We start from the raw sequence: 72,089 nt of genomic DNA on the forward strand, positions 1-72,089 counted from the left end.
CCTTTTAGTAGCTAAAAGGGCGTGCATTTAAATTATGTTAAGAAGGCGTTTTCTGAATCACTATAAAAATATTAAGGTCCATTAGACCAAATGGAGGCTATCAAGACCCATGTCCATCTCAGCGTCTTCTTCTCCTCTCATTCTTTGACATTTAGATGACTAGAAAGAGTGCTTTAAGAGAAGCAAAGATCTCTATGGGCAACTATATTTTGCATCTCTGTTAAGGTTCCTGTCAGCATGCAGGGCATTCTAATAATAAGATGATAGTCCTGATAGACTTTTAAGATTTCATGTCATTATTCTATTTATGAACAATAATGATTATTATGATCTATTCCTCTGTATAGACATTTTAAAGACTGGTTTAACAACTGAGAATTAATTTATTAGTAATGAACATTTTCGACTTCATTAGATACTCAGAAGCCTACTACATTATCATTATCTGGATGCTAAATTTTAATTGCATGCTGCCTGGTCCCTCAATAATTAACACATTGTATATCCCACCTAATTCACAAACTAATTGTCATTTCTTAGATCTTAATATTACTTGCTAATTTTGCCAAGGATAAAAAAAAATCTGACTGTCAAAACTCCAGAGAAAATGACATTATACAGGCACAATAGTGACAAAACAAGTTAATTTATTGCAAAGTCACCGAGAGAAGGAGTTTTTAATTGCATATTTGTTACCTTCATAAAGGATATAAACGGCTTTTTAGTTACATATTTGCTTATTTCTTACATATTAAAAAAGTGTTAACAAGCCTGATTAAAATTAATTGCAAGGTCCAAGATCTGAGTGGAGATACTAACATTAGCAAACTTCTAATTGAAGCTGAAAGAAGACGACGAAAGGAGATGTTGGGTGGAATGGGAATTAGAACAGATGTTTGACTGTAGAGATAGAAAATAATTAAATGACCTACCAAGAAAAAGAGAATTTAGAGAGAACATCAAACTTGATAATAAAGAGGAAAATTTTTTTCTAACAATATTAACAGCTGGTAATAGAGATTGGCTTCTAAAGATAGGAGATGGAATAAAAACCAATATTGTTAAACAGCTTTAGTACGAACTTTAGTATGAAAAACTATAATAATGGACATGTTTCTCATATCACAGACTTGATTGGTAACTTTCCTAGTCAATATTGACTCCATGTCTATTTAGTAAGTTCTCTATACACATTCATTGGTGAAACATGGCATCTTTAATGAGTTGGGGCTACTCTACCATTTAGACACTGGCAGATGGGAAATTCTCAAACCTTGCATGCTTATGATCCATGGATACTAACAACAATTCGATGTAGCATTTCCTTGACACTGCTTATACTTATTCTGGCAGGGAAGATGTCCACGAGCGTGTTTGAAGATTGTCTCCAAAAATGAGAAGCAGCTTTCCTAACTCCAGACAATGGAGCATGGCTTCTCCAACAGGCTTTCCCCAGAAAAAGGATTTTGTGTCAGGAGAAAAATAGCCATTTCCACCATATGTAGAAGGATAGTAGGACATGCACCTGTAATCAGGACTCACTTTTGGCATTTGAACCAATGTGACTTTTTTGTTTCTTCAGGAACAGATGAAAAAAAGTGATTCATAATGTTTACAAAGACTTTTTCCCCTACAAGGTTATCCATTAATTGGAATTCCTCTTATCCAATGCAATTAAAAATGTTCATCAGTTAATCAAAAAAGTTGGCTAAAGCAAGGAACTCTAAAAGACGACAAAAGACTATGCTAGAAATGCTTTATTTTTACTTACAGCATACACATACGTGTGCATTAATTCACTGACATTTTGCTATGAGGCTAAGGTCTTTTCTGTGAATGTGAACTTGATTGGATTTCTATTGTTATTTTATGTACCACAAATCAATGAGGCATTGCCTATAGTTTTCTGAGTTAGTTTCTTTAAACCGGGACTTACAAAGTAATCGAACAGAGTGAATTAAGTGCAAATTCATTCTAGATTTATTTTTTTGTCCCTCTTTTAGAATTTTCTCTTCCAAAATTGGGCATTTTTATTAAATACCCCACCCTTATTTGGCTTATGAGCTGTTCCATGTGCCTGGGGCATTTGCTGATTGCTATAGAGTCTGGTAACAGGCCTCCTGCTTTACTTACTTATGTAACACTGCACATGATCTAGGGGAATAGGCTCACCCCTCAGACATTCATCACCAAGACACGCCCACCATCAAAGCACCCAAGGGCCTTTGCCCTAGGTCATTGAGTCCCCTCCCTCCTTATCTCCACCCTATCCTCTCCCTCTAGCAGGCTCAATTCTGCAATCATATTTCTAGGGTTTGTTTTGCTTCAGTTTTGTCAGTTTCCTTTGTTTGTTTCCTCTATATTCCACATGAGTGGAATCATCCAGTATTTGTCTTTCCCCTTCTGAGTTATTTCACTTAGTATAATCCCCTCCAGTTCTATCCAAGTTGTCTCAATGGCAAGAGTTCATACTTTTTTTAATAGTATGAACTACTTTAATAGATGTATTTGGAAATATTTTTGAAGATTAGGGTTTGAATTTTTATAAAGGTATATCTAGGTGTCAGAATATTATAAAGGCATCAATGACATTATTGTAACATATTCAATAACTGGAAAACCAGTTCATGATATGTTAAATGAAAAAGCAGGTGACAACTCAGCAAGCATAATATCATCTCGTGTTTACTGAATAAGAATATGCATATGCACAGAAGGTTGGCGATTAAGTTACCAAAATAAAATAAATATTAACAGAGTTCATCTCAGAATGGTGGAGTTCAAGGTGTTATTTATTTCTTTGTGCTTCTCTGTAATTTCAGAATGTGTCTATAGCGAGAAGCATCATATCTGTATTATTATATAGGCATATGTTTTTAGCTCTAAGTTATACTGCAGATTAGAGTCATTTATGGTCAGTGTCCCTAGAGACTAGACCCAAGGCATCCTGCTGCTCTGTGGCACCTACCAAAAACATGATCAGAGGAGGTGTAGACCTGCGAGGGGAAGTGGGGTTTCTGAGCAAAGAAGTTGACCCCTTAGAAGCTGAATTCCTACAGAGTGTATCTGACCCTTCTCTCTTGGTCCAAAGACAGGCATTGGGTGATGGACTTGCAAGATCTTCTGTTCTGGGACAGTCTGTGGTTCAATAAACACTCCCAGCTTTCAAGGCAGAGAACTAGGAGGTGGCACTTGAGAAATCTTTGCCTTCCGAGAAGGATTTTGAGGATCCATCTCATGTCATTCAAGGCCCCGAAGAAACAGATTCTGTTAAATTTAACTGTGGTAGTGTCTCTACTCATTTGAATTTTGGAGTAACAGATTGTCAGAACTCATGGTTCTTTGGAAATTCCTGTTTTGACTAGAAAGTTTCAGTGGATTTACTCTGCCTGTGGATCTACCCAAATGTCCCTCCTGTTTGCAAAGGGTGTTCTGAAAAGGACATTCCCACCTACTGCTCTCCAGTGAAAGCTGATAATTTCTTCCTGGAGGAACATTTGAGGATGTGTGTCAAAGGCCGAAAGTGTTTGTTTTGACTTGGAAATTCAACTCCTATAGGATATAGCTTATGAAAATAATCAGGACAGTATAGAAAGACTTAAGGACAAGAATGTGGACTGCAGAGAGATTTACATCAATGGTAAATGAAAGATTAGCTAAATGCTCAACAGCAGAGGTTTTTGTTGAATAAATGACATTCATTTGTGGAAATGAACAGTTATTTTTTTATGATCAGCCAAACTTCAGAAGAGCACTGAATAACGTTGGAAAAACTCAATATATGGTGTTATAAAATATTCAGCGATCCCAATTTTGTAAAAGAGAAAAAGTCTATAGAAAAGTGTTGGACGTATATTCTAATGTTAACAGGCTAATCTTTGGGGAGATTATAAGTAATTCCTAAAAGACTTAATTCAATTTAACATTTTAAAATAACATTCAAATGTAATAAAAGGTATTTAGTAAAAAGCTAAGGCTCCCTCCCACCCCTACCTGCCACCCCATCAACCCCCCCTCTCCAGATCAAGCCAGTACAGTTTCCTTCCAGAGACATTCTGCACACAGTAGGATGGATTTTTATTTTCATATTTTTATGTATTTTTCAAAAAAATGAAACAAATATTTCAAAGGTATGTCTCATTTTCTTTGTTCTCAATCCCCATCAATAATTTCCACTAGATCTTGAATTACCATTATATTAAATAAATGAAGAAATGCAATAGAAGTTACTCAACATTTCTCTTAATTTCCATTTATATTGAAGACTGAAAAACAACTTCTCGCAATTTTACTTAAATAACCAATTTTGATACTGTTCTATTAGTCTTCTAATAGCATGAAGGCCCAGAAATTAAATTGTTCCACTTCCTTATCCATAATTATGTGCAATTAAAATGGCTACAGACCCGAAAGTTTTCTCCCAAGCTCCAGACCCTTCAACTGTCATTCTTTATTATCTTGAAGCCCAACACTTTTTAGTAACACTTTGTATACAGTGAGTTAAGTGAAAGAGGAAGTATTATATATAACTGATGTGGTTGTTCTTTAATTAATCTGAATTAGCTTTTTTGATATGGATACTAATTGTTTTCTTTGAAAAAAAATCACCATAGACGTGTGATTCTTCTATGCCTGTTGCTCTTCAAGAAAATAGTTAATTGCAGAAAACAGGAATGTTACCTTTTTCAAATAAATAATCAGCATCTCATCAGAAGTGCTGTTCCTCATCTAACTTTCTGACTTGCGTGAACAGGAGACCTGCCGTGTTTGTGATCAGTGGAATTCCTCTGACTTTTGATGTTCTCTTTACATTTGTTCATAAGGTAGGAGGAATAATTACAACATGAAGTTGGGATTACAAGGGTATCACTTGTTTATTCTGAGCCCCTTCTAACAGCTCTCCCTGGAAATATCGAAAACTCAGTATGAGGGAGTTAGGTAAGAAATAAGTGGTCCTCTGGAACTAGAGAGAACTAAGCAAAATGATCATTTTTTAAGATTACTGGATTCAACTTATTACCAACATGTAAATAGCTTGTACTAAATCGATGGATTTAACTACAATTACCACACTCCACCCTCATTAAGACACCCCTTTCAAGATCTAAGTGTTTTGAGCATTTATACAGAAGTGTTATCCTAACAAGAGTGTTAATGAGTTAAGTGCGCTTGGGAGCCAAGGTGCAGTTGAATAACTAAACTTTAAAGGGATCATTAAACTAATAGTCTCCTTTTTAAATCTGTTCACAGTCTTTTCAGATCACTTTTTAATGACTGTTAAATCTTATATAGGAAAACCTTCAAAAAATAAAAAAAACACCTTTAGAAAACAGTGATTAAAACTTGGTAATCCATGATACCCTCTCTCTATTTACTTGGTATTTTTTCCATTAGGAAACAGGATAACATCTTTGAATCTAGTCAACTGTAGCATGTGCCACTGTATTATCTATACTTTCCATCCAGGTAAGCAAGGCTCTCAGTAGAATAAACAGCCATGTGGAACACTGGTGAATTATGCATGCTTCCTCCCTAAACAGTTCATCGATTTTACTCGTTAGAGCTCAAAATATCTTCTTGTGCTTGACTTCATCATTCCGGACTTTGGCTTATACCTCTCCTACAGACTGCAGAATTATTCATTCACACATGGTGAGCAGAGGTAAAATACCCTGGGTGGGGGCTGGGGGAACCACAATGTTTAAGTGATAAAAGCACACCATAAGCCATTTCCACTAGAAAACATGAATAATGATTTTCCAGATGACTCAGTATCACATGAACTTTATTTCAGTCCCAAATCTTCTTTGAGCATCACTGGGTAGTTTCATCACCCACGGGATTGAAACTTTTAGTTTCCACATATTGACTAGGGCCCTGCCTGCTATTGTTAGAAAAATGATTGATAGGCATGGTGCTGGAGCCAGATGTAGGGCCATAGGAGAGCCACTGCTGGGGGCTTCAGAGGAGCTGGAGACCCGGTGGCACAGTGAGCACTTTGGGTATGATTTGAACTGAGCCTTGGAGAATGGAGACAACTATGAAATAAGAAGGAGCAGGAAGGGTCTTTAGGGGAAGGATTAGGAGTGAACAGAAGCCCCAAGGAAGGATCAGTCTACGAATAGAACACCAGCTTGACCTCAAGAGAAGGACTCTGTCTCAGATATGGCAGCAATGTTACTGAAACTGTTGGAAGATGATGACTTTGGGGTTGGTTTTCAAATCGTGCTGTGGATTTGCCTGTCTGCTCTGGCTGATGGGGCTCTCTAGGACCCCTACCTGGGGCCCAGCTGTGTGGCCCCACATGCCCAACCGGCTCTCTCCTGGCTACCCACTGGATGCCTCATTCTCTGCAAGGGGAGGACCCTGGGGCGGCCCTGTCAGCTTTGTGCCCTTGCCGCAAGCCTGTGGCTGTCACTCCTTGGTCTCTAAGTTTAAGTTTTTTTCCAGTTCAATTTTACAAATTTGTATTTTCACAGTGTTATAATTGAGTCCGTTCATTTTTTCCTAGATTTCCAACTTGCTGGTTTTTCTCCAGGCAAGGCCAGTGTGTGGACTTCAAGGCCAGAGAGCCGTGGGCTTGGGCGTGCTTGGCACTTGGCCTGGTGTGGCTCTGATGGTAAGGATGGCAGTGGTACAGACATAATCACTGCTCCGAGCCAGGCGCTGCTCTCAGAAGTCTATGTCTATGAACTCATTTAATGTCCATGAAGCACCTGCCACTGTCTCCATGATGGTGCGAATGAGGCCCATGGGGTTCAGTCCCTGGCCCAGAGACACCAGCTGGCACATTGTCCAGCAAATGCTGAACTATTTCAGGGAATTGTCCACAAAAAGCAGATTAGCAGCCAGAACCCAAGTTGACAGAAATAAAGGAGCCGCCACGAGGTGAGCTCATGGGCTTGGAAAAGGCCATGAAGAGTCCAGTGCTCTGAACGGAGGCCCAGCAGGCCTGGGAGGTGACCACTATACAGAGGCTCCTGCTCATCCATAACCACCCTGGGCTTTGCTTGCGTGGTGTAGACCAGCTTGGAAATAGTGTGTTCCTTCCCCCCCTAAAATTGGGTATTAATATAACAGTGATAATGACAGAATGAAAAATTCAGGGATGGGATCACCTGGGTCGCACCCCGCTTCTACCACGTGATGTCGTGTGGCCTCTAGCACAGCACTCAGCTCTCCATGGCTTGGTCTTCACATGTGGAAAGGAGAAAATGGTGATGGACAAATGGTATTTGGCATAAGGTTCCTCTGAGCATGCGATAAGCACCTACTAAGTGTCAGCTCACATTGTTCACTGAGCGCTGTGTGGGCCCAGCATTACGACGGGTACCAGCCTCAGGTTCAAAATTCCTATTGCAAACTCAGGAGGGAAGCAGAGGGAGGATCAGAGAGGGAAGTAGGCTGGCCAAGGTCACACAGTGAGCAAGTCCCTAGACCGAGGTCTTTTTTCTCCTATTTCACCCCTACCAGGCCAGGTATCCAAGCAAGGATTTGCTATAAACGCTTGGGAACCTGTTAATGATTCAAATAGAAAACTCAATGGAAGCTTTAAGAAATCTCTTCTGCATTATTCACATCTCATTTTTGGTGGCAAGAACGTAGTCCGTAGTCTTAAAGATACTTGCAAGCATCAGTAAAAACGTGTTCATTGTCATTTGTAGATTGTTTTATTTTTAGCTTAATGAAGATCCAAATTAAACCATCGGAGTGCAATCATCCTGATAGTTCTTATCACGTTTTGCTCATTATCACTTCATTTATATTTATGATGAAGAACAGATGGTACCAATGTCATATTTCAATGTGTATCATATCCAGCTAAGAGGAAATATCTCATATTAGCTGCACTTATCAAAATATTTGTACTTTTCAACAACAGAAATCTGAGCTTATGTACTATCTTGTCACCATGTCATAGCTACCATTTAGAAAAGACCATTTAAATTAGATATGCGAGAGAAAGAATGCATCTTGTGTTATTATTGAATGAATGCACTGAACTCTGAACGGTAATTATGGGTTAGTTGTAAGGAGAGAATCATTAAGCTGGAATGAAAAACAGCAATTAGAGCTTGTTGTCTCGGCGGCACGCTCAGATTTTTAAATCTAAACTGCTGCGGAGAGCTGGGAAGGAAAGGGAACAATTGCTGAGGGTGGAACAGGAGGAGTTAGTGACAGACAATGAGCTTGTCATCAGATTTACGAGCCTGCTTCCTTTCTAAAGGGTCGCGTCAAGGAGAGAAGGCCCAGAAATAACAGCTTTCAGAGGTGAATTGTAAAGCCTTTTAAAATATTGCTCTGTGGCTTCCTTCCTGTTCCAGACAATCCCAACGAGGTGAGGAAAGGTAGGAATCCTGTGTTCCCCCAAATAGCAGCACAAGGCTTATTTGTGGTCCCTTTCATGAAATCAATGGTCAGTCGTCATGGCCTGTGCACCCCCTACGTCTCAGTACATGGGAGCTACAGAGAGGCGCCATCCCCCCTCCCTGCCCCAGGGCAAGTTGAGTCCCACCTGCAAGGAAGACACAGTGGCAGATAACACCAGTGACCAAGGGGGGAAAGTCTGTGGCAATCCCAGTGTCGCCTGAAGGGATGCACGGCCTCATCTGTGGGAGTCAGGAAGGGTTTCATCAAGCTGATTCTGGACCAGGGTTCTGAAGGTTGAAGAGAAGCTCATTGGCTTGATGGGGGAGTTGAAGAAAGTTCTGTCAGGAAGCACTTTGTTGCATCGGTTAAGTTTGTGATGTGGCAGATGGGCTTTGGGTTTTTTTTCTAACTGCTCACTGGCCAGAGAAACTCTGTGCCTCAGTTTCCTCACTCTATAAAATTAGGCTAGTAGCAGCAGCTAATTTATAAGGGTGCAGGGACACATTCAGAACAGCCTCTGGCGCAAGGTGTGTTCAGCTACTGTCAATTCTCAGCATTCCAGGGATGGGTTGGCTGAGCCAAAACCCAGGGCCACGGAACCCCTGTGTGGCGTCTTGTACGTTCCCATAGCCTGGGCCTCTAGCGCTTGCTTATAATTATGTGACCAGAAAGGTTCAGAAAAGCTGAAAAGGTCAAAAACATCCCAACACTGCTGATGTCTTAAAATGACTTTAGCTTACTGCACTTGATAATGCAATTTATAAGCGTTTTGCTTAGAAAACAAAAAGAATAGGAATTGTGTTTAACCTGAGTGGGGCTTGGGAATTTTCACAAGGGGAAAGATCTCTTGCCAGAGGGAAGCTGCTGCACCACCTGAAGAACAGGAGTTTGGAGAACCAGGACCCGATACTGCACCCCAAGAAGCCACCTGCCAAACAGCTTTCTGAATCCTAGGCATTTCTGGTTCCTTGTTGACCGACAAGTGCCCCCACACTGGGCTGACCCCTCTCGGAGTGGGGCTGATGGTTGGCAGGCAAGGTCCACATGTAACAAGAATTTTGCAAAAAGTTATGGTTTGAGAAAAAAACACCTGTGACATAAGCACCACATCTGATGCAAAGATGCATGGAAATGGGGGTGGTGGTGATTTGGTGGTCAGTTGGGGTACAGTCTGCTCTCGACTGGGGCAGAGACTCATGGTCTGCTCGCCTCGCTGGTGGCTGTGCTGGGACCCTAAAGTCGCAAAGCCACCCGGGAAGCTGGACGGGCGCCATCTTGGGCCCTCACCCACTTATGCAGACGTTAATGGAAAGCTCCTCTTGCTTTCCTTTGCTCTTTGACTGACGCGCCCTCGGCCTTGAAGTGAGCACGAGTGGCCCAGGGCTGGGGGAAGCAAGGCGCCGAGCCCCGCAGCACTGCCTCAGATTTCCCTCTCCCTCCAGTGAGTCCTTTTCCAGCAGGCTCCTGGTCCCTCCGGCAAACAGACTCCGGCCGGCCTGCCTGCCTCCCAGGCCTCCCAGACGCCTGGACTTGCCCGAATCCTACAGAGAGCCTGGCTCCAGCTGACAAATCAGGACTCCTGCTACACAGTGGCGCCAAACACTCCAAAAATAATAACTTGACATGATGGGGAAAATCGACAGAGCACAGAGGTGGCAAAACCTCAGTGACTCACGCCCTTAGCACATCACCACTTGCTCCCAGCCCACAGACTCATTTCTGGAGCTTTTAATTTAGCACCGGGGCTCGTTCCCACAAGGAAACAGCATCACAGCCCCTCCCGGAAGGATGGAACAGGCTCCTCCGCTCAAAGCACAGACCCCACGAAATGGCAGTGAACACAAAATGGCAGCGAATCTCAGTTCCTGAACTCAGCTAAGCCACGTCTCCATGAGATGAGAGTCATTCCAGGTGATCAACATAAGCAGAGCCAGGACTTAGCAAGATTCTGACCACAGGCTTGGGGTTCCGACCACACTGGGCTGGCCCCCGTGCGGTCACCCCCAGGTTATGACCCACTTGCCCTCTGTCTCAGTTTCCTCATCCATGTAAGGGTAAGACGGTGTGTATTATGGGGCTTAGGCTTCATTATTTGAGATGATGAGGGTGAAAACGCTGGTCTGAGGTCGGGTACCTGGGAGCCTCTCAGGATCAGAGCTGTGACTGGAAGCTTCTGAGAGGAGAGCAGCCTCCAGGCCTGGACAGCAGACGTGAGGAGTCGGGAAAGCAGGGTGGGAGGAAGAGGGACTAAAAGTGCTCCCCACAGAGGCGACAGCAGAGCAGAGACCTGGGTAAATGCGAGGTATTAGGTGCATGGGGGGTAGAAGACCCTTTCAAGGAATTTTCTAGATCTCCAGTAGGGGTCTGGGTTCAGAAGATTTTGTTTGCTCCCCAGCCTCTGTGCAGCTCCTGATGAGATCAGACCTGGCTGGAGTGTGGGAGAGGCAGATCTGGACCCACCTGTGCATTTCCTCCAGGGCTACACTCATCTCATTGCTGTGCTGTCCATGATAACACGCCCACCTTGATCCCTGGATTTATTTCATTGCAAATCACCAACGAAGCTGAAAAGTAAATAAGAGGCTAACATTCAACTCAGTCATACTATTCAGCATCAACTACATGCTTAGCATGGTGCCTACAATGGACAGACTGAATTTATTTGTGCCTCAGTTTACTCATCTACTAAATCAAGCTTAGACTAAGTAGTCTCTGAGGTTTGCCCCCTAGTTCTGAAGGAAGTCCTCAAAGAGCTCAGAATTTTGTTGCGGGCATAATTTTGTTTCCACCATGAGAAAATGTTATCAAGCAAAGCAAGCCAAGTGGGTGTGTGAAACTCACAATCAGCTTAATTCTGAGTTCACAATGCTAGCTGTAGGGTGAGGGTCAGGTTCTGGCCACGGCACACACCAGAGTCTCTGGTGTGGGGAGAGGCTTTCAATTTGGGCTGCAGAGAACGAAGCCCCAAATCAACCTCAAACCACACACAGGTTTGAACTGAACATTCAGATGCCACCTCCCCTCCGAGAGTCTGCACCAGCCTTCGCGCTGCAGGGAATGATTAAAGGTGAGCATTTTCTATTTTGGGTCTGGAGGAAGGGTTCTATGTTTGGTGACTGTAATCACAGATGGGTTGGGACGACTCATTCCTATTCAGCTGCTTATGAACAAGCACAATTAGAAGTTGACAGCAAACACGCTTCACAAAAATTATCACATTTAGTGTGATTCCCATAATAAAAACAGGAGCAGGCACTGGAGTCTTTTCAATTTACACACAGAGCCCTGGGGTCTCTCCACAGTCACTGCCGATCCAATGTTTCTGAGTAAACTTTATTAGGAAAACAGATTGAAAACTCCTGAGGTTTCGTTAAACCTTGGTTTAACACACACACACACACACACACACACACACAGATGTGCCTGCCCTCACATCTTTTTCTTTTCACCAGAACGTTCATCTACATATGACACAGATATTGTAAAGGCGGGGAGAGGCTGGTCTGTGGCCACCACACTGCACAGCTGGGCCATGTCCTGCTGGGGTCCCCAGACACAGCTGTTGCTATTAGCAACACCCAATTGGGTATTATTTTACTTGAAGAGCCTTTTATATATGCTATCTGATTGAATCTCATAACAATCCTGAGTGATATATTTAGATAGAGGAGATATAGATATTTTCCACGTTCTTTTTCAGGGAAAAACATGTTCAGAAGGAGGGTGGCTGGAGATAGTGGATTCAAAATCACTCTGCTTAGCTACTGGAGCAAGTTTGAATCCTGCGTGGACCTTGCCTCAGTTTTCATAGCTGGTGTCTTTATACCAGGGAGGCAAGAAATGGAACATAAATAACTATCCATTCTGAAAATATTATTGAACACGCAAATTGTGATTGTTCCCTGCGAAGCGTCAGATACTAATGAATGCTGTTTATTACGACTTCTTGTCTCCTTAGCTTTCTTTGGGAAACGACCCCTGTTCTATGATATTCCTGTTCCCTCTGCTTGATTTGGTCAAGGCTGAATCCGCCCTCCTGCCACGAGGGTGGTCTCTGTCCCTGACCAGCCACTTAGAACACACTCCACACCCACGGTCATTGTGATTGGTTCATTCGTGAGCATGTGTGTTCAAATGGGCCATTCGCCATAGGACTTTTCACCAGGGAGTTCAGCAAAAGGATTTCCTTCTTTCTCTGGAACTGCTAGAAGCCATAGTTGCCTCCTTCATGGGGAGAAAAAGCATCTGAGGAAAGAGCAAAGAAATAGCAAATGGGGCTGAGAGATGCAGAGGGCAGGAGCACCGATGGCTTCTCCTGAGCTCTGGATCCTTAATGTCTGGACTTCCCCAGCCTCTGCGATAACACAGTCCCTGTTCCAAGATGTCATATACTTGGAGTGATTCAGGAGGCAAACAAGAGTGAGCTCTTCTATTGAAAAGATAATAAATCAGTAAAAGAATATATATAATACATGACATAACAGAACACAAATGTATCATTTCAAGCTTTGATATGCATTAGGAAGGTCAAAAGGTTTGAGTGAGACAAAAATGCTATGGTCAGAAGAAGGAGTTTCGGGGTGGTCTAGGAAGGGCAGGGATGATCTGTTGAGGAGGTGCCACTTATGTTGGATGTGAATAATAACTCTCCTCTCCTTCCCCATCTACATCTTAATAACATTAACAACTTCAATAATTGCAACAGCCTATGTTTATTGTCTTTTTGTTATATTATTTTTATCGAGGTAACAATGGTTTACAGCACTTGGGGGTGTAGGTTCTTCAGATATATGTTACCACGCCACACGCACCACCCACGCACCCACACTCCTCCACCACAGCCCGTTGGGTCCTCTCCCCTCCCCCACCGTGCTCCCCACCTGCATCCTCTCCTTCTGTTACACTCCATTCCACAGTTGGATTTCTAGGGTTTTGGGTTTTTTGGTTTAATTTTTCTGTTCCTTTGTTTCTTATTATGTATTCCCTGTGAATGAAATCATCGGTATTTACCTTTCTCTTTGTGATTTATTGCGCTTAGCATAACACCCTCCAGTTCCATCCATGCTGTTTCAAATGATAGTCAATCCTCCTAGTATATAGTAAATGCTATTTTAAAATGATAAGTTCCACAAACTCTACAAGGTACAAGTGATCATCTCTGTGTTTTACCGATGAGGAAATGAGGATGAGGTCAATGAAGTAACTTGCCCAGGGGCCATTGCTGGTGAGCTGCACAGCCTGGCTTGAACCAAAGACTGGCTCTGAAACCCTCGCTCTTTCATTTCTAGGATGTGTTGCCAGCAAAGAGGGGAGTCATGCTCCAGATGGGAAGTGCAACCCAGAAATTTTCCATACGAGGCAGAAAAAGGGCACTCTGGGTGTGTCCTGGGGCTTATGTCAATACTGTACTTAAATAACTTCGTATACATCTGGTGATACAAAGCATTTATTGACGCCTGGCACATGCCTGGCATGGAAGGCACACTGCACAGACTCAGCACTTGCCCACAGGACCTCACCCCTCGCCATCTGGAGATAACGCAAACAGTTCAACCCACATGCAACTCTCGGCTGAATGTACATTGAATTTTCCATGGCTCCTTGTTCAGTCTCTCTCTCCTCCCTCCTCTTCATCATCCCTTATTTCTCATTTTTTACATCTTAGCTCTCTTCTTGACTTGAGCTAAGCTGGAAATGGAGCCTTTAGCGGTGGACAATTAGACAGTAAATCCACTTGGCTTACGTGCCACTTGATCCGTCACCTGCTATTTTGCTTTCTGTGAGTTACTACGTGTGAATTACATATGAGCTGGATGTGAAAATCCAGGCCTATCAAATGCAGACCTTTCCCTGTTCCCGTCCCTCACCCCTTTCACTCCATGGCTCTTACTCGTTGCCCTTCCTCCCCCTCCGCCCCAAGCTTGACAAAAGCAGATTCTTCAAAATTGTCCTTCTGGGAATGTCTATTTCATTTTGAACTTGACACAAAATCACTATTTTTGACAGTTGAACTTTTCAGCAAGCTTGATACAAATATTTTAATATCCTGTTACCTGAGCTGAGGGAGAGATAAAATTTTACACCAGACACCTACAGCGGCCAGGGAATTCGTTTGCTGGTGACTGATTTAAAGGTACAGTAACAGCCAAATGGTTAACGAGCTAACCATGCTCGGCAGGGCAGAGGTCAACGGGGAAAGCAAACCTGGTAACTTCGTTGGAGCTGGAGGACCCACACGGGAAAAAAAGCTGCCTGTCAGACAGTGCAACAGCTTCACCCAAAGTTCATTCCCAAGAGGCTAGAAAGGAAAAAGATCAAGGGACATCAAGAAGGTCTCGTGAGGAGTGGACAAAGGCAAGAGTGGCCTGGGACAGGAAAGGCAGGCTCCTGAGTGCTGGCGTGTTGGGTGTGAGGGAAAGGCAGCCGCTGTCACTGAGGAAGTGTAGTGTGGTGTGTCCTCGGGGTAGCAGGGCAGATGTCAAAACACTGGCTGTTACCTCAAGTTCACGCGCTCAGCCAACCAGGAAAAGATGGAGTGTCAGGCAGAAAGGGTGGTAGAGGTGCCTCTTATAAACCACAGCTGACCCCAGCAGCCCCAGGAAGCCCTCTAGCAGCACTGGTCCCACAGAACTTTCTGGAGTGATGGAAATTTTCTCTTCTATGCGAATGTGGTGGCCATTAGACACCTGTGGAAGGACCGTGGCTAGCTTATCTGAGGAACTGAGTTTTATTTTTAATTTTTTTTAAGATTTATTTATCTATGCATACAGGAGTGGGGGTACAGGCCAGAGATGCAGGGGGTGAGAGGATTCACAAGAGACAGAGTGGGGAGCAGAACAGATAGATTGACCGAAATACACCGCTGGGGGGAGTAGCGGGCGAGTCAGGAGAGGTCTGCCTCGCTGTGTGGGTTGCTCCCTGGCCAGCCTGGGAACAAACTTGTGCTGCAGAGGCTGCAGATTGCTTCGTAGTGCGGTGCTTAACCCCTTGTGCCACCAGAGAGGCCCCAGGAACTGCGTTTTAAATGTTATTTGATTTCCACTAACTTACCTTTAAATTTAATTGCCACATGGGGCTGGTGGTTACCATATCCGACAGCACAGCTCTGGAATGTGGGCACCTCAGCGGAAGTCCTCAGGTGCTGGTGCAAGTGCTTCTCCACTAATGGAACTCGGCTGCTCACAACTGTCCTTCGTTTCTCCTCTTGCCACATCTCTCCCTCTAATCTTTGCTTTCTGATCTGTGGTCCTCTTTTTCACCTCAAATCTCTGCTTACCTCTAGTGTCTGCCTTTTGTGATTCTAACTTGCCCGGGCCATCTTCTCTGTATCTGCAGAATTAATTTTCATTTCCTGCATAAATAAGCCATTTAAGTCAATGGCTTAAAATAGCACATGTCCATTTCCACACGTGAGGTTTAGTGATGGTCTCTGCTTTAGGGCCTTGCAAACCTGCAGCCGAGGTGTTGGCTGTGGTGGTTGTCTCATCCGAGTCTTGAACGGGGAAGGGTTTGTTTCCAAACTCATGCTTGTTGAGTTTGTTTCCAAACTCATGCATGTTCGTTCCTTGCAGGTGGCTGGGCTGAGAGCCTCAGTTTCTCGCTTGCTGTTGGCTGAAGCAGGATGTTGTGGACCTTTCCAAAGGGCCGCTTACTCCTTCAAAGCTGATCAAAGCCTTTGTTGTCTTCAGTGGGTTAGAAGAAGGTCAAGATCTGCCCAGGCTCTAGGGGAGAGGCCGCAAAAGACATGCACCCCATGCAGGAGGTGGGGTGAAGGGGTTGTCCTAGGTCGGCCTTCCACAGCCACATTTCCAGCCTAAGATTTTTTTGGTTTGGCTCACTTTTCTGTATTTCTGTGTTCAAGTTCCAGGAGGAGAACTATGAGCCCAGCTTGTTCCTCTGAGCCCGGCCACCTCATCCAGACCTGCCATGGCTGGGTGGCCACCTGTCTGGGTTTGGCCTTGTCCTGGGGGAGAGCATAAGCGGAGCATCACAGGGCAGAGACTGGCTCCCTCGAACACAGAGTCAAACGGGGCCAGGCCCGCAACAAGGCTGCGGTGGGGTCATGCCTCGCACACGTAAAAGGGCAGGAAATTCTACTCCTGAAGCCTGGAAGAGGCAAAGAGGTTTCCTTTATTCTCCTTCTTTGCTTACAGCCTTTATCTCAGTTCCAGAGAGAAGAGGAGAGCTGGAGGGAAGGGACCCTTTGAAATGGGATCTAGTTACATTTTAGACAAATTAAAGGAAATGTTACTTTACAGAGCAGAAAAGAACCTTCATTCCAAAAGCCAAGAGGGCTAGGAATATAAATGGATTAAAAGATATAAATGACATAGTCATAAATTATGTCTATGAAAATAATCCACACATGATTAGCAATATGGGAATGGTTAAACAAATTATGGTAAATTAACATCATTGAACGTTACACCGCTTTTAAGGATGATTATATGAAAATGAAAACAATGTACAGAGGTATTTTTGATCCAGAGCTGTAAGAAAAAGCCCAGAATTACAAAATTTAAATATGAAAAGATAACTTTGTAAAACTTTATATGCTTGGAAAGGAGAGTGGAAAATGTGTGATTATATATATTTTTAAAATATCCTTTATTGTTGTTATAAAACTTGTCATGCAAAGAAAAGCTTAGAAAAAAATGACTAAGAATAATAGGCTAATGTTATTTGACCTGACCCTCTGCTAATTACTTTCCATGCCTTTAGCAGGGTGGTCCTGGCTGTTATTTTTAATTTGCAGATGAGGAAACTGAGGCTTCATGAGGTCAAATACCTTGCTCAATCACATAGGGGGATTTGATCCAGGCTGTCGGCTCTTGAACTATGGCTGTTCAAGTGCACTTTAGGTACTGTGGGAAAGCACGTGGAAATTTACGAGATCGTCTATGACTGGTGGAAAATTTGAAACCTAAAATAACAAAACCAAGCAATGCATTCAGTCCAAATTCAAACTCAACTTAGTCACTGTAGGATGAAATATCCATAGACTGTGAAGCGAAGGTGTCACAACCATCAGGCTTCTCTTGCAAGAATTCCTGATGGCCCGTGGTGATTGTTGCACAATGATTAGCCAATTATAAATCAAATGAATTACTTTTGGCTAAATAATTTCACCTGTAACACTAGAAAAAGCATTCCAAATTTTTTTGCAGTTAGTATAGGATGGGGGTAAAATTAAAAACTATTTGATATGTGTGAGACCTCAAGTCTCTAAAATCTTAGTCTTGTCCAGAGCCTGTGATTTCTACCTCTTCCCAGCACCTCCCAGGCTTCGAGGCACCCCAGCAGGTGACAGCCTGTCGGGGCGATGGGAGAAGGGGAGGAAGGAGACAATAGGGAAGAGGTGGGAGTGGGGCACGTAGAGGAGGGAAGGGCATGTGGAGTCAAGGACTGTGGATTTTGCAGCATAAAACTGGCCCTGTATAGTATGATCCCTGAGTTCTTATTCCTCATCTTTTGTGAGGGCACGAGCATGTGTGTGCGTGAACACGAGCTCCCACACATGCTTATGTGGCACGTGAGTGTTGCCTGGGGTCTGGGTCCATAGGAGAAACACTCGAGCTGGGCTCCCCCTACATTTATTTGCAATTACAACTTTATGGGTTCACATTTTTCAGCAGGTTGCAAATCCAAACTGTAGCAATCTGCAGAAGCAACCCTATGCTTTAGGGGAAACTGAACCGTGGAATGTCTTTAAATATGAGGCAGCAGCTGTTATAGTCACTGTCCGCTTGCCTGAGAAAGTGCTTGGTAATTTACCGGCGCTTGCTGTATACTTCGCACTCATGTCAAAGCAAATTTTAACCTGGGCTTTGCTCTATATGGAAGTCACACTCAGGGGATTTTAAGGGCCCATCCCACCAAGACCCACAGTTTTGGGGACACCCTTAAGGGCAATAATGCTCTTTCCCGAAACAATTGAGTGAGAGAACTTTGAATGTTGAGTTGCTTGAAATTTGATCAATAGATTTTTCTCCTTTATCCTCCCTACCCCCAACCCTCTCAGACCTCTTCTCTACTAAAATACCATTCTCAATTTACAGGTGGCTTTTAAATATAACTTTTCATTAAGTTACTCAAAATGAGTTTATGAGAGGAGGTCTCTATGTACCGACTGTGAGGGATTTACGAGACAGGAGTCCAAGATAATAGCCCGGGACGGAGACCGCTTACATTTCCAGCCTTGCAAACTCATTTTTGATGACACCCTTTAAATAACATGCATGGCCATTTCCCCCCATTCTAACCAAGCGCTGGGATCTTGTTGCGATAACCATGGAGCCGTATGTTACTTGATCAGGGTAATGCAGGGTAATTACTGGCCCATCGCACTTCATTACACCACTGTAATCGGTGGCGGCTCAGTGTTTCAGCTACAGCTGCTCTGAAAATTGAGCTGATATGGATACATGCTAGGAGTGATGGCAGGGGCCCCACGCAAATGGCAGAAATTAGCATCCGGTCAATAGGTTCTGAAACGCAATATGCCACTCAGCCCAGGACACCAGCTTTGGGTCTCTCACTTTCTCTCGGCTACAGAATGATGATCATGGAAGAAATGAGTCCTTCAACTTGTGTGATGCCTCATAAAAGGTCATTAAAATGTCAGAGAATGTTAAATGCCACAGAATAACATTTCTTAACACATCATCTAGTTGTTTCACTGGTGCAGTGGACACTTGCTTTAGCCTGGACCATGTCTGGGAATGGCCTTTTAACATTTACTTGTTACAAACAACAATAAATGATCCAGATGTGTAAAGGGCTGTGGGGACACTTTAGAGAGTAAAAGGGAGAAACACTAGTTATTATTACACTGGTTCCTGGAATGGTGAGACATGGCAGCCCTGCACACGGCACAGCTGTGATCCTTGGTCTCCATCCTTGACCTTAGAGTTAAAGCTGGTGCCATCTGGATGACAAGTCCATGAGCGTGGTCCTTTTCTCCCTGGGTGGGGCAAAACGCATTGTCTGGCCACAGCAAGGGGATGCTAACATAGGCTTGGGTTTTCTGGGAGAAGTGTAGACACCAACACATGGGTCTCATCTCTGAGCATGGATATGGAGTAGATGCTCATGGAAAGCTCCACTTTGGAAGACATCATCACCAAAGTTACATACAGAACAGACAGAAGCAGGATAAAGAGTTCTAGAGAAGGGAGGGAAGCAAGGGAGACAGCACCATGGGAAATGGAAGGAGTGACAGGCATTCATTGGATTTGGCATTGGGAAGATGTGGCCGCCATTTCCAAGATGGCTTCCAACAGTCCTGCCCCTGAGATCAAGCCTTGTGTGGTTCCTCTCACGTCAGTAGGGACAGCCTGGCCCTTGGAACCAGCAGGATACTGTTGAAATGATAGAGCATGGCTTTTAAAGGTCTTGGAAGACACTGATTTCCATCATGCTCTCTTCTAGCCACAAACTCTGGGGGAAGATGGCAGCCATGCCACCAAGATAGCTCCCTGTGCCGAGGAACTGAGGCTGCCCACCGAGAACCACGTGAGTGTCCCATCTTGGAAATAATATGGTTACAAAGAATGTGTTCCTTTCAGGCTTCCTGCAAGCACTAGCTTCTTTTCAAGGAAAACGATACTACAACATGAGATGGAAAATAAGATTTAAGACACTGTGTGCAAAAATCTGCCTTATTACTTTATAGTCATAAGTCCAGTTTTTCTGAGGAAATAGTTTGAGTCTCCTTTTAACTTTTCATCCCCCAGCATTTTTCTATAGATAAAGTTTTATGGCACAGGATAACCCATATAAAATGGATCGACCATAATTCTTCTAAGTGGGTCAACTTACGGCACAGGCCACCTGGAATTACTGGAGGTTGTCCAAACGGCATAAACACTTTCTGAAAGACAACTAAAGTGTCATGGCATGATCTGAATCTATTTGATTGAAAAAAAACAAAAAAACAAAAATGGAGTCATGGCTGCATAGCCCTGCTGGAGTTAACGGACATTCTCTTCCTTTGAAGAACAGAGACTATCTGTGGCATTTGCAGGGCGAGCTGAGTTTTCTGTTAGCTTCATCCAGACCCAAACCCTCCCTTTGCCCTGTGTTTCCTTAGCTGCATCACATCTCTTGATCCGGTCTAAGTCATGAATTAGTAAAGAACCAACCAACGGCCCTATCTGGAGCAGTCTGTTTAATCTTTCATGGCTGGCTCCAGGAAGGATGGCTTTTGAATGGCTTTTTCTTTCCTATTTCCCCCGGCCCTCCAGCATTGACCAAGACGAAGGCTGTCATGTTTGTTTCTGGCCATTTTTATTTTTTTTTAAAACCCTTGTTCACAAAACTGGAAAAGGAGAAAGGAAAGGGCACCTTTCGGGTAGTTTTGGGCAGAAGTGTAGACTGAGGAGTCCACATCGCATGCAGCAAGGAACCCCGTGGCGGAGGGATGTGGTCTGCTTCCCCACAGTGTGCCCTGGCCTGGGCACCCCAGTGGGAGGAGCGCACACAGAGGCCCCAGCTCGGCTAACCCTGGGCCCGCCAACCTTCCTTCTTTCTTCCTTTGTCTTTTTTTCTTCGCCTTAGCAAAGGAAAAAAAAAAAAAACCCGCAAAAAAATACCCCAAGTTAAGCACCGCGCTGTGAAGCAATCTGCAGCCTCTGCAGCACGAGTTTGATCCCCCGCCAGCAAGGAAAACCACATGGCGCAGCAGACCTCTCCTGACTCGCCCACTGCTCCCCTCAGCAGTATATTTCAGTGGGTCTGCCTGTTCTGCTCCCCACTCTGTCTCTGGTGAATCCTCTCAATGCCCCCCCAGCCCCACCCACATCTCTGGCCTGTACCCCAGCTCTTGTATGCATAAATAAATCAATCTTCAAAAAAAGCATCATGCATTAAAAAAAAAAAATCCAAAACCCCAAACAAAAAACAAGCCTATATGAAGTCTTTGTGATTGTTTTTCTTCCCGAGGAAAGGTTAATTCTTGTAGCCGTAATTCATTTATAGGAAATTAGACACAGGAGCGGTTGGATGCCTGAGATAATTTGAAAATTCCCTTTGAAGATCTTTTCCCTTCAGGTTTGTTTGAGGGCCTTTCCCCACCCTGTATTCTTGATGGGGTCTCGAGGCATCACCCAGTGAGTTCCCTGTGGTGAGACTATACCCCTGGAAGGGTTGACAGAGGCAGGACCCCTGGGGACAAAGGGCTTGGTCCATCTTTGTCATGTGTGGTGCCAGCCCAGCTCGCACCTGCACAGAATCACTGCTTCCAGCTCATTGCAGCTCATCTGTCACCAGCAGGCCAGACAGCCACAGGTCATTCAAGTACTGACCGAAGAAAGTTGTCATCTCCTGTCCCTTCTAAATTTTCCAGGCAGAGCTGGCCCAAATCCTGGGAAAGACAGACTTCCTTTCCTGCTGGTCTGTTCTCAGCTCCTGGCATGGCATGTCATGGCCTAATTTAGAAAGGTTGTTTTTTTTCACTGTTTTCACGACATTCTTTTCTTCTCCCAATGGCAGCTTATGAAGAACGGTCAGGAGTCAGTTTCCAGTTCTGTTAGTAGAGCTGGGGGACCCTCGGCCGAGTCTTCCATCGCTGAGACTCTGTTTGGCTTTGCAAGATGGTGACGATGCTGGGCCTACTGGGTAGGTAGGTGGGAAGTTAGAGGGAGACCATGAGGTCAAGAGCCCACCAGCCAGGAGGCGCTCCCTGGACATGAGGCATTACTTTCACTGTGTGACCACGGTGTGTTACGCAAGGTGGTGGTGGGGGAACAGTTAGAATGTTCAAGGCACTTGCCCAGGAACCTGCACAGTCTTTGGTCATTTTACCCAAATAACCCCTAGACCTAGATTCCTTCCAAACAGGATTCTCCATCTGCAGGAGGTGGACGTTTAGCCGTGGAACTCTCCAAAGCCAACCACAGGTCTGCTGAGAAGAACTGAGGCTGAACCATGCCACAGCTGTGCAGAAGGAACTTGTCCTGACCTGCGGATATGTGCTTCCTGGCCCAGGACATGTGACCTGACCCCTTTGTGCCCCACTTTCGGCACATGTGAACATGTGGGCTGCACGAGACGACCTCAAAGTTGCCGTGAGTCAAAGCCAATTATTTATTTGCTGTAACAATTATCAACAGAGGGCTCTCTTCACTCGCTCTCCAGTCTCTTGCCTACAAGAACCCCTAGAAGCCTCCTGTCATGTCCACCGCCTGGTGGGACCCCAACTGCAGGCCCCTCTGACATCATATATTGGATTTCTGGACCTCTGAGAGGCGGCCGTACAGGGGATTCACTCCATTTACCTACAACCCCCAGCTTCTCTCTCTCTCCTGGGGTCGTGTTGATCGGCCCTCAACCTTCCCGCACACTCTCTACCCAGAGAGAGGCCATTCACTCCATCAGTTGCTGTATTTCTGATCTGCCCATATTGGGCAGAATACTAATGACAAGCCAGATCTTTCCTTAAACACTGTTAAGACCTCGAGTGCACAATGAAACATATATTAACACTTTCTTTTGAACTCTTTCTTGTGGCATTTCTTTGGAGAGGAAAAGCTATTTTGCAATTGCCCATTAACCATTAATGTTTTGAGTCACAGTAGGAGAAGGGAGAAAAGATAAAGGGATAATGTCTGCGAGAGAATCAACCCAAAAGGTTCACCATAACGTGAACAATTTCAAACATGTTCGATCTGTTTCTATAATTTTGTTATTCATGAGACATAAAGACAGGGAGAGAGCAAAGTAAACACAGCCACTTAGGAGATGGATGGAGCGCACAAAGAGAAACTAAGCCGTAAAATAGAGCAAAGGAGCAGAGCATTATAAGCAGAAAAATTACATCTGGATTATTCTACTTAAATAGAAGAAACATAAATCACACCGAAGGCTTGTAGCAATGTGTACTGGAGCGATAATGAACAGACCAGCCCAGACCGCCCTCTCTCCTCGCTGAGTTGAATCCTGTGTCTCCTGTGTGATCCAGCACAATTCCTGGGAGCCCGTCATGACCCCAGTTCTCCTGCCCAGTCCTGCCCAGTCCTGTCCAGTCTGGCCTGGTCCACTGTGGTCTTGCCCTGCTGCTGGCACTGGTTCGCTTGGAGTGTGCCTTTGTCTTGGCTTCCCTTGCAGACTGCAGACCTCTAGAAGGTCTTTGCATCTCTGTACCTTTCATTGTCACGGGACTTGGGGCTAAAATCCCTCGGTGTAGTAGTTACACGATGCATGTGTAGACTCATATATTTGTGATGAAATTCTCTCTGTCGTTAGAACTGTCAGCAGAAGAAATTCTGCACAAATGCACTTGGAGGCAGATTGTTTGTTAACCACTGAGCCACCCAATATAGTACCCAATTTAGACAAACATGTCTATTCATAGCTGTTGTTCTCAACTTTCAATAGGTCGAGAAAAACAAGGCTATACTTTTGAAGATTTTCAGTGGTAAATATTTTTGAGTAGATTTGTTCAATTAAGTATATTTGGAGTCACTGAGACTTGAGCGCCGAGGTCTTATACTTGCTAGGACATCTCAAAATCAGCCATCAGTTTACTCAGAGACTCTTTTAAAATGTCTCAATTGCCTCTGGATCAGAAATAATAGAAAAGATGAAGTTTCTCTCTTGGTTTTTTTTACATCATTGTAAATCAGAAATACACAATTCTCCTGGGCCTGTAAATGTTGAGACTGTATTCATCCAGTTTTCAACCTGGAGAGTCAGTGTGATTTAGGGAGAAATGGCCCCTAGTGTTTTTTAAACTCTAGAAACGAATCACTCATTGTATTCACTGCTCATGAATGAAACAGTGAGAGCAGAATTTCCTGTGCCTGCATTTCCTCATCTATCCATGAGGATAATAGAACTGACATTGAAGTGTGGTTATAAAGATTAAATTAGCTAATATGTGGACTAGGTGGCTGTAGGTTAATGACAAACACGCACATGGCAAGGGCTATATAAGTGTTGAAGAAATAAAAATAAAATAAATTTAATTCTCATAGCAATGCTTTGCGATAAGTGCTTTCAAAAGCCCTCCTGCCAAAAATAGTTAAAAACCAGCTGATCATTTGTTTTCTATCCTTAGATTTACAAACAGTGGATATCACCAAGCAATCTTCTCTAACCCTGGGAGGCAATTATTTGTACAGCCTAGCAGTCTCAACTTTATTTGTTTTGAATAAATAAATATAATTATAGCCATTCTCAAGGCCCCTAGGAAACATTTTCCTAACACCAAGAGTGAAAAGATACACCTCCATCTTTTTTGTAATTGACTGAGTCAGTTCACACTCAGCAAAGGAGAAGCTTAGCAGAATAGGAACATGTCTTAAAATATTAATTATGTATATCCGAGTTTCATAAATTTTTTAATTTTCTGAAAGGCGCTAATAACAAGAACCTGTAATGACTCCAGGGAAACAATGACACATTCGCATCTTATTAGTTAAAATAAGTACAGTAATACTTTAGTTATCTGATTGTCACTGGAAATGGACCATTTAATGCACGTCCATTTCCAAACAAGTAAAGCTTGGGTCTATGATGGCAACATCTTTGATCATTTGACTTACTTTTAAATGATGGGAATATGGAACCACTCCTCTTTTATTGTCCAGATCATACTGGAGAATTAAAAAAGTGCTGACCTTTGGGTTGATTTTTTTTAAAGATTTATTTATTTATTTTATGCAAGAACCAGGGTACAGGCCAGAAATGTGGGGGGGTGAGAGGATCCACCAGAGACAGAGCGGGGAACAGAACAGGCAGACTGACAAAATACACTGCTGAGGGGAGCAGTGGGGGAGACAGGAGAGGTCTGCTGCGCCATGTGGGACCCTCGCCGGCAGGCTTGGATCGAACCGGCACTGCAGAGGCTGCGGACAGCTTCACAGTGCCGTGCTCAACTGCCTGTGCCACTAGGGGAGGCCCTGGGTTGATTTTTTTTTATAGGAAGCAAGGGTCAGCATTTCCTTTACTAAATACTATTATAGTAACAAGTTCAGAGAGTTTGAGGCAGGAGACCACACTCTGCCCTTGCATTGAAAGGCTCCATGACTAATGGTGTTTTGTTGGGATTGCATGTTCTTATCAGTTCACAGAGCATGGGGAGCTGTTGTGTTCTACTTGTGAGGCTCTGGTGATTGAAAATAATTAGGATTAGTTTGGGGGCATTAAAAACAAGAAAAAGTAGATCAAGTGGGAGTTATAATGGAATATACCTATACCCATCTACTCAACAAGGGGGTGGTGTTGGTGATGATTAAAAGAAGAGAGAAGAGAGCAAATAGCATCCGGGAACTTTTCTCCCCCACTTGAGTCTGAGGTTAAGCAGAGGTTGAGCCTGCCCTGGAGCTGGGAGGTGGGATGGATACCTCCACAGAAAGAAACCAGTTATGGGGTCTGGGGACACTGGAGCCAGAGTGGGTGGTTGGGGGGCGTGGGTGGCTGGGCCTGGGGGGTACAGCACACACTCAGCTTCAGAGAACACGTTCTGGCTGCCGATGGGTGCATATATGGGGGGCCTTCCCTGGTGATTCTTGTTCCTTCATCTGGAGGGGAACCCGAGTTATCTTAAGTGTGAGATGTTTTCACCAAAAAAATTAGTCTTGCTCAGAAATGTCCAGTTTTGCCAACTCTTACAACAGGGTAGCTCTCAAAAGCTATTTACTGATCAGGCTGAATTTTAAAAGTTAAGGGCAGCAATGCCTTTGAGTTAGAGAAGAAACAAAAATTAGAAATAAATGGCAAATGGCCCTAAACAGTATAAGAAAAATTCTGAGCAATTAAGCTGGCTGTGTCATATTCAGAGGGCTTAGTTGGCAGTGCCAAGCTGATAAGGTTTGAGCACTGTTCTGGGGGCTTGGCTATGCTTTTTCCAGTTCTCATGACAGATCTTGCCAGGTGGGGAGCACATGGACATTACCGGTACCCCCCAAGAATGTTTTACATTGAATAACAATTGTAGAGAAACAAATAAAATTGAGTTGATGTTGACATTCATTTTTAATGGTATTGCGATTATTATGAAGATGACTTGAGCTTATGTCTGATCTATTAATAGAACTTCCCTCAGCCCTCCCTGAGGGTTAATCACTTAGCTTGGGGCCACTGCGTGGGCTGGAATCAGCTAAAAGTCTTCTCAAGCCTTTCCTCCTGTCCCTTCAAGGAGAAGTCGGCTGGACATTTGCATAAGAGCAGATTTTACAAGATCTACTCCAGGCATCTGCTTCAGTGACCACGTCAGAGCTTTATAACAAAGAAATCTTGCTACGTACAGGAATCCAATTAACTGTTAAAGTGATGCTAACAGCTCACACGTGCCGAACGTTGACATGGTCACAGGTGCTGGTTTGTGCAGCGGGTGTGTATTAATTCACTGAATTCCCCAACAACTCTGAGGGGCTAGTGTTTTCCAGTCCCCGAAGAGGACGATGTCTATTAGGAGGTGACGTGTCTCAAAATTCAACCGGTCCCAGCAGAGGCGAGATCCCAACAGTAAGTTAAAATCTCCTGGGGCCACATACAGGGTGCATTAAGCTTTAAGGACTTTACTCCAGTCTGTGGGATCTTCCTGGGGTGGAAGCTGGTGCTTTGCTTGAGTGAGGCATGCTAGACAAGGTGGATTTGGGAATTACCCACCAGGGGAGGGATTCTGCATAAAGCAACGTGTAAGTGAAAGAAGCCAGTCACAGAGGACCTCATAATGTGTGATTCCAATTTTATGAAATGTCCAGAACAGGCAAATCCAGGGAGACAGGAAGTACATTAGTGGTTGCCAGGCGGCGGGAGGGGAGGGATGGGGTGAAATGGGAGTGATTGTGGAGAGGGGGGGTACGAGTTTCTTTTTGGGGTGATGAAAATGCTCTAAAATTGATTGTGGTGATGGTTGCACAATTCTGTGAGTAGACTAAAAGGCATTGAAGTGTATGCTTTAAATGGGTGCATTGTATGGAATGGGAATTATATTTAATAAAGGAGTTGTTAATAATAATAAAAAAAAAAAACCTGAAGTGTTGAGTCTGGTCCCAAGTGTCTGCAGGCAAGCGCAGAGGCCGCGCAGGAGGCTCAGACACACGTGGGTTTCATAAAAGTCACTTAGTAGAGGGAGAAATGGCTGATTAATTAAATTTATATAAATCGTTTATGTCGGTCATTAAACAATTAAATGCACCCATAATCTTGACATGTAGAAATAATCATTGTTAGCATTTTCAGGTTTATCCTTGAGAGTTTTTTTCCTATGCATAAGGAACTCAGGGACTCTGGATCCCTTTGGTAATTTGCTTTCCTCACTAAGTTGTGATCTATCACAGTGGCTTTCCAGACGGACCCAGGGCATCAGTGCCAGCTTTTCCTGAGCACTTCTTACAAATGCAAATTCTCTGGGCCCATCCCAGCCTCAGGGTGAGAAGCTCTGGGGGTGGTGTCACCTCCTGATGCACACTCAGACCCTGGATGAGTGTGCATTAAAGGCAGATGGTTTCTGCCCTAATTTTTAAAGATTAACACTCCAGTTGCTGCAGAGAGCATCCTTGTGCTGTCCTTGTGCTCTCGTTCAGTTATTTCCTCGGATAGAGTCTCAGAAGTGTATTTGCTTGGCTCAAAGTCTAGCCTTTGGCTACATCCCAGCTAACCACCCCCCCTACAAAAAAACCTGAACTTACCTTCCTACCTACAATATGTGACAGTGAGTGTATGTTTTTGACAATTCTGCCCATTCTTTAAAAGAAAATCTATGGTAATACAATAAGTAAAAAGGGCTCACTCTTGTATTTTAGGTTATATAACTTTGATTGCTGATAATATATGTGGTTATTAACTATATTCCTTCATTTGTGAATACTTTGTTTATGTCCTTTACCCAAACTTTTACTGGATTTTTTTGGTATATATATTTCTGGTGGAATTTGATATATTCTTTAAGTAACAAACATACTTATCCCTTGAATATCATATATATTGAAAATTTGTTCTGGTTTGTCATTTAACTTTATTGGGTTATCGTTTGTCAGCAAAACAAGTTTTGAATTTTGATATCATAAAACTTTGTTTTGGTGTGGTCCTTTGAGAGGCATTTACCTTAAAATATTTACGTATCTTTTTGCTTGTACTTCTACATTAGACATTGCAAATCCACTTGGTTGGTGTAAATTGCCCCACAACCCCCACCCCAAGGTTATCCTCAGAGACCTCATGGAAGCTGCCCAGGTGATACTGTGAGAACCACTAGGTAACAGTAATACCAGTTAAGGTATGGAGCCACCTACCCTCTGGGGGTCCCTGCAAGGTAGGGACTTTCAGCAGCTGATAACCCCTGTCCTGCAGAGGCAGCCCTGGAGCCAGAGAGGCTGAATGGGCTGCCCCAGGCTCAGCAGGGAGCCTGTGGCTGAGTCTTGGTTTCCACCTGGCTCTGAAGAGAGGCCTTAAGCACCCAGTTTAACCACCCTCCATGCATGGCATCATGCTGAAAAGCCCGTGAGGTCTCATTTTAAAGGATGGGCAAGGGATGATACTGCTGTAGGACCAGGGTTTTGGGGTGGCAGGGAAGATGACGTAGTTCACCCAGCAAGGCGTCCTTAGTGTGGAGAAGAGGGGGGGCCGTAGATTTTGTAGAAAGTTCCCCTTTTGGGGATGGGGTACTCCAGATAAGGCACCCTTGTTTTCGTTCCCACAGACCAGATGCCTTTATTCAGGCCCTTTGCAGTGACCGCACTTTATCCGCTGAACGTCCGGCGTGAGCTGGGGCTTTGTATGGCGCGGGGTCTTACTGGGGATTATCGGGAGGCAAGAATAATGGTGATATTGTTTGCAGAGCCAAGGTGGAAAATCAGACCCGGGTGGAGGATTTATTTTTCTGCCATAAAGCTGATGGGGGTGGGTTGGGGAGGGGGGCGCTTCCAAAGTTCACTGACTATGGCGCTAAGGCTCCGTTTGGAAACACTCCTGGATGACAGGGGCAGATTCGCAGCTAATACCGTGCACACCCTCTATCACCAGGCATCCAATTCCCAGCGAATTTTGCAATATAGTGACAGTAATGGAAAGCAAAATGATCTCTAAATAATGGTTTAAGATGGCTACTTGATAAAGGGCCCTGCAATAATTATGATCAATGGAGCATGGACTCAATATATATTGCCCATTTAGATGCACCCGATTAGCTTAACAGCTTTCTTTAATGTTCTGAGTATTCTGCGTGTGCGTGCATCTGTGTGTGCATGTGGCGTGTGTGTAAGAGGGAAGAAGGAGCAAGAGAAGAGAGGAGGGGCGGGCACGGGAGGCCCTGGGCAGCGAGGAGCACTGCTGGGCTTCCTATTGCTCAGAGCAGGGGCGGTGGGACTCAGTGCCCTGCGGCGGGGAGGAAATTGAGATTCAGAAGTTGCATGATCGGTACAAGAGAAAGCACTCAAGTGTCTTGTGTTCGGGCAGGCCTGTGTGGCAGGAGGTGGGGGTGGGAGCGGGGCAAGCTTGGGGATGGGACACCTGATATGGGTTTAGTTTAGTCATTTCGCAGAGGGTGCTTTCTGGGTGATGATTTGGGGTAATCACAGAAATTAGGCCTGCGGGCAGCCGGCCAGAAGACTCTCTCAACCTCAAGGGGCTGGGGCTGGGGGTGGGGTGGGGGTGGGAGTTAGTGCCATCCGCTAAGTGAGCCGACAGAACTGGCTTTGGAGAGCTGAGTAGCCATGGAAATGCATTTACCAGGGAGGAGGAGGGATGATTTACTTGACATTGGTCCTAATCCTCCCCTTGCCAGCCCCCCGCCCCACCCCGGAAGGAAATTTTGTGTGTGACAGCCTGTTTAAAAATCTGGGTCGGTTCCCTACTTTTTATGTTTCTGGGTTGATCCCAGGTAACATGCAGGGTCTGTGATCAGCATGTAATGACGAGGGCAGCGTGCCATCTGGGCTGACATTCCTTGGGGTAATGAGGATAAAGTGATTTCAGTCTTAGTCCTGACTTGCTTTGATTTGTCAGTTAAAATAAAGGCCCTTCTCCAACCTTCTATGAAAGGATGTCAGTGGGAATTGTCACAGCTCACACGAGAAGCCAGTCCCCTCCCTGGATAATCTCTCTGATGTTCCTGCTGATTATGAGTGGGTGAGGGGTCATTCGACTCAGTGACCATCGGGCTATAGTCCGTGGCTGAGAGGGGCGGCTGCTGTCCACTGAGCATTTACCACATGCTGGCTGCTGTTATGGCCAAATTGCAGCGTGTGCGTGAGTCACCCCAGGAGACCATTAAAATGCAGATTTGAGGGTGCACAGTTCTAGCAGTATGGGTGGGGGGCAATGCTACCAGCAGCAAAGGTCCAGGGGCAGACCTTATTTGATTCAGACATGAACCCCATGAGGTGGCGCTCTCCAGCATGAATGCCATTTGATGGAGGAAGAGCCCACACTTTCAGGGGCCACGTGTCTTACAGAACATTTCCCAGTTCTTTTTTTTTTTAAAAGATTTATTTATTTATGCATACAAGAACTGGGGTACAGGCCAGAGTTGCGGAGGGTGAGAGAATTCACTGGAGACAGAATGGGGAGCAGAGCAGGCAGACTGACTAAAATACGCTGCTGAGGGGAGCAGCGGGCGAGTCAAGAGAGGTCTGCTGTGCATGTGGGTCAGCATCCTGGCTCAGGATCGAAGTTGGGCTGCAGAAGCTGCGGACAGCTTCCTAGTGCTGTGCTTAACTCCTTGTGCCACCAGGGAGGCCCTATTTCCTGGTTCTTAAATGACAGGGCTGAGACTCAAACGAGGCCATCTGTCCATCCATCCATCCATCCTTCCACCCTTCCACTTATCCATCCTTCTGTCTGTCCGTCCATCCATCCTTCTTGCCCTTCTCCTCTGAGCAGTGTGGGGATGTCAGAGCAAGATGCATGGTAGAGGGGGTGATGGGGCAGCCGAGACACCTAGTGATTGGAGGAGCATCACCCAGATGATACACAGGAGAAGCTTAATTGTGTGAAGTCACTGAGATCGGGAGATGGTCGGGTGTATTTCCCTGATGAACTCGTCACCACTCCCAGAGCTCAGGTTCTGTGCCCTTCACAGTTCCTGTCTGCCCCTGGTCGTCAGGCCTTCAGATTTGTCGGAAGCATCTGATTCTGAACCAGCAGTCTTAATAGGACCGTGATGAGAAGATATAAGGGCCCCCCCCTCCAGGAGTCTGGGGAGGGTGGGGTGTCTGTCACATCTGAGCCTTCAGGGCACGGAGCTGGGCCTTCCGGCCTCACTCCAGCTCATCAACACCTCACACCAATTTCCAAATGCTCCAGGCTTGATTAAACCCAAGGCAAGGTTTGCTGAGTGCTTCCTCCCCCACCTTAATTGTTTAGATTGTGTAGAATTTGAGTCAAATTTAATCCAGATGTTTCTGATTCGTTTAAGTTTAAATCACCAGAAAATGCTCTTAAGTTGCTATTTGATGTTGAAGAGGTTTTTCAAGCATTTTCCCCCTTAATAGGAGAGGTCTCGTGTGTGTGTGGGGGAGCAGTCCCCTGCACTGAGATGTTTTATCTGATTTGATTTGAAAATCTGTTTTCATGAAATCTGAGTCAGAACTCAACTTTCCTCTGACCTCCTTCTGCAAATCCACACCACGACCATCTCAAAGGCGAGCTGAAGGAATCGGCATGCAGGTGGTATCAGGATAGTTGTTTGAAAAAATAATCTCTCTGGCCCTGGCCTTCTCCAGCCTGGGGCCTGACTGGTGCAGGCAGACAGCCACGCCCTTCTTCAGCTACTGGAGAGGCTTCTTGGGCCGGGCAAGTAGGCTGATTTCATTTTCTGTTGCTGCCTGGGCATTTGCTAAGCTGAAGTCAGTGAGACCTGCACCAAGGATCTGAGAGCTGATGGGTCTCAGACCCTCAGGCAAGGTCTTGATCCACAGTCAAGGGCAGTGGGTCTCCAAGTGGGGTCCCCAATCAGCAGTATCAGCATCACCTGGGAACCTGTTATAATGTGACTCTGAGCTCTGTCTTGGACTTCGTGTATCAGGGAATCCAGAGAGGGGCTCGGTGCTTGTATTCTTGGAAGCCTTCCCAGGGATTCTGATGCACCCCGAAATTTGAGACCCACAGGTTGTAGAGTAAGGTAAAAAGTATCAGGCTTTTCTGCCCTCCTGCCATTAGGATAGATGAGGGAAACCTGCGGTCCTGAATGCATGCCTGATGGCGGGCACCCGAAGTGGGTACACCTGGGCTGAGAGACTGAGTTTATAAGGGCGGTGTCATGGGGACGCCAGCAGAAGCCAAGAACGAACGGAAGCAGGAGAGCAGAGAAGCAGAGAGAACACGAGAGAACGCCGGAGAACCCAGATAGAGTGAAGACCTGCTGGGGGGCCAGGAGGCCTGCCAGCCCCCCAGCACCCCTGCCTGCCATGTGCCTGGTAAATCTAAACAAAAAACCTGCAAAAGCCACTGAGGGCTCCAGGACTCTCTCTCCTCCTTTACCCCATCTGCTGGATCAGAAAACCTGTACTGTGGTCTTCCTGCCTCTACACAATTCCAGGCCCTTGGGTAATACTTGTCATCTTATTCACAGGACTTTGTGGGGTTTTTAGAGAGATAAGAGTAACACTGTCACTCAGCCACATTCTGTTCTCGCAGGGCTGCAAGAGAGACCTTCCTGATTGAGCTGAAAGGCCGAAAAATCAACAAGCCACCTGCATTGTTTCTTTTTCCTCTTCTGAATTAGTTGTGTGTGTTTTGCAGTGTTTGCTCGGAACTGTGGGTGAGGGACCATGTCAAGACAGCTGAAAGGCCTAGAAGTGAAAATTCTTCTGGGAGCCACTGTCAATTTCTGGGGCTTGAGCAATGCACTTTCCTCAATATCAAGCTTTTATGAAGCACTTAGCGGGATCACTGGAGTTGGCAGATTGATACGATGGGGTGCTCCTCCCTCCTGCGTCCAGTCATCGGCTTCACATTTGTCAAACGTTAATGGAGCTTCTGCTACATTCTGGTGCTGATTTAGGAGTTCTGAGGGATTCCTGCCGGAGGCCGAGTTCTTAATCATGTGCTTAACCAAAAAGTTCCCAGACTAGGGGTTGGCCAGAATAAGTAAATACATGGTCAGTAAAACAAAGTTTTACAGTGAACATCAGGCAAGAGAGGGAGTGGAGAGGCAGGGGCCAGGTTTCCCTGAGTAGGGGATACCGGGGGTCTCAGAGAAAACTGCTGCCTCTGGTAGAGGTGGGTGTGGGGAAGCTTGGAAGTGGGGCCAGGAATGCAGCTGTTTCTGAATGTGGGGAGGGGTAAGAGGGGGAGCAGAGGGAGGAGACAATGCTGCGGACCATGGCAGGTGCACGAAGCATCAACCAAGACCACCTACATCCCTCCTATCCTTGGAATTCTGTTTAAACCTGTTTTTGAAAGGGGCACCCCAAGGTGTGTATCACCTGTCTCATCTCTGGCTCTTCAGCACCCCTGGTGCTTGAGGAAGTGTGGGGTGGTGAAGATCTAGACATGAGAAGGGTCCACGAAACATTTCAGACACTTAAAGGCGAAGCCCTGGCAAGAGCTGGGCACCTGGGTGCTGCCCGAGCTCCCCACACCTGGCCTGGCACGTGGCAGACACGACTCAAAGAAAGGGGTGCTCTAAATACTGGAAGACAGTGCAGAGCGAGTGGCTGACGCATCCTAGTTGCTCTGGGCCTGCCTCAGCCTCTCTGCATTTCTCTCAAACTGCACCCAAGGCAGCAGGTGCCGACTTTAAAATAGAGCTCAGCAAACAAACAAAAAATAAAAAACCCACAAAATTATACCAATGGCTCAGTTTTCTCATGGAAAATAAACCACTAATCACTGAGCAGCATTAACTGTATTAACCTTAAACCATCAAGGATTTGGGGGGAGGGTACTGGAGGGAGGAGTCTGGTGTGTGTATTTCCAGAAGGTAAATATGATCACAGCACAGCCCTGCCTAAAAAAAACGTCAAGGTGGCTGCATTGCACTCAGGGTGAAGTTCAAACTCCCCACGACTTCGAGTCTCGCCCAGCCCAGCTTCCCCTTCCACCGCCTGCCCTCCGGGTCCAGACTCCTGGGCCCTCCCCATGGCACCTGCAGGCAAATCTTCTCCAGGACTCCCAGGTTCTGAGGCTCCTGAGTGTCCTGGTTCGCTCTTCCTCCTCCCACTGGAGCATCTGTATCTCCTCCTGCCCTCCCGTTCTGCATGCTCCTGAGGGCCGGGACCATCTCTGGTTCATGACGGGGAGGCTGGAGGCTGTCCATTTGGGCTCCAGGAATGAACGGACACTTTGGTCAATGAAATAAAGTTACCTGCCTTGCGGGGGGCAGGGTGCTGGGAAAGTAAGCCTGGTGAGAAGGCCCCGCTGGAACCCTCTGTGGGCCTTGGGCTCTCCAGCCATTTGAGCCAATAATGAAAACATCTTTTGCTGAGGGGCCCAGCAAACCCTCTTAAATGACTCCGTTTCTAGGCCTTTACTGACATATGTTTGTAAGACTGAGAACCTGTCAGGACAATTTCACGTTTCAAGGTGCAGAAACAATGTGACCAGGTTGAAACTTTCTGCCCTTTGCCAGGTTGTCCAGTTGTATCTGGGGGTGCATGTCTCCCCAGCCAGCTTTTCTCGGCCTGATAGTGAGTGGAAGGTCACGATGGAAATGCTGCCACCTGGTGCCATCCCTGTCCCGAGACAGCCGGTGATAGAGACCCGTGGCCACCAAGTGACTCCTGACTGGAGGGGAAAAGAAATTTTGAGGGGCTGAAGAAGAGGCGCTGAGGGCTGTGTTTTCCCCCTGCAGAACAGTTGAAGAATTATAACGAAGCAGGAGCACGATCACCATTTCTTTCCAAGTGACTAAATATTCCTGATCAGCATCTGAACTTTAAATGGCACCGAGAAGGGGGCTTTCTGTTGTGGTTGTGAATGGTGGCAAAAGCACATGCAGATAAAATCCCAAAGACTGTGTCTCTGCGAACCTGCCAGCCAGTCATTTGCCAAATTTCCTAATTAGTCACATTTGCAACAACACGCTCTGGCTAAGAAACGGGATGAGGATTTTTGAGATGATCGAAGGGGTGATATACAAATATTTTGGGTGAGACATAATCAGTTAATTGGTTTATTAAATTCTAAAATCATTGTTTGCCCGAAAGAGCAATAAAACTAACTAAATGAATAGTCACCTCTTTGAAGACATCTTACATTAATTATGTTTATGCACCACTTGCAGCAAGCCAGCTAGACAAAGGGCTCTTTATCTTTACAAGCCGTAGCTACAATGTATTGAGACTCAAATGATACCACCGACTTTATGTCTACATAATTACAGAAATCTTATACCTTTTGTGTTTGCACATCATTTTCGTTTTTTTGGAATAGTTAAACTCCATTTTACTTTTAATAACATTTTAGAAATCATTGTGATTCAGGTAAACAGAATTTGATTGCTTTGATGGATTGAAAATGGTTAGCTCAGCCCGAGTTTATTTGATTTGTTTCTTCAGGGATTACAAAGAATAGGATTTTATCTCCAGACTGACAAAAGAGACAAACTCTGCATTTTTGCCTGTGTAGTGGAAGAACGGCTAAGCCACACAGCCCCTCCACCAGGGAAATGCATTAGGCAGAGGTTGGATTTTTATTCACGATCCTGAGTTTTCAGTCTGTCCTGGGGTGAGGGGGGTGTGCTGGGGAGGGGGCATGGAGAATGTTTTACTCTTGTTTTTACTTAGACTTTTTTAGGGAGAGAAAACCTGGGATATTGCCTGGCGCTAAGGACAACAGAAGGCCGGGAGGTGATTTGGAGTCTGTAGTAATAGTCACTTTAGGCAAAGGCTTGTCTGCTAATTGATTGGGTTTCGAGAGACAATGTGCTGATCACTTGCCAGAATTCACCTTGAGACACATCCCCGAGGATTTCCTGGAAGCTTGGATCCCAGACCCTGGGTGGATTGTGTGGTGCTTCTGATTATCACCGTTCTTTATTTTATCCAGTGTGACTTGACATTCGCATGGCAGGAAGAGATCAAGAAATATCGATGTACAACACAGGGAAAAGCTCCAACAGGATGCAACTACCCTGATTCAACACAGCTGGGGGCGGGGAGGGGGGCTCCCCTTAACTGCTGGTTCCTAAGGATGATGGTTGGTCTTTCCAGAAATGTCTTTAAATACCGACTTCTCAGAGGCCTGGGGGCTATGTAGCCATGCAGCGAGCCAACTTTGAGCCCTCAAGTTTCAAAGCACTTGCAAGGAAGTTCAGTTTGTCGGCACAGGCTCCTGCACAGAGCCTGGGTCACCCTGCAGCCGCATGACTGCCCATGCTGGCCTTCCTCCCCAGGCGTGCACGTGGGTGGAGGCTGGGCATGGGTGACGGACACATGTTTGAAACATACTGGCACCTTTTTGTCCTCAAGGACCCTAATGAGAGCGTGTTTTACCATAACCCATATAGAGTGATAGGAAAGCTGCTGCATCACGATGGGGTCTTTTGATTGTGGCTGAAACCTGCCAATTTAATACAGATTTCACATGAGGAACATTCTCGAAAATGTTCAGCAAATATGCAAATAACCACCAACCAGGTCAAATCTCATTACACCAAATCCAGTTTATAAAAGGCAAAGAACTGCCATCTGAAGTGTCCCTAATGGCACTAAGATGCTCCCTAGCCTGATTTGCTGTCTAATTGATTTAAGAAAGGACTGATGCAATAAGAATAATAACTTCGGTAATGCTTTGAAATTTTATGCAATGCCATTTGGTTTCAATGTCAACTAATACACGAAACCTGCAAGTTCATAATCAGAATTAGAAGGTATTAATCCAAGAAGGCTCTCAGGTGGAGGTGATTTTTAGTGGCACGGGAGCAGTGCCCCCCAGTGTCCTTTTCTTCACTGGGACTTCTTTGGGAACATCACCAGACAGCAGCACCTCTGGTGCAGACTGGACTGTGCAGGGTTGAGGGAGTGAGGGCTAAGGAAGTGAGGCTTAGAGGGGGGATGGACCACATTAAGAGGCAGTGGATTGACAGTGGAAACTTCCTGCATCCATGGCCACCCACAGCATCTTTGGAGGTACTTTCCAGCATTAACATGCCAATAGTAAGTTCTAGGGAACTGCGTGCTTCTCCAGAAGTCCAAGGAGAGCCTGTGGACAAAGACCAGAGGCAGGAGGGAGCCCTGGGCAGGCCCACATATCTGTGAGCTCACAGCAGGGTCTGTGCTGAAGATGGCCTGTGTAGGGAGGGGTCTGTGTAGGGAGAGGTCTGTGTAGGGATATGGGCTGGCAGGCCTCTGCCTGGGAAGGATTCTGGCCCTGTTTGGGGCGTGGGGTTAGCAGCAGCCTCTAGCTCTGAGCCCCTTCGGGGTGGCCATGGTCCTAGGTGGCACCCTTTATTCAGTGACTGGTCAGAGCAGGAGTGCACAGGCTGGGCCACCTTGCCTCAAAACAGGTCAACTTACCAAGCAATGGTCATTCTGGAGCTCTGGACAGATTGGTGGAGTTTTGCGTTTTTGTCAAGTTTGCATGGTCTGTTCCTCTGCGCAGTGTGATTCCTCCCCCTTTCACTTCTCAGGCCTCGATCCCCACTAAACATCTGCAGCCTGAACTCTATCACCCATAAGCTACTAGAAAACTCAACTCATGCTAGCAGAAAGGGACACAAGCAGATGAACATAAAGGGCAGAGGGAGATGAGAAAACTGGCAGATAGCCGGGCTCAGCTTGGTGGCCACTGAAGTGAGGAGTCCCCAGGCTTCTGCCAGGCAGGTGAATGGGCAAAACTGCAGGGTCAGGGAGGCATTGGTCACACAGTGGGGAGTAGGGTGGGGTGGGGTGTGTGTGAATGACCTTGATACCTGGTTCTCCTCAAGTGTTCCTGGGGGCAGGAGGTCAAGTCAGGGTGTGGGCCAGCAAAACAAATTCAACTCTTCAATAGCAACCAGTATCCACAACCCCCCAATGACCTGGGAGCCAACTCATTAGAGAGCAGGTAAATAATTTCTCCTGGCTGGAAAGAGTGATGGCGAGGGGCGTGTCCTATCTATGTGTATGTGGCAGGTGCTCAGTTAATGGTTGGACTAAATACACGACCACATTGATGTTAAAAAGCCTCTGCAAGGGCCTCCCCTGGTGGTGCAGCGGTTGAGCACTGGGCACCGGTTCGATCCCTGGCCACTGGCGAGGGGCCCACCAAAAAAAAAAAAAAAAAAAAAGAGAAAAAGCCCCTGCAGCTGAACCAGGGGGCAGTGGGATTGTGAGTGCTGCTTGCTGTTGAAGAATTGAATTGGTTTTGTGGCATCCAAACCTTGTCTACAGCTCTGAAGACCTTGCAGTGCTCAGGACTCGGGTGCAGAAAGCAAAGGCTGACAGGCACATTTCCAGCCAATTTACATACATGTAAAGCTATTTGACTGGGTACCGATTTCTTTGCTTGTCTAGCATTTCCCTGTTACAGTTGGCATGGCATGGAAAATTCTACATTCTTCTTGTCAGTCTGCTCTTGCAACCTATTTTTCAAACTGTCTCACAAATGAATTTCAGAAACAATGATCAAGGGGACAAAAGTGTGTCTTTGTGTGTAGAGGAGGAGATACCTTGAACATTTGTCCTCCACAGTGATAAACTTGTGTCTGAATCTTGCTGGGAAAGGAAAATACGCATTTAGGTTTGAGATGGAAAAATGGCTTCCCCACAAGGACAAAGTTATGGAATTTATAGATTTTAGCACCCAAGGCAATCATAGCTGATGGTTAATTCGTAATGAAAGCTAAGCGTGGAGTAATTTTACCTGATGTTTCAATTCTATTTTGTCTTAAATACAACTTAACAGGGAGAATGAACATTTTAGAGACCCAGAGAAATGATCTTTTGTGAAATATTATTAGGTTTGGTTTATGCCGTAGGTGAAACTTTCTGGAAAAGACAGCTGAACGGGTCTACCGATTTGCATTTCTTACATAAATATATTTGCAATTTCTGGAGGGACAATTCTTTATATAGTGTAAAGTGTAGTTCATTGTGCTATTTCTATGTTGCATCCAAATTTCTGAGAGGCCTTAGAGCTATGACCTCTGAGGAGAGCCACAGACAGGCAAAAATCAAGACAAAAGCATAGGTTTTTATATCAGTTTAGCAAAATGATTCCAAGAGAGTTTGTTCTCATGGGAAAGGATCTGGTCAAAGAATTTCCCCTGCCTTTCCCCATACAACCTGCTTTTACACTGAGACATATTTGCAGTCAATGAAATCTTAGTATCCAGATTATACTCCTCCCTCCTTTTTATTTAAACCAAGGCCTTGTCTAGCTTCAGTCTTATTTCTTGTCATCTGGCCAATTTGCAGAAATGTAAAGTTGACTCTTGCAGATCTCTTGACTCTTGCAATCCTGCAGGCATGTACCAGCCCAGCATCTTCATTAGGCACATTTCTGGTCTTCCCTGTGGCCAGGTTGGGAATTGGGCATCAACACAAGTGTCTGTGTCACCCTAGTGGGTAATAAGATGCCTTGCAAACTTAGTACGTGGGTCTTATAGATGATCAGAAACCAAGCTTGTCAGTGAGTGAGAAAGTAGGTGTCTTACCATGTGCCATGGGCCTCCCCTGCCAATTAGCGGGGACTGAAAAGACTTGGGGAAGACAATGACTTGGGGTGGATGAGTTTTTTTGCTCTGTAATCTAAGGGGTGGTGAAGCTGGTCCTGCAGCTCTGCTTATTTCCCCAGTGGGACAGTCTGGCTGCTATTCTATTCTGTTAAGAATAACTATAGATCGTTCAATGTTCCATCTTGATATCTTCCTCATCAGGAAAGATAATTTCTTCTGAGCCATACATTATTTAAATGATTATTAATCCCCAGTGCAGATGGCCATAACAACAATGAAAATTTACTGAGCATCTACTATGTGTGAGGCACCCTACACAATACTTACAGAACTGTCATTGAATGTTTCTGATAATTTCAGGATAGAGACATCCCTATTCTCATTGACAAAAAGGAAACTGGGGTCTAGCGAGATTGCGTAATTGTTGGAGGTCACACAGCTACAGTGTAAGAGCCACCGGGTCTGTGTGTTCTCACAGTCCTTGCTTGCAATCGCCTGCGGAACTCTGTCAGAACACAGCAAGGTGGGGCAGGGGCTGATGTCTCAGCCATCTCATTACTGCCATGTGCATACGTGCAAAAAATTCTCTAGACCCAGAAGAGCTTGACTATAAACAATATGGGTCATCGGCTGAATTAGATATTGCTTAGATCTTAATATACGTTAATTATATGCCTATTATATATTCATCAAGTAGGTAGTAACTCATTGTTTATAATTAATTGCCTATTATTAAATGTTAAGCAATGATCGTGCCAATTTAAACTTCTACCAGGATTGTAGAGAATTCTGGAAATTTTCACATCAGGAGTAGGTGTTGTTCATGTTTTTTTTTAAATGGATCATATGATGGGAGCTAAATTCCATCTCATGGAGGTTTTCATCTGCATTTCCGTCGTTATAAATAGGTTGTACATGATATTCGCCATCTGAGTTTCTTCTTCTGTGAATTCATGTATTTTTGTCCTTTTTTTATTTATTATTTGCCTAGTTAAAAAAATTCGTTTGTAGGAATTATATAATCTGGATACTAAATTTCATTGACTGCAAATATTTTCTCTGTTAACATTCTCTGTTAATATTTTCTTTGTTAACATCAAGGTGCTGTTACAAAGATTTGTGCTCTATAATTATACTTATCTATGTTTTTTGGATTAGATATTTTTGTGGATTATTTATATGTCATTTCCTGTATTTTCTCCTAAACTTTTAAGCTGTTTTTATACTTAGGCATATAGAACATTTGACGTGTGCTCTTGATTTTGTTACCTTTCTTTCATTTGAGGTATGATCTAGTGTTTGCACAAAATAATAACAAATTCTCTCAGCACTTACTGTGAGTGTATCCTTTCTCCTTTGATGTACATTACTTTTTTTTTGCATGTAGAAGAACTGGGGTGTAGGCCAGAGGGCGGTGTGTGTGTGTGTGTGTGTGTGTGTGTGTATGTGTGTGTGTGTATGTATGAGGATTCACCAGAGAGAGTGGGTCTGCTGCACTATAAGTGGGTTAGTTCCCTTATGGGAGATCAAACTCAGGCCCTGTGGTATAGTGCAGAGACATAACCCCTAGGCTACCAGGGAGGCCCTCATCTACAGTACTTTTCTCTCTATCACGTTTCCATGCACTTGTGACTTTCTGAACCTGGTCTCTTCTTGTGCCAATACTGATCTAGTTAATATATCTGTATCATAAGAAACTGATGATGCTTTATTTGTCTCCAAATGGCTTTTGTTGTTCTTAATCATATGGATTTTAGCCTCCGTGCTCCAATAATCTACTAAAAAATGAGGTTATTGCCTGATGTTTGAGATGTTCAAGGGCTTATCAGATAGTGTACTGGTTTATTAAAGTGACTCACCTGTGGTTCACCTGAGCTAGCTTCAACCTGAATGTTGAAGCATATTTAAAAACACTAATTCTGGACTTAATTAAATAAAAGCCAGGACTTCTGCCAATTTGAGTAGAAAACTGAATCTGAAGTCTACAGGTCACGAGATAGTGGCTTTGGGGCACTGTAATTGTAGATAAGAATTACATGAGCTCATATGAATCATCGGAAAAAGAGAGTGGGTCCTGCTTACACTATAACCTTCCAGATGAAGTTCACCAAAGGAGCCACCAGAGGTCAGAATGAGCACGAGAGTCCTGGCTTCTGCCTAAAGGAAGATGGACTCAGCGCCCGCTTCTCAGTCCTAAGGCTTGCTCAGTGGGTTGAGCAGGTACACACTTTTTTTTTCCTTGAGAGAGTGTTTCAGATGCTATTCAAGATGCTGTTTCTTGCTGGTCTTATCTCTATTGAAGTATTTTTTCCCCTAGTTCAGTGAAAATGAAACTCACTTCCTAATTGTTGAGATCAAACCTTTGACTTTAGTTGCAAGGAAATGCTGTTTGATGAAATTAAAAAGAAGAAAACCTACTTCAGCCACTTATCAGAATCTCAAACGCCCTAATGCAAAGTCAAGTCACCCACCAAATGAAAGAGGGTGATATTTCCAAAGGGGCTATTTTCTGGCTGACCATGCTATTTTGTTTCACTGATAAAGAATCCCATTCATTTAATTGAAAGCTGATGGGTGTATTCATAACCTGGGCCTGTGCCTGTGTGTGTGTGTGTGTGTGTCTGTGTGTGTGTGTGTATACCAGTCTACCTTTACTTGTTGTGCCAACACAATGTGCCTTTCTAGAGGACTGGTTTTTCATAAATGGAAGGCATAGCATGTTTTATAATAATTCCCTTTGCCCAAGGAAACAAGCCAAGAGACTACAGAGCTTTTCCATCCAGGCTACGTGGAAGGACAGAGGCCAAGTCTTCTGGGAGTGAAACTTCATCTCAGCCAGTCTTGCCGGACGCCTGTTGTGTGTTTTTCATTGTTGGAGCATCTCAGAGGTCACTCATTTCTGAATCTAATTTGGGAGAGATGCCTTCATGGGGAAGTCATTCAAACAGCTAAAAGACAAGGTAATTTAAGTGATTAAAAGTGATGTTTAATAAGCACTTTGAATTTGACTAAATACACAGTATCAATGATGATGGTGATCATAGTTTACTAGAGACCTTCTTTTGGTTCCCCACGGGATTCTTCCACCTTTGTCTCTGGGAAGACACTTGCTACCCTCAGCTTGAAGGTGCTCACCACTGGGCTGTCTCCCTTGACTCCCCAGGAGCAGAGACCCAGGGCTAAGCACCAGCCTGGAACTGCACTCACAGCACAGTCCAGCCTATTCTTGCCCAACTGAAGCGAAGGCCAGTCCTCTTTCCCCAGCCCCCTAGAAAGTCCCTGGTAGGCACCCAAGATTCCAGTTCACATCACAGCGCATACACTGCGCTGGTGCTTGGGGCTTCAGCCATGTGGTTTAACTCTGAGCTGGCATCCAGTTGTGCCCCTTCTCCTGAGTCCTGTGATACCTGAAAACTGATTCACACTAGCTTCAGTCCAAGCCTTTGACACTACAAAAAGTTGAATTTTCCTCATTCAACATAATAAATGGTTGTCCTGTGCATAGGAGTTTAAGGTTTATGTCTTGGGAGGCAAGAAAGGGTAATGAAAAGAACATGGCTCTCTCATACATCAGTAGGTCCTCAGATACTTGCCACATGAAGGAAAAAAATGAACAAGCGATTTACGGGGTTGGAAATACTAAATACACTAAAAAATCACACATGTATTAAGTGTTCACTGTATGCCAGGCACTAGGCTAAGTGCTTGCTTTAAAGTTTTATCTCATTTGCTCTTCAAAACTGCGTATTTTACAGATTAAAAAACCTGAAACTCAGAGAGGTTGATTAAGTCTCCCAGGGTCACGCAGCTAATAAGTGATTGAACCTTGATTTGAGCGCAGGCATTTTGATGCCAGTGCCTGTGCGTTCAGCCCCTACCAGATGGCAAAGCTCCTGGCCTGGGGACACATTAGATCAATACTTGGTGTGCCCTCCCACCCCAGTCCCTTGTCCCCTGCCCCCATTCCTGATGTTGCTGCATTATTTCTAGACAAAAAAGTACTTCTGTGAAATAATGTAGGCCTAAAAAATGTTATATGCCTTTCTATTCAACTTCTGACCTTTCCAATCTTTGTCTAGTTAGGGAATGTCTAGAGGGTACTGTATTAGATGCGGAAAGAACCTTGAATCTCCAAGGCAGTGGACCTTCTGAATTGTGGAGACCATCAATCAAACTGGGGTTCGAAGTTGAGACCACCTTGGCCGTGACAATGACTTTCTCTTCTCTCTCCTCCCAACAGCATCAGACTCGCCCTCAAGGCCTAGGTGGGGAGCAACTTCAACTTGGGGTGCTGTGGGGTGTGGGATAGAAGCCAGAATTTGCCCTCCGCAATCTGGCCAGAGCGATAGAAGGCATCTTTGACCTGAAGAAGTGTAATACAAAGAAAATCCTAATTGCTACAGCAAAGTAATTAGAAGAGCCAACCTGTAAATCAGAGTTCGGCCACCTCTTTAATTACGTGCACAATTAACTAGGTGACTCACACATTCTTCCCTAGATGAGCATATTTAATACCCTGGAATGGCAACAAGTTTCCAACTGATTTATCATGATTTTGTTTGGTCAGATGATTTTTCTGCATTTGAATGTGTTTTGTGGTTACATATTTGCTGTGAACAAACAATGCTTTTCCCAGGTAGTGTGTGGAGGACCGGCTGCACGATTTGTTTACCATTCTTTCAGGCCTCTCGGAAATCAAACAACATTATGTACTTATTTTTAAGTAGCTGCACTAAAATCTTAAATAGCCTCCTGAGAGTCTTGCTTTCTCTGGCAGGACGTACACACGTACCATAAAATGTTTGGAAGGTGATCGATTTCCTGACACGAGAATGTGAAGTTTTGATAGGAAACTGTAATAACCACATGTACTAACGTCACCTTGCTCTGGCATTTTAATTCAAAGGATCTAAAGACATCGTATGGTCTGAGAGTAGGCACAACACTGAAATTTAAAAGAGCAGTACCAGTAATAGTACAAAAGGAATTTTCAACATGCGTGGTCAGACTCAGTGGCGAGGGGCCAAGGCCCTGGGGTGGGGAATCAGGTCGACTTTGGTTTGGAAGCAGGCGCTGCCTTTCTTAGCTGTGTGGCCTCATGCAGGTTTACCTGCACTGGGGCTAAAGTTCCAGAAAGGACCCACTTCCCCCCGAGCCCCATGCAGAGTGGCTGTTGAGGGGTCCAGGCTGTGCCTGTGAGTCCCTGCAAGTGCCTGGATCATAGGTTCTCAGCAAGTGCTAGCTGCACCGCAGCTGTGGCCTGAAGAAATTCCACCTTCCTGGAAAGAAACTGAAATCAGACTCCAAAATCCTTGACAGCAATTGTGTCTCTCTCCAGAACCCTTTCTGGAAAGAGCAGCAGAGGGAAGGTTCTACACCGGCACACGGCTGAACTTCTCAGATACCTGTTTTGTTGTGTTTTTCATTTCTCTGCCCCTTCTCTCCTCCCCAGATCCCACCCTGCAGACCACACCATGCCCTCGCCACAAAGCTATCAAAAGTCTGAGAAGCTGTCACTGTGGATGGGGATGAGCAGAATTTACTTTTTGTTTTTCCTTGAAATGTTTGGCCTGGAAGTGTAAGGGTCTGTTCTTTGAATACGCCCTCTGAAGAATTACAGATATGCCAAGGACATCAGAGGAAGGGATGGAAGCGCCAGAAACAAGCTGGCAGGACCCTGCGGGAGAAGAGGCAGGGGCCAGGGGACCCACTGTTGTTTTCAAGCAGTTCATGGAGGAAAAGGAAGACTTTGAGGGTTGGGGCGGAGGGGCCTGCTGTCCAGTAATACCCTAAGTCAGTGACAGCCGCGGGAGACCTCTCTGCCCTGGTGGATATGGGGTTGTCACCGTGTTTCTTGATGGGACTAGAAGTAAAAGCAGAGGGGTCTTTGCAGAAGGTCGATTTTAAAGATTCTCCAATGCAGGATTTTACCCTCAGAGCGTGGTTTTGGATATAAACGGGGAGACTCCGCCCCTCTCCCCTGCTCTCCTCCTGAATCTGTCTAGGGCTCCCCATCCTATTCAGTGCGAAGAATTTCACAGGAGGTAAACAGCATCTGGGCATCACTTACCTCCTTTGATGTTTAACACAATTTACAATGAAAGCTTCAGAGACATTTAAAACCGTGCAAGGTCCTAAATCATTAAAGGAATGTGGTGCTAGACTTAAAAAATGATAATTGAATGCATTCAACAATAAAGCTGCCAAATTTTAGTGGCCTGCTTGCTAGAGGCTCTTTTGGAAAAACTGAGCTGGATTAAACACACACACACACACACATGCACACACACACACTCACACACATGGCAGAACTTCTGAAATAAGAAATTGTTATTGCACAAATTGAACATAGATCAAATGCAGGTAAGAACAAAAAATAAAACTAGATTCTCTAGTGGTATACCGAAAATGCTAAATGATCTGAAAATAATCACACTGGGCACTTTTGGGGGCACTTGACAGACCTGCCACCTACATCTCTGGTCTCTATAATCTGATTTGGATGAATATATATCTATTATGGTCATATACTATATATATATATATCTCCAAAGGGTGGATCCACAGGGTGAACCGCAGCCTATTTTGCTGGGGACAGGCCCAATTTATGTGTTACCCTGATGTAAAATTAAAGAAAAAAATCTATGGAAAACTTCCAAAATATAGCATATATATGTTATATATAGAAAAAAATACATATTCTATTATAGAATTAAAAAAACCCATGTATCCTCATTTCTTTTCCTGCACTATTTTAAAATGAATCCCCCAATCCTTTAAGAGAAAAACATAAAAAAAAAGTATCCCCACAATACTCTTACTACACCTAAAATTATGAAGAGAATTCCCTAGTGATATCAAACATCGAGTCAGTGTTAAAAAATGCCAGTTTTCTTGCAAATGTGTTATGAAAGCATATCCCCCCAGTTTTTGTTGCTTTGTTTGAACTAGGATTCAAGGAACACATGTTGTGATGTTCCTGTTTATTAAGTCTCTTTCCATCTCTGGATTCCCTCTCTGGCTCTGTTTTTTCTTGCAGTTGCTTATTTGTGCATCACTGTTAATGCATGGATTTAAGTATATTTTGCATTTCGTTGTCTTTATTGTTCTTATTAATGCTCACATGGTCCTGTGTTTGGTCGGTGGTCACTTCTTCAAGTTGCTTCTTGAGTTCTCTGGCAAGACCCCCCTGGCCTGCCAAGCTTTCCTGCACCTCAGACATGAGGCTCCAGAGCGATGGTGCACGTGGCTCTGGCGCAGGAAGCCATGTGTGGTCAGTAGGACGTGGCGCCTAGAGACCACGCTGTCAACTTGGGCAGCTTGTTGTGGTGTTGGTGATGGTCTCTAGGTGTTTTCAGGATGACAGAATTTTTACTTAAACTTTTGGTGTTAGATTTGTCTCTCCATTTTTTCACACCAGGAAATCAGTCCTCATGCCCACATCTCTCCCACCATTTTGATGTTGGGGAGTTTATCATCAAACAGATTCCTCAGTAGAGCATATTTTGAGTTCTTTTATGTTCATAACAGTTTTTCTGCAATGTGTGTATTTCCTTGTTTTTTCTTTTAAAGAGCTATTTATTTATGCATACAAGAACTGGGGTACAAGCCAGAGGTGGGGGGGTTGGAGAAGATTCACCAGAGACAGAGTGGGGAACAGAACAGGCAGATTGACTGAAGTACACTGCTGAGGGGAGCAGTGGGTGAATCAGGAGAGGTCTGCTGTGCCATGTGGGTCACCTCCCTGGGTGGGGATCGAACTCCTGCTGTAGCTGCTGCGCATAACTTCACAGGTTGCATCTTAACCCCTCCTGCCACCAGGGAGGCCCTGCAATGTGTATATTTCAATGTCAATTTGAATAAAAAGATAAAAACTATTTTCTTGATTATCTTACACATATTCCTCCATTTTTCCCCCCTGAGATAAAGTGCTGCCACTGAACATTATCTGATGGTAATATTAGGTTCTTTCTAAGTGACTTGGCCTTTTCTGGATGCCTAAAGGATTTTCTTAAGGTTTATTCATTTTCAGGAAGACCATTAAATCTTGGTCTTTATGAGTTTTCTTTCTTTTTTTCTTTTTTCAGGTTCATTGTATGTCCTTTCAATTTACAAGTGACCTTTTATTTTGGGAAACTCTTTTTGAATTTTAGTTTTCGATATTTGATCTACTCCACTACTTTGTTTTCTTCTTTGAGGAGGTGGGGGACCTCCTATTTTACATATGTTGCCTTTTATTGTGGTTGCCTATCTCTACCATTATTATCTGCCATTGTCATTTGACTCTTTTTTATCTTTGTTTCTTTTTAATTTAAAAGTTATTTTGCGTTTATAGTTCACAAGGCATTATATGTTATGTCTGCTCATTTATTTCATACAATTTGACCTTCACTTATGAAATTATTTTTTTATTGCTAAAATTTTCCAAAGTTCCATAACCTCATGTCTGAATTTTTAAAATTAGACTTTATTTTCCATAATTTACCTTTTTATTTTCTTAGCTCATTTTGAAATAAACTGCATTTCTAATGTATTTTATGACATGTCTTTCTGGCATGCTGTTTTTTTCTTTTAAAAAATAGCTGTGATTCAACTACAATTGTATTTGTTTTTGTATTATTATGTAAAATGGGTTTTCCTTTACTCTAAGGTGGGGATGGGGAGAATCAGAACATTTTTTTCTAACTTCATAGTTGTAGAACAATCACTTCTATTTTTTGCATAGAGTGTTAAAAAATTTTTTTTTCATAGTTCTGAAAACTACTCCCTACATTGTTTACCCAGTTTTATCCAAATCTAATTTTTTTTCTTTGCTGTTCCTATTCTGGAATCTACTTTCTGTGAGAAACTTTAATCTGGTAGGAAATTTTAGTGTATTTTTGAGCGTTCACAGGACCCTTGTGACATGCTCATAAACCCCGACACTCACCTGAGAATTGGATTGTGCAAAAGTCCCTTTCAGTTTCAATTGCTGTTTTCAAATGAACTGCCCTACTTCACTGCATACCTGTTTGGGACTTTGGGATTCTCCTGTTCTCAAGTTCATTCCATGTCCCACAGCCCCCTTTTCTTTCCCCTACACAGACTGTGCTGCCTAGGTCTTGTCGCTCTTAAATTTTTAATTGTGTTTTGCAGTTTATGGGAATACCAGTCACTTAGTTTTTTTGGTAGATATTGTTCATGGGTTTTGACTTCCCTGTCCTAGTTTCTCTGAAACTGTAATTATGGGCGGGTTGGCGAGATTAAAAGCAGACACTGCCACATTGTGTAGTTTCAGCATTCCCTTCCAATGCAATTCTTAATAGCAGTCCCTTTATGTTAAGAAGTGAAGTTTGGACATTAAATTAGGTGGTTACTGTGCTTCTCCACAATCAGAAATCCAAATGACTAAAAATGGAAAGATTTTCTAAACTTGATCTGAACTCATTTGATACCAAAAGCTGACCTGGCCTGACTTGGCAGCTGTTGATAATTTTTATGTGCCCCATGTATTATGACTATTTATAGTCTTTTCTTAGAAATGCTCATGTCTTTAAGAATGTGGCCCCCAATCTTGTGATGATGTTACAGAACATGCACTGTCTAAAACACATCACCATTTTGAATATGAAAAGGTATAAAATCTGAAACACTTCAGGATCACACATTTCAGATAAAGAGTTGTAAAAAACCTTACCCCCATCACCATCAAAATCACAGCAAGCCAGCTGATCAGGTTTTTTTCTCTTTAGAATTAGGAATAAGGACTCTGTGCTACTGGAGGGGCTTGGAGAGTGCTTGACCATAGAGTCTTCTGGAGCAGCAATGTCTCACCCCCCATGCGTGGAGAGACAGACTAAGTAACAACTGAAGACATAGAGAGGTGCATGAAACAGGTACAGAGAGCCAGCTGTGAGGAGACACCATGCACTGGGGGCAGAGAATGAATACTACTTACTTCCCAGCTCATGATTTCAGCCACACTTGGAAGGGAGGACTCACACTTGAGTCCTCCCTTCTCAAAGCTTCTTCGAGCTATTCTTGTGTCCTTCCAATAAAACCCTTGTTCTTAGCCAGCTGGAATGGATTTCTGCTCCTTGCAACCACAGGGTCTTTATTAAGAAGCCCCTGTGGGTGTTAGTCTTTCCCCCCATGTCATCTTCACAAAGGAGTCCCACTGGGGACTCAAACAAAATGGTGGATGGAAGGCAGAGTCTGACCCTTAACTCATCCATTTACTCAATAGAGAAATTCCCTAATTAACACCTAGGGCTGTCTCAGATGGAAAACAAAGCAATGGGATGTTAAAAAAAAAAAATAAACAGAAGGCACATGCCCCTCCCTTGGGAAACAAAGAGTCAATCAACGGCATTGTCTTTTTGGCTCCTGCCATCTCTACCAGATACTTCCCTCTCTGGCATCTGGGAACATCTGAAAATATTCAAGGGCAGCAGCAGAAATGACAAGAGGGTCTGACTAGGAGAATGTTATGAAAAGTGCAAACGCCTCATACTTTGAAGAACTTGTCATTCATTTATTCATCAAGCACTATTTGGCCAACGTCTCCAAGAGTTGGGCACTGAGCTAGGTGCTGGGGAGGTGGTACAAGTAAAACAGAACAGAACCCCAGCCTTCGCAGAGGTGGCATTCATTGTCTTGTGGGCAGCAGAAAGAAGGCAAACCAATACAAGCAGTAGGTCAGATGGATATGGCTGAACAGTAAACCAGGAAAGGGGAGGGGTATGTGCTGGGGTTATTTAAAGTAAGGTGGTGAGGGAAGGCGCTGCCTTCCCAAGGTAGTTCTTGAGCAGAGACCCAGAGGAGGAGAAGGACCAAGCCCCAAATATCTGGGGCAGAGGGGCCGGCAAGCACTAAGGCCAAGGCAGGAGCATGCTGGTGTGCTTCAGGGTCACTGTGAGGTCACCCAGAGGGGAGGGTAGTCAAGGACAGAGGGAACAGGTAAAGCTCAGGTAACAGTCATTGCAGGGACCTGGGCTTTTAATGGAAGTGAGGTGGGAGGTGACAGTGAGTCCTAGCGGAGAAGACCCTCCCTCACTTGGACTGCCAACTGAAGGTGTTGGGATTCTCATCCCAAATTTCCAAGTGTGTGTGTGGACGCGTGTCCCACACCACCATGCAGTTCTCCAACACCAGCTGGGTGCCCTACAATTCAACTTGACTCTGGCACTATCCTCGTGGAGACGCCTCAGCCCCAAGGGTGGGGGCTCTGGCCCACATATTGCCTCTGCTTCAGATGCCCACAGCAAGTTCTGGTGGTTACTGGGCCTCTGACTAGTCAACTGCAGAGCTCAGTTCCCGTGACCCCTCCATTTGGATCCATTTGCCCGAGGAGCTCACAGGACTCAGAGAATCATTCGTCTTACCAGGTTACTGGTATATTCGGACAAGAGAGAACTCAGAACAGATGATGGGAGAGAAGCACAGGCAAGGTGGGGAAAGACGGTTGAGCCTCCTAAGGGGCCATAGCTCACCAGTCGGGAAGCTCTCTGAGCTCCGCCCTTTCGGGTTTCTGTGGCTTCATCACACGGGCATATCCGTGGACTCATTCACCTTTGGCTATTGAGCTCAACTCAAGCCCCATTCCCTGGAGGTCAGAGGACAGGACTGGGGTGGAAAATTTCAGCCCTCCAATCAAAATCACATGTTTGGTTCCTCTGGCAACCAGCCCCATCCTTCGGGATTCCAAAAGATGCCTCATTAGTGTAATAAAAAACACCATTGTTGCTCAGGAAATTCTAAGGGCTTTAGGGGCTCTGTGCCTGAAATGGGGATGAAGATCAAATATATATATATATATTTCTTATTATAAATCACAGTATCTCAGGGGCAGACTGGAATCAGGGCGAACCTCTGGGAGGCTGTGACAGAAATCCGAAAGGAGGCAGTGATGGCTGGGTCCTGGAGGCAGGTGGGGGGTGGGGCTCTGTGTTCCTCCCCCATCAAATATGCCATACTCTTCTGGAAGTTTTAACAGTGTGCTATTTTTATGATAATTACGTGCTACAGGTTTATAGGCGTCCTATGTTTGATGTAGCAATTTATGAAACAATGACACCATTTCACACCTTTCATCTTAAGGTTTTGAAGAGGATGACACATTTTCTGCTCCGAGGAAGCCAATTAATTAACCTGATTCCACCCTTCCACAGAGGAGGGTGTCACTACGCCCATTTCAGAGTCGTTACACTGAGGCCCTGCCTGCACTGGTGGCCTCTGAGCTCGTCCTGGTGCATTTCCTGAGCAGATTTCTGATTTCAGGCTATCCTCATGCAGACTTTCTTGATCTTTTGAACTTGATTGTAGGCTGAAAGGCGTCTTCGCAGTGGGCAAAGGGACAGGGATTCTAAATGGGGAGTTAGCTCCTTTCTCCACTGAATTTGAGAATAAAGGTCCATTTCTGGTTATGGGCCAACTCAGCTCCAAGCTTGGAAAGAAAAGGTGGGCGAGAGGAGGCGGCAGAAGGGGGCCATTGGGTCACAAGTGTTTGCTTCTGCATTCTCGTATCCCTCCTCTGCTAGGTGTGGGCCAAAGTGTCCTCAGTGGGCTCCAGTCCCCCCTTCAGACATTTTGCTCCTGTGAACGTGGGCCCTGGGTTGGAAGATAGGCATTAAATGCAAGCCAACCACTTCATCTGGTGCTCAAGCAAGGAAACAGCAATTTGTTTTAGTGCTGGGGGACAGCCTGCCTTGCTTAGTGGGCTGATAAACCCAGTCCCCCAGTGCAGGCGGGGCCAGCGCTATGCTTTTTGGGCAATTTAAGGCATTTTCAAGAGTGAAATGACTATGCACTGTCATCACGGTCCCTGCTGACTCTCTGTGTCCCTCTTATTCCTACTTTTCTGCTGTGGGGTCTGAGACCAAGAGGCAGGGAACTTCCCAGGGGCTCTGCGAATGCAGGGGGCATTCCCAAGGAGAACACCCCTTTGTAATTTGGAGCCACTGTGAACTAGTGTGCCAAGAGGTGGTCAAGGTAACCTTGGCATATTTCTTCCAAAGTCATGTTCACAGGTAACTGTGTGGGCATCAACCTAGGAATTCTCTAGGGACTTACGGATTCCATGTAGTCAAGATTTGTTGGGGTTCAGGGCTGCTTTAATCATCTTTCCTTACTAAGAGTGAGAAACTGCTTCCTCCTGCTCCTCTCTGTTCCTCTGTCTTTCTTGGCAGAGGACGAAACCAGGCAGCCCTGGCCACATATGCCCGTGTGCCTTTTCTTATTGGTCTTGGTTTCAGCGATGGGCCAGCTGGCTGTGCAGGGCGACATCAGAGCTCAGCGCACATTGCTTGTGCTGGTCTGAATTCCATGGCTCTGCCAAGGACTTAGAAGGAGCGGCCTCTGCATCCGCGGCTGTCACGGGCATTCAGGCGCTTGGATAACAAGATAAAGGGCAAAAGCTGAATTTTCTTGTGCCAAGAGGAGGAAGAGTCTCAGAGCCAAGAAGATCAAACCAGGGCTGCCGAGAGTGGCTAAATGGTACCCATTAACCTCTGTCAGGGCTGGAGTCCTGGAGTGGGAATTTTGCCAGAAATCAGCCTGAGTGAAAAGCAAGGTTTGGCTGGCTCCGTATTACCGTGGGCTGGAGGCTTGGGAATTTCCAGTAAAAGAAGCTAAGCGGTTCCTTCCCTGGTCTGGAAGGACGAACCCAGTGTGGGGATCGGGTGTGTTGGGAACTGACGGATGCAGGTCCATGCCTTGTCCTTGGAGGAAGTGGACAGAGGGGGTGCTGGCAGGCTGCCTCCCGCCCCTGACAAGCAACCACTTGGGACGGGGGTGTGCATAGCAACAGGGGCTAGGGTTGCCCACGGTGAGCGTTCCCGCTGAGAACTGTTTCCATATTTCCTGCGAACTGTTTCCATATTTCCTGCCCTTGGTGCCTGGGGACTTGCTGTTTTCTGCCCACTGCTCACATTTATTAGCTCTGTTCTTCACCTTGGAGAGGAAGGAATACTCTCCATGAGTGAAAGGATGGATATATTGAAATTAGAAATTCTAGCACTGGGCTAGAGAGAACTAGGAGGTTACTGATCACCTGAGTGCACCATTGGGAATCCTGCGAGCAAATCCCAAAGCCATTCTGGAAATTTCTGCTTTTTTAATAAGTTAGCAGCCAGGCTTAGCCTCTTAGCAAAACTACTTTTTCCCCTGCTAGTGAGACTGATTAATACACTTGGGTGTTTACCACAATCATCCAAATAAGTCAAAACACCGCACTGTGTTTTATGGCACAGTTATTAGCAAAAGCTATTTATCCCAAGGCAAAGAGCCCTAACACTGAGCCAAGAGATGAACATGCATTTCTACAGAGCAGCGTACTTGTGTCTGAACAATCCACCTTTACGCAAGTTTTGCTTTTGACTTCTTCTGGATCTTGTATGAATTGGGGTTTCTTTTTCCAGTCATTTAAACTTTTCCAGTCACTTAATATTAAGGGAGACTTGATAACGTCTTGTAGGAGTCAATTTTGGTTCTATCAAAAGTAGCAAGTTGGCAGAATCCTGGGCTTGGATAAGGAATTCCATTCTACTGTCCCTCTGGGAGGGAGATAGAGTAGGAACTTATTTGTAGAAGGTCTTTATTATGAAGGAAATTGAATAAGCCATTTCTGAGCAAATGTTATCAAAGCAGTGTTTTTAAAACTTAGGTGATAACCATAAGTAGTTCTTGATCAGCAGTTAAAAAAAGTAAGTACAATAGAACAGAACAAAGTGGATCACATATAATAAGTGTAAGAATCATTTCTTGAAATTTTGTGGTTGCTGGGGTGTAACTGTGACTGGATTGTAATGGAAACTCTGTTGCTCGCAGAGGTTTTCAGCAAGAGGGCTGAAGGTCACTGTCTATGTACACGAATTGAGTCCTTGGTTTCTAGTACCAATTCTGCGGCTGCCTCCATGACCTCAGTGACCTTGGGCAAGACATTGAACTCTTATGTGTTCTAGTTTTTCATCTGGGAAATGAAGGAATTCTCTATAAAGTCTACTCAGTTCTAAAATCCAGTGACTAAGTAAAATCCCCAAAGGAATCAATTTCAGCATTTATCAATTATCAATTAAAAAAAGTCCCCCTGCCTACTCACCTTCTATCTTTCATGCTTTGGAAAGATATGTTTTTCCTACAAGCTCAGAAGCGTGTAAACCATGTTGAGGGACACAGCCCTCAAGGATGGAAGCGACTTCAGTAAGCTCACTTGGCTCGGGGTCAGTTTCTTTGGCTTTCCAACAGAAGTTTTGTACCAGATTTCTCTGGTTACACTACAATTATATTTTGGTTCTATTTTAAAATATATGTGATTCCCTTTTTGAATGTGGGGGAGGGCGAATGGATAGAGAAAGGCAACTAATTGCTCAGGAAATGCTAAACTTGGTTAATTTGGAAACCACTTCCACCTAGCATGGAGTCTCAGCCACTCACAGTTCCTGCTTTGTATTATGACTAATGGGACGTCAACGAGGCATTGATCTAAAGAGCAACCAAGGAGACCAAGAATAAGCCAGAACCTGGGGGAGGGGTTGGGGGAGTTCTTATTTCTGGGCCAGATTCTTTAAAAAAAAAAAAGTCTTTTAAAGTATCAATTGTTTCATTCATAAATTCAAAAGAGCGTAATTTGGAGGCATCTCAAACCACAACTTGGTTCTGATGGCTTGTTGGCATCGTCTTCCAAATCGATTGCTCCCTCATTTCACCTAGAGAGAGACGGGGCACTTGTGTTCTGAGAGTTAACATGTATAACTTTGGGGATCTGTTCACTAGATAACTGGTATGTGGGTCCCAAGAATGAATAACACCTTCAGGTTCTTACATTTTAGATTTGCATCGAAATTTGGCAATGAGGAAGTGGGGTTGGTTCATCACTCTGCTCTGTGTTCATTGTCCTTCCATTCCACGGGGGAGTTTGCAGTCTCACCAAAATTCTGGGAGGAATTCGAAGACCATCTCTTGACAACCCTATGTTCAGAAGAGGAAAACGAGGCACCCACTTTAGCTACCTTTCCCATGTGAGGATGCTCTTGTTGCTCTCTCTTTTTTAAAAAGATGTAATTTTATTTATTTTTGCACACAAGAAATGGGGTACAGGCCAGAGGTGTGGGGGGTGAGAGGATTCATCAGAGACAGTGGGGAACAGAACAGGCAGACTGACTGAAATACACTGCTGAGGGGAGCAGCGGGCAAGACAGGAGAGGTCTGCTGTACCATGAGGGTAGCTCCCTGGCCAGGTGGGATCAAACTCATGCCACAGTGGCTGGAGATAGCTTGATAGCACTGAGACTTTAACCACTGAGCCCGAGCTCTTGTCTCTTTGAAGACAATTAATTTGAAGCCAAATTAATTTTGCTGTGGAAGAGCTGAACACCAGGAACTGGCTAATGTGGACCTAGCTTCAGGTTGGTGCTGCAATATTGAATTCACTATTGGTCTAACACAGTGCCGCCAACACCATACAAAAATCTAACACCCTTTATCCATGACCCAGCCCTCTCAAAACTCAAAGCCAGAGATGTCTTGGCATGTACCAGGAACACTGGAGAGGCTTTTATTAGCTTTGATTTTGACCCCATTCTCATAAATTATGCAAAATGTGTCACTTATATGAACAACCCAGAAGAGCAGTTGCCAGTTGTAATGTAAAAAATGATACCACAGAAACTGAGACTTAGTTGTGGCAGATACCCTGTCAAAGGAATGATTTATAATCTGGAAACACAAGCGGCAAGAAGGCCACCAGCTAGGGATGGATCATCTAAAGCAATCAAATCCCGCAAATATAAAGCAATTTTGTATTACCATTTCCAAGTGCTCCCCACAATAAGGACTCTTGTATGCCCAAGTTTAATATTCAGAGCAGAAACCACAAACTCTAGCAGCCGCTCCTGGTCAAGATAGTTAATAACAGTTCCCAGGCAAAGGCATGCTGTATAGCACCGCTCTGAGCAGCTGGGGATTTGCTCGGATGTCAGCCTCTCTCTCTGAGAACGAGAAAACGATGGTGGGTCAGACAGCCATTTGCTTTATATAGTGATATAATTTCATCAGAATTTATGATGTGGGAATTATTGCACAGGCAAGAAATGTAATCTAACCTTCATCTCACACAATGCAGAAAAGATATTATGTTTTTGAGAAAAATATACTGACTTGTTGAATCAGATTATGCACGTGCAATCCTAATGGATTTCAATATTTCCTTGGACAAGTCATTGCTATTTGCATCATAAGTATTAAATTGGCTTGTATAGAACACATTTTTACATATAATAAAGAACGCGAAGACCATTTCTTCATTCTTTTTCTCAAGTTCTGGCATGAGATTTCATTACTGGTAAATTTTAAACATCTGTGTGGGTATAATAGCTTATCCTAATTTCTTTAGCCTGTAGTTAGACTTTTAATATCCAAATATTGCAATAACATGTATGATTCTCTTTTCATCCTAACGAAGAGTTCATTGAGTTTCCGTTTTCAAGGAGAGTAATCGCTGATGCAGCCTCCAGGGCCATTTTACCAACAACCATCACCTTGAGCCACTAAGTTCTATTGTGTGGCTTTGGGGCCATTTTGGGGACCTCTGGTCTCTTCCATTGGGAACCTGAATCTCATACCTGTTTTAAAATGAAGAGCTTTCAAGATGGCGCTGACTTGTTTCATGTCAAACTAAACGTTCCTCAAATCAAAAAATCCTTTTCATGGATTTAAAAAAAGAAATAACAACGTAGAAGCCCCAGAGAAGTGTTCCCAGCCTCTTTCTACAAATGTGACCTTTGGTGATACTTTTTGATGCCTGCATGGAATGTGACTGTGCAGCTGTCTGGCCCCTCTTCCTCCAGACAACCCCAAGTCACTGTTTTAATCTTCTATCTATAGTGGTACTGCCGAATCGCAAATATGTTGTAAGATTAAAATGGACATAACCTGGACCTTAAATTTTTGAAAATATGTATACCTAGTAAGAAGGCATATTTTACCCAGATGGAGAAACATTCATGTTTAATTGGCTTTTGTCTTCAAATAATACAGAGCTACTATGCCTTCTGCCATAGATAAAGCAAATTTCTTCTGCCATTTACCATACCAAATGCTTAAAGCACATTTTCTCTGATCTGGTGCTTCCCTATCAAGTACAGAGTTGGTGCAAGACCCTCCCACACAACCCTTGGTAATTCATGTTCTTGACCCCTCAGCTCATCTGCTTGCTTCACCGTCCCCATCCCTACTGTCTTCTTTTGTAACTGCGATATCATTGGCACATTTTTATTAGTTTCAGGTGTACAACAGAATGATTTGATGTTTGTATACATTGGTTCTTTTTAGTTCATACTGACTTTTTTTTAAAAGATTTATTTATTTATTTATATAAGCACTGGGTATAGTCAGAAGCACGGGAGGGTGAGAGAATTCATCAGAGCCAGAGCGGGGAGCAGAACAGGCAGACTGATGAAATACACCACTGAGGGGAGCAGCAGGTGTGGCAGGAGAGGTCTGCGTGCCATGTGGGACCCTCCTCCAGTGGCCGGGGAGCAGCCAGGGATTGAACCGGCGCTGCAGAGGCTGCGGGCGGCTTCGCAACCCAGCGCTCAACCGCTGCGCCACCGGGGAGGCCCCTTACTGACTTTTTATTCTCACTTTAGTTTGATGACTTCTACCTTTTGATCTTTGTCTTCTTCCTATGGACAGATGTACTAGAAACTCCTCCCTCCTCCACACACATCTGTTTCAAACTCTTTTCAGGCAGGAAACCCTCACAGAGAGTCCCCCTGGCAGAGTATGGAGAGGGGCATACCAGTATCTCCTATGTTCATGGAAGTGGTAGATTTCTCCCCACTTTGATGGTGGAATGTTGTTCATTCATTGACTTCTTGGCCAAACAGTGACTGAGCCCATTCTCCATGATGGGTGCCATGCGGAAAAGTGAGTGAGATGGGGTACCCGACTTTGAAGAGCCCTCCATGGGCTGCAGAGATGACCCCAAGTAAATGATGATAGCAGAGCCCCATCATGATAGACAAGGGGGCACTGTGTCATGGGGCCAGAGAAGGAAGGGCCCTCCACATTGCTGGGGCCACAGATGTCTCTCTCCAAGTGTGGGTACTTCTCTTCCCATCCTCCGTCCAGATCCACTTTTTCCCATTGGCTCAGTTTTACACACCGGCCCATCAGCTGCCTTATAGATTCATGGCGCCTCTGTGGGTACCTCCTCTGTGGATCCCCAAGAACATGTTCAGAAACCTTCACATTTTCAGCATCTTTGGCACAATGAAAGGCCTCAAGAATTGTTTCAGTGTGAGACACTGTTGCCTTTGTAAAAGCAAGACTACAAAAAATGGAAAAGAGGATTATGTTGCTTTTATGGGGCTACAGCACAATTCAGTTAGAGGCCACAACTTTGGGATTCATGGTCCCTTGTCATATTGGTAGAGTCAGGCTGAAGTGGTCTGCTCGTGATTCCCAGCATCATCTAAAGCAGAATATCTTGGCCTCTTTCTCTCTAGTTACCCCAGGCAGACTTAGTGCATTTCTACACACATGTATATAAACAACTGCACCATGGAAAGCCTTCTCTACTGCACTGTGATATCATCTACCTTCCAGGGTCCCTGTTGGGATCCCTTTTGCTGGCTGCACATTCTATGTATTCTGAGAATTGCTTCTGCCTGCTGGACCGTTGAGTAGGTCTGTTTTTATTTAAGAGCACACAGGAGCAGCTCAATTAACCTGAGCTGGGTGAAATGCGTCTGCTTCACTAGTAAGATTACTGAAATTTACATTTTCATTACTCTTCTGTGTAATCAGGTCTTACCTTCTCTTTGCAAGATCTTTCTAGAACACATCTCGAAGAACAATCCTCCAGTAATGATGTCAGTAATGCTGGGGCCATGCGAAAAGAAGAGTTAACTGTGCTACTATAGTTTACTTGTAACAGTGGCATCGGGATGTGGGCTGGATGGTGGGTTGTCAGGGGACCAGGGCTGGCAAGTGTGCTGGCCTCACCCTCCGCAGCTCGTGGCCCGAATCACACTGTGCTGTTGACTTGGTCTGCTAGATGACTGGGGTCCTTGCACAGAGAGAGCTGATGATAAGGTGGCTTTTAGAGATTTTCCTTGTGGGAAATGTGTTCTCTTTATTTGTGCTCAAAAGCAATTCTTAATGCCCAGGAAAAGTGATAGCTATTAGTCAGCATTTCCAATGTGTTCATTGTCACATGGTAAAATGACAGAATGATTCATTTGGTTAGTGCATGTTGCAGAACATGCACTGATTTGGATGAAGTCAATCAGAATGTATCTCATGGCCATTTTTTTGTTTGTTTCCTCTTCCACTGCTATCCTAATTTAAGCTTTTATTGCTGTGGACATGGCTTATTGCAAAGCCCCCTGCAAAGCAGTAAGTTGTTTAGCTTCTCCTCACTCCTGATCCATCCTCTGTAGAGTAACCCTATGATGTAACAGATATACAATAAATAGAGCAGGAAGCTTGCTCTGTTGTGGTAGGAAACAGGCTCTCGGAAGCTATGAGATTTGATTATTGTCTTGGTTTTAACTTCAATAACCTTTTCATTATCTATTTCATAAGAATCACATGATATAACAAAAGACAGATCAAGTGTAGTAGTAACTATTGCATGTTTTGCAATTATGGCAATCCTGAGCATTTAGATGACTGCCTAGAACATAGTGGGTCTTCAGGTGCACATTCCCACGTGATTGGAGTAACTAATTAGTTAATCAATTAAGACAACAAATATAAATACAAATATAAAGTCAGCATGCTCTACATCTGAAACTAACATAATGTTATATGTCAATTGTACCTCAATAAAAGTAAGTGAAAAGTAAATGTAAATGCTCCAATAGCTCCCATTAATAGATAAATAGTATGAAAATCAACACCCTAATTCAATAGATGAGACACATTTAAAGGACTATATAGATATGTGTATATTACATATACATATATTTATATATACACAAATATAGTAAAGAAAAAAGATATTAAACTGGGAAAGAAGAATGTAGCTTATTAATAGCTATATTACAATAGTGAAACAAAATACCATGTAAGAAAAATGTACAGTGACATAGGATAGGCTACAATGACAAAAGGTAAATTAATAAAGGCATAAGAATTCTGAATAAAGTAGTTTTTAAAAAATATATAACAAGTGGAAAGGATGGAATATTACTAGAATGGAGGTTTAAACTTCATATTATCCTAGATAAGGCATATACCTGGTGGAGGTTGGAAGATAAATAAAGGTGTAATTAAGAAGCATGTGTTGCATTTTGGGACAGGATAGTCCATGTTTAAGTATACTCACAATACTTGGTAACATCACAAAATAATTTCAAAATGAAAATCTCAATAAATTTAAAACCCCAAACTACAATTCATTATAGCTATACTAAATGGACTCCAAACAACTAAATACCTCAGAATTTATTTATATAGTAAGTACATACAGGTTAATTACAATTGATTCAAGAGAAAACAAATAACAAAATTGTAATTAAAAATGTATATAGAAATAAACATGTACAAGTTCTAACAAAGTATGATTTAGACTTTTTGCATTTTATTTCCTTATTCTAAAAAAGATATATACAATGTCCAATTATAACATCTTAGGGAGAAAGCAATAAGCCAAAACATATAAGTAGAAGGAAATAATAAAAATACAAGCATGTATAAGTAAATTATGAATACAAAATAGAATAATTGATAAAGTCAAGTACCAATTATTTAAAAAGATTGATGTGTTAGGAAAAACTCAGGAAAATATATTTGGGGAGAAAAACCAAGAAAAAAATTATGAATGAGACAATAAAATAACAAATGTGATATGAGTATGGTCAATTCTGAATGCAGACAAAATGAATAATGCTCTGGAAATTCAAAACCTGAAAATGAGGCCCCAAATCTTGAATAGCTCAATACTTGAAGCAAGTAACTGAGAAACTACCAAGTAATATGTTTTCTCTTCCACCAACACCAAAAAGCAAAAAGAACCAATAGGTTAATGTAAAGAATAGAAACTTCTTCTTATAGAAACAGAAAAATCTGGTAAGTCACCAAACTTAATCTATAGGGATAAAATAGTATAGTAATAATAGTATAGTAATCTAATAATACTTAATAATAATAGTATAATAAGCAAGATGAGAATAACTGAAAATTGCGTGGAAAGACGAATACAGATGTGAAGTTTCTGAAATAAAATGCGGTATGACTAATTTAGCGTTTTAAACAAATTATAGTCAGTCGACCCTACATTTATCCCTGGAATGCAAGGAAAGTTCAAACTAAGAACTAGGATATAATTACTGAAAAATAAGTAATGAAATTATTCACATCTGTAGGTTAAAGAAAACTTATAATTCCTGTTAAATATGGCCAAAATGTTGGCAAATTTACCATCTATTTCTAACTTAAAAGGGTTTAATTGGAATAGGTTATTTTCTGAATATAATAAATTTTTAAATTTTAGAAACAAATAAGTAATGTTGGTAAACAATATGTGGTGTGAGTTTGAAATGATAGGCTCAGAAAAATTACATAGGGCCAGGGAGTCTAAGGCATTGTTTAAATACTTTTAATGGGGAAGAAAACCTCTGCTGGGGGCAGGACTGACTCTGATAAGGTAAAACCTGGAAACAACTCAAATGCCCAAAAATAAATAACTGGATCAAGAAGATGTGGTATATACATGCAATGGAATACTATTCAGCAATCAAAAAAGATAAACCCATGCCATTTGCAGCAATGTGGATGGAGCCAGAAGGAATTATGCTCAGTGAAATAAGTCAGAAGGAAAAAGAAAAATATTGGATGGTTTCACTTAGAGGAGGAATATAGGGGAACCAAATAAAACATCAGGGGAAAAAATAATAACAGTACAAAGCATGGCCTGATAAATTTAAGGAACACCTGCCTGAAGGGAAACTTGCCACTCACTCTCACCCAGAGAATTACATTTGGCCAAAGACAAGATCCTATGGCAGAAAGAATTACCTTCCCACATAGCCATTTCTCTTCCCTCTCACATGAACAAAACCCAATTTTTTGATGGTCACAGTGCAGCTGAGTGTAAAAGTGCCACCTTCCAGGCTCCATGGCAGCAGCCAGACATGATCCTATGGACTCACAATGGTCTGCCAAACTTCTGTAAAGTCTCATTAAAGTGGGCAAGGTGTACCTTTTTTCCTACCTTGTTCCATTTCTTCTTGTGAGGAGTTATGCACTTCAGGACATACGAAATATTCACTCTTTGACACGGTATGGCAAATCTTTAAAGATCAAAACTAGAATGAGGTTATGATGGCTGGTGCCCCAATGACTGTTTTAGAACAGGTTCATGAAGGCTTATATCCTGTAGGATGGAGCAAAAATCTGTTCATCAGGGATTCAGCTTGAAGAAAGTTGGGTCTGAGGATTGTGAACCTGTGTGACTAACTTGATTTATTCATGGTTTTCTGTGTCTCCTTTACTCACACCTGATTCCTATCCTTAAGTGATAAAGTTCTCAAGAGATATTTTTGAATTCCTCTAATATGCAAGTATTTAAATGATGCCAGCCCCAAAGTCCATGGCCATCATTATTTTAGTGTAGTGAGTTTTAAGAGCAGTAGAAATTTAATATCCACACTGGCTGATTAAAAATGAATCCTCTATAAGCTTTTCAAATTGCTATTTTAAGTGTCAGATAACTAAGATTACTTATTATGGGAAGCTGTTGATTATAAACAAATTAAAGGTGAGAAATGCCCATTAAGAAGATGACTGAGGTTTAGGTTTTATAATAAGTTATAATCTTTCTTTCTAGCAATAACTATATACATACACATATATACTTACCTATATTTAGTTAAATATAAATTAAACACATAAAATCAATTAATATTCTTTCGTACCAACAAGAAAGTAATTAAAGATGACACCAAGATCTTGTTGATAATAACAAAATGATAAAAACACAAGAATTAGCATACAAAATATGACTGACTTACATAAATAAATCTTTATGGGAAAATATAAAAGGTTGGAATAAATAATGTAGAAAAAGTTAGAACAAATGAGACATACAATGGTGTTGATTTGTCCTAGGGGCACATATAGGCTAAAGAAACCTCACTTGAAATACCAGGTTATTTTAGAAAAAACAAACAAACAATAATTCATGACTTAATTTGGAAAAGTAAATGGCGTGGCTCTCACAACTTTTTTAAAAGCCAGTTCTATCAACTATAAAACTATACTGCAAAACAATAGTAGTAAAAAAGACTAGAATACGAACACATAAAATAGATCAGTGGAACAAGAAGCCCATAAATTAAACAGAAAAATGTAGGATGCAATAAAGTATCATAAACATAAGGAAATGAAGAATAAATATTGAGAGTGAGGAAAATTGCTCTATGATTTCCTTCCTAGAGACCAAAAATAATCTCCATATGAAAAAGATTAAACTGAAAAACCAAATCAATGAAAATCAGACCAAAAAATAAATAGAACCTGTGATAACTGGAGGGATGAATAATTTCTAAAGACTAAAGCAATGGAAGAAAATACACAGTGATAAATTACAAAGGAATTTCAAAATGCTTAATAGTGAAAATATAGAAACTAAAAGCAATCTGTTATAAAATATATTTATATTAAAAATGACAAACTATAGCACTTACCTAGTATATAAAGACTCAATCAACTTTGTAATGATAATATTAAGATTCTAATAACCAAGTGGACCAAACCAAGTGTGAAGAAATGCACAGAATTTGTTTAAAAAATATTTAAACTAGCTAGCACCAAGAAAGCAAACAAAAAGTGACCTTTATTGTAATAAGTAAAAAGTAAACCAAGTATTAATAGATCATGAGATTTTTAGTAAAATTGGCAAATGGTAATTGTTGTAATAGTAGCACAACACTTAGAAAACAAATTGGCAATACACTTCAGGACCAATAAAATATTCATACTTTTTGACACAGTACAGCATTCTGGGGAATTAATTCAAAGGAAATCTTTGGAAATAAAAATATGGCATGTAAAGAGACATGTTTACTGAAGTATCATTTCCAATAGTAACAAATAAAAAAAGGGAAAAAAGGAACTAGACAACCATTACAAATCACAACTGTAATTAATACATGTATATTAATAATTATAATTATTATCAATAATATTTGTTACTATAATAGTATTAATTATTATAATCATGTAGCAATAGCAGAAAGTTTTACTTGATAACTGTGTTTAAAAAACATATTATAAAATTGTATAATAGCTGTAGTTATGACTATATAAAATAAGGATACCGGCCCCCCCAAAAAAAATAGAAAGGTAAGAAGAAATTATAAGAGCAGTATCACGCTGAAATTATGGGTAATTTTTCCTTGCTAAAGTGTTATTTAACTTTGTTAGGAAAACCATTTCAATCTCTGTGTGTAGTGGTTAGTGATTATATGACCTCAAACAGGCTGCTGGAGATCTTGACGCATCAGCTGGCCCATTTGTAAAAAGGAGATAATAATAGGGTTCACTTCAGAGACTTGTGACCAGCACCGAGTGAGGGAATGCTTGTAAAACGTGGCACTCATGCCTGGGACTGAGTCAAAACTCATCAATATTATGGAAAGTAACCGCGACTTTGGAGAATGATGCTGTGACTCTATCTTATTTTCAGTGGTTCTCCAAGATTCACAAAAAAGTTTTTCAAATGTTTAATCTTGATAATTAAAGACTCTGTCATTTTGCCCATCCTATCCCATTTCATCTTTAATGCCCTGAATAAATTTTCTGCTTTAGTAGGGCTAACCTGAGATTTTTAATGGACACTTACATAAACATTCAGTGTCTTGAGCCAAGAGTTCCAGAGGAACAGTTGTGTGAGAGAAGTACTGGAGCTGCTGCAGGCGCATTCACATGCAGGAGGAGAGGGACAGACAGCAGAAAGGGAACAAAGGCAGACAGAACCATCCAGAAGAGTCCCAGGCCAGGTTGATGCTCTGAGGCTCAGCACTGTTACATGGCTGGTGGTCACTGGCAGGTAGAAACTGGAGGTCACTTACTGCACTGTCCCTGTCATCAAGTATTTTTAATATCACACCTGCTATTAGATCTCTTAAACATTACACAGGAAAAGTGGTGTGATGTCCACAATTTTGCTTGATTATCATCATCATTATTATTATTAATGTGTCCCAGTCTTCTGCACCAACCGATACCCTCACTCATCCTTCCAAACTCAACCCAAACTTAGCCCTCGGCAAGATACCACCTTGTTCGTTGTATTTCCATTTACTTCTTTTTCTTGGACATTATTATCTGCTTCTACTAATTTTTCTAACTCAATAGGAAGATCCCCAGAGCACAGGACAACTGTGGCTTTTGGTTGGTGGTTGATTTTTTTCACTCTTAAGAATTTCTCATAATGTCTATCCCAAAGCTGAATGTAAGATATGTGCCTATAAATATGTATTGGAATCAGTGGAACATTTTCACTAAGAAAAGACCATTTATTTGTCATTATTCAGGGTCACTTCAATAGAAGGTGTCGAATTGCCCCATCAAAAACTCCCGAAGGAGAGTTTTTGGAATTGTTTTCCCTGAGCCCGCTTCCCTAAGCAACCAGTTCTAAGAGCAGACCAGTGCTTTGATTTACTCTCTTGCCAGAAATAGGGACAAATGTATAGTTATAGAGTGTCAGGGGATTTTCTTACAACAGGTCATTTATAGTTTAATATGTGAGCAATAGCTAAAATCTTGCTGCTCTCTTGCCTCATTGAACTGTTTTCTCTCTAAGATGGTACCCAGTTGTCATAGCCAGGCTTCCAACTCAGGAGGAAACTCAAGACATAAAGGCAAGAACTTAGCACTCAACTTAGAGGGAGGGGATAACTTAGAGAAAAGGCTGTGTACTCACCTTGAAAGTGCCCTGTTCTAAAGAAATCAGCCATCTCTATGCTGGCAATGCCCCAGCTCTTTATTAACTATCCAGATTACTGTCAGCTCAAACCCCAGGAATTATTCATGAAGCCCCTCTACACAATATAATTGCAGCTTTTGGCACCCAGAGTGAAGTCTCATTGTTTTATAGATTAGCTTCTCTTCCTGTACTACGGAAGAGACAATGATCTGAAACATCTTAGTCCAGGGGAAAGGGAGTTTGTGTATTTCACATGAGAAAGCATTTGTCAAACGAGAGACCCTAGGTCTCACTTACATCCATCGTTAAGAGCAGGTCCCGGGCCACGCGGCGCGGAGATGGCTGATGTCTGCTCCAGGCTATGAAAGGCGACTTTCATTGTGGCTTTTTCCCTAGTGAGTGGAATGGCTCTTTATCTGTGTTTAAGAATGAGTCTTACCAGCTGTAACTCTACTACTACGCTGCTGCAGCATCACCAAGTGTAATTGATGCAGGTGGATGAAGAATCTACCTGGTAAATCCTCTCACCCCCTGCACCTCTGGCCTGTTCCCCAGTTCTTGTATACATAAATAAATAAATCATTAAGAAAAAAACCTACCTGTTTCCAGGGAAGGGCACCAATCAGCAAACTACTCAACTACCATGAGTCCTTAGAGAATGTTCAAAATAATCTGATATTAATACATCTCAAGGGATTTAATATTTGACTGCAAATGTCAGGTTAGTGTCATAATCCACATACCTTCTTTGTGAGATTTTTTTGACCTCCAAAATATTTTATATTTATTTATTTATTTTTTAAATGTATATAATCTTTTTTTTTTTAAGATTTATTTATTTTTATACAAGAGCTTGGGTACAGGCCAGAGGCGCAGGAGGGTGAGAGGATTCACCAGAGACAGAGTCGGGAGCAGAACAGGCAGAAGGACCGAAGTACACTGCTGAGGGGAGCAGCGGGTGAGAGAGGAGCAGTCTGCCGCGCCATGGGGGAATCTCCCTGGCCGGCCGGGAATCTAACCCATGCTGCAGAAGTATGGACAGCTTCACAGCACTGCGCTCAACCCGCTGTGCCACCAGGGAGGCCTCCAAAATCTTTTAGATTGTGACTTTTAAAAAAAAATTTTTTTTAAGATTCATTTATTTATGCATACAAGAACTGGGGTGTAAGCCAGAGGTGTGGGGGATGAGAGGATTCACCAGAGACAGAGTGGGGAGCAGAACTCAGGCCGATCGACTGAAATAGACTGCTGAGGGGAGCAGCGGCCGAAGCAGGAGAAGTCTGCTGTGCCATGTGGGTCAGCAACCTGGCTGGCCCGAGATCAAACTCATGCTGCAGTGGCTGGCGATAGCTTGATAGTGTTGTCTTGAACCCCTGCGCACAAGGGAGGCCCAGACTGTGACTTTTAAAGATGAAGAAAGGCAGTTTATTTCTTGTTTAAGTGGAGTTTGCTTATTTTACTAAGCTTACAAGTTTATTTTACTAAGTTTATAAGGTAATGGTCTTGAGTCAATTTCCATGGGACCATTTGGTACATGGGTAGTTTACTTTCTATAGGATAAATGTGTGTGTGTGTGTGTGTCCGTGATGTGTATATATAATAGTAGGTGTATATAAGAAGATACCTGTTTATATAAAAATAAATATCTTTTTTTGGCTGTCATTAAGAACTTTTCTGGGGAAATTTAACAGAGTACTCATCCAGATGGATGATGTACAAACCTAACAAGAACTTAATATTATTTTTCTCCTTAAACCAAAGTCATCAAATAACCCATAGTATTAGTAGGTTAACAGTTTTGCCTGTTATAAGGATTTCCAGTTCTGTGAATTTTTTTTCTGAGACGCTATGACTCTAAAATATCTTTCCTTGAATTTGAATACAATTTCTCCCTCTTGTCTCTACATACCAATTATCAGGCAAGCATTTTTTTTTTCATCTAGCTGTTTGTCTGAGAGTCTCCATAGAAGCAGAGTGCTGGGAAATCATCTGGACCATTTAATTCAATGATCTAGATGCTCGAGCAATAATATTCTCATATGTGTCTCATCTCTGCTTGACTGTATGTTTACAGCTTTGACCTGAAAATGATTAGTTATTGAGGAAGGAGATTAAGGGAGCGAGAAAAATCAGCAAGAGCAAAAGGTGGGTTACTAAAAATAGGGGTTTCATACACACTTGTGAGAAATAAGCTGTTACCGTGGACTTTTTCTACAATACAAGAATGTTAACTGCAAGTTGTTTCCTTCCATGGAAAATCATTAAATTGAAAAAAAAAAAGTCCAATATGTACTAGAGTCTAATAATAAATTAACTTGAGGATTCATTCAGCTGTGACTTATTTTGACCTGATGAACTATAGACAATAATTTTCCTCTTACATCAGTAGAGTTATTTGATGCACTGCATGCAATCCATATTGTATGCATCTGTATCTTATACTGTGGATGCTCTACTTCTTAGCAGAGAAAAAATATCTCCTGGAAGATCTCCTGTTACTCTTCAGCAACCCTTAAGAGTGTTGGAGCTAGCACCTGTGAGCCTATCAGCCCACTTTAACTCTGAGAATACTTCAAGAATATTCCACACTGCCTGGCGTGAGGTCTTATCAAGCACTGGAAATGCAATTCTACTCCAAGGGATGAAACCTTGAGCATCAGGACACACTGTTTAGCTCTGGTGTATTTCTGAATTGGTGTTGCAAATCCTGTGTTGTTTTTGTCTGTGGGCAAATATGTCCTTTCTAGTTGTTAGTTTTCCTGAATTAAAATGTGAGGATTTTCTGGCTCTTCTATCACTTTTAAAAAAGACTATTCTGACTTTTTTGAGCATAGATCTCTCCATGCAAAGGAATCTCTTGTGAAATTACAAAGTGGGATCTCCCAGTGGGGTTTTGTCTTCCAAGGCTCCTGCTCTCTCTCTTTTAGACCATTCTTTACAAGTAGTTTCTTGTTTACTGCCTGCATTTCCCATCAGTCTGTAGGCTCCATACGGCAGGGTCTGTGTCTGTGCTATTTGTACCTGTATCATCCTGTCTACTTAGCCCAGGGCTTATAGGCACACAGTAGGTACCTCATAAATATTTGTTGAATAAGTGAATAGTCGACTCCTTCACTTGTGCTTAATACATAAAAGTCATTTCATCTTTTAACCTTCCTTTTTCAAAGTCCTGCCAAAAAAATCAACAAGGCCTGAAAAACCATACTTTGTATTCAAGGATTCAAATATAAGAGCGTTATTAATTGCTTACGTCGCTATCTGAGTTCGGTTCCACTGAAAGCCCTATTTCTTTTCTTGGAGATGTGTCTATTTTCAGTCTAGTAGCTATCACACCCACCCTCTTTGAGTAAATGTAAAAAACCCTTAAAACAAAGATCTAGAAAATCTCTATTCTGTCTCTTCAATTATGGGTATTAACTTAGAACTTTTGTATGGTGCTGGCATCTGACACTCAACAACATTTGCTTCGTGCTTTCTGGGAGCCGAGGCCCAGTCAAAGTTATTTATACAACTTAACACGAAGGACAGGGGACACACACTTAAACTTTATTTACAGAGGAGGAACTGGGCATTTGGAGAGTTACTCAACATGCTGGCGTCACACAGTTAATAGTGTCAGAGGGACACTTGCTGTCTGTCCCACGCTGTTCATGATTCTGCTCCATCATACTCTGAGAATATTGTGAGAACAGCAATCAGTATTATTTTTTCCCCTGTTGCTACATCATTGGTGCTGGGTAGGGGTTCATCGAGCACTGAGTGTCAGAGTTAGATGTTATGAATTCTTCATGGCTTTAACTCTTACTAATTATCTCCATATTTTTCAAAATTGTAATTATACTTAAGCATGGAAGAGGCAGAATAGATGGACGTGACAACACAACTAGCACAGCCAAGTGCATGCCTAAGAGGGGACGCAGCTGCTGCTCCGTCCAGCAGAGGGCGGGCGAGGCAGCGAAACTCTCCAGGCTCCAGGGATGCAGGCCGCTGCCCTTGGCACCCACCGACGCTGGTGCTAGGATGGTTGTGCCCTGATGTTGGTGCAGAACTAAAAATTTCGATGTGTACAGGGAGACAGAGACAGTGAAAACTCCCTTAGAGGGGTGACTGCAGCAAGGTCCTCGTGTGGAGCATGTGAGACCCTTTGGTGCTTGTGTGTTACATTTGGAGGCAAGACCATTTGCTCCAAGCATGTTTGAGGCCCCCTTGATTCCTCTTTTCATGGTGGAAAAGGAGAGCAGGAGCAGAGAGTGAGCTGAAATTCAGACGACAAGGGACCAGGAGGGAGTTTCAGTTCTTCTGCTACAAACTTAAGTGATCCTAGATGAAACATAAATGGTATTTTTTGGTCTTTCTCACTGTTTTTATAAAACATGGTAGTAAGCCAGGGGATTCTGAGCTGGGAGAACTTCTCTGCTTTTTTATGGTTGTGACCTGGGCGCATGACACCCTAGCGAGGTCTGATGAGAGGCTGGATCACTTAATTCAGCATCTGATATTTTTTTGGAAAACAGCCTTCAAAACTGTTAAATTCTGTGCTGGAAGTAGACAGTGTTATCACTTGAGAACGCTTTTGAACTCAAAGTTATTTTGAAAACATGTGGTGTGTTGCTCATAAAGTGAGACAAAACTAGAAATTCAAAAAATTCTAGTGAATTCCCAAGGATGGCGTGGGAAAGCCGCGATAATGCCACTCACATTTGACTGGTGAGCTCCTCGGCCCTGCGTCAGACGCCCTTTCTTCCAGAGCTGCCCCTTTGGACATTCTGTGGCTGATACTGCCAATCGGCTGTGGGGAGTGACCTCCAGAACAGAGGATGAGGCTGTAACACAAAATTGTGGCCTTTCCTCTGACCATATTTTATTTCTTCTGTGGAACAACGTGAAGTGGGTTAAGGGGCTGTGAGTTTCTCATTTTGACAACAGCATGACAATATTAACAATAGTAAATAAAATGTGCTCTCGGCTAGAATTTAGTGGATTTAATTTCAGAGCAAAGCCAGGTTCCATGGCCGGGTTATCAGCATTGCTTACTTGCTGTGCAATTTCTGGCAGTGTCCTCAGCTGCAAGGATCTGCTCTTATAAAATCAAGAGAATTGGGACGTGACCACCCAGTGTCTCTGTGCTCCCGGGAAACATGATTTTTGTCTTCTTCATCAGGTTGATGAACTCCTCACCTGTAAGTTCTGCACTGAGTTCTCACCGAAATACGCTCACCTGACAGCTGATCTGTCCTTCAAAGGACAACTGCCTTTCGT

At 43.3% G+C, this 72,089-nt stretch overlaps 2 long non-coding RNA genes across 4 annotated transcripts; both read left to right on the top strand.

Moving 5' to 3' along the window:
• Positions 1–11,261: 11,261 nt before the first annotated feature.
• On the top strand, positions 11,262–24,534 carry LOC119234044 (uncharacterized). 3 transcript variants are annotated; one of them, XR_008550014.1, is made up of 5 exons: positions 11,262–11,437; positions 19,801–19,884; positions 21,862–21,991; positions 22,226–22,436; positions 24,428–24,534. It is a non-coding gene; the product is annotated as an uncharacterized LOC119234044 (long non-coding RNA). The 3 variants fall into 3 exon arrangements; XR_005122534.2 differs by lacking the exon at positions 24,428–24,534 and having other exon boundaries at positions 22,226–22,846; XR_005122533.2 differs by lacking the exon at positions 24,428–24,534 and having other exon boundaries at positions 21,862–21,987; positions 22,226–22,846.
• Positions 24,535–26,715: 2,181 nt separating this feature from the next.
• LOC129145028 (uncharacterized) lies at positions 26,716–44,026 on the top strand. Its single transcript, XR_008550015.1, has 3 exons — positions 26,716–26,838; positions 42,663–42,876; positions 43,996–44,026. It is a non-coding gene; the product is annotated as an uncharacterized LOC129145028 (long non-coding RNA).
• The last annotated feature ends 28,063 nt before the right edge of the window (positions 44,027–72,089 follow it).

Source organism: Talpa occidentalis, unplaced genomic scaffold (assembly GCF_014898055.3).
Source record: "Talpa occidentalis isolate TD23 unplaced genomic scaffold, MPIMG_talOcc4v2.1 talOcc4.8, whole genome shotgun sequence".
In the NCBI taxonomy this organism is placed as follows: domain Eukaryota; kingdom Metazoa; phylum Chordata; class Mammalia; order Eulipotyphla; family Talpidae; genus Talpa; species Talpa occidentalis.